At 46.7% G+C, this 72,089-nt stretch overlaps 2 long non-coding RNA genes across 2 annotated transcripts; both read left to right on the top strand.

The window, feature by feature from the left end:
• Positions 1-2,023: 2,023 nt before the first annotated feature.
• On the top strand, positions 2,024-4,848 carry LOC119377222 (uncharacterized). Its single transcript, XR_005180783.2, has 3 exons — positions 2,024-2,088; positions 3,242-3,324; positions 4,813-4,848. It is a non-coding gene; the product is annotated as an uncharacterized LOC119377222 (long non-coding RNA).
• A 16,629-nt stretch (positions 4,849-21,477) lies between these two features.
• LOC119377221 (uncharacterized) lies at positions 21,478-69,342 on the top strand. Its single transcript, XR_005180782.2, has 3 exons — positions 21,478-21,988; positions 27,126-27,349; positions 69,022-69,342. It is a non-coding gene; the product is annotated as an uncharacterized LOC119377221 (long non-coding RNA).
• Positions 69,343-72,089: the final 2,747 nt, after the last annotated feature.

Genomic DNA, 72,089 nt, shown 5'->3' with positions numbered 1-72,089 from the left:
CTCATCGGCCGTTCCAGCTAATCGGGATGGACCTACTGGGCCGTTCCCGACGTCGACTTCCGGCACAAGTGGATCGTCGTAGCAACTGACTACCTCACCCCTACGCCGAGACAAAGGCCTTGCCCAAAGGCAGTGCGGCCGAGGTAGCCAAGTTCTTCGTGGAGAACATCGTATTGCGTCATGGCGCCCCAGAGGTCCTCATCACAGACAGAGGTGCCGCCTTTACTGCGGACCTCACTCAGGCGATCTTCAAATACAGCGAGACGAGCCACCGTCGCACCACCGCCTACCCCGCAGACCAATGGCCTCACAGAGCGTCTAAAAAACCATCGCCGACATGCTGGCCATGTACGTCGACGTTGAGCACAAGACGTGGGACGCCGTCCTTCCGTACGTGACCTTCGCTACAACACGGCCGTCCAAGAAACGACGCAGATGACGCCGTACAAGTTGGTCTACGGAAGGAGCCCGCGACGACGCTCGACGCCATGCTACCGAACGTCACCGACGAAGAAAATCCGACGCCGCTGCTACTTACAACGTGCCGAAGAAGCTCGACAGCTCGCCCGCCTGCGCATCAAGACCAGCAGAACACCGACAGCCGTCGCTACAATCTTCGACGACGCTTCGTGGAGTACCCCCGGCGACCGTGTCTGGTCTGGACCCAGTACGACGACGCGGACTGAGCGAGACACTTCTGCGTCGATACTTCGGACCGTACAGGGTACTTCGACGTCTCGGCGCACTCGACTACGATGTCCCCGACGGCATCACGAACTCTCAGAGCGCCGAGCTCGACCCGAGGTCGTGCATGTGGTGCGCCTTAAACCGTACTATGCACGTTAACGACCAGAGGACTCTAATGTTTGCTTTCTTTATTAGTTTCTTTAGTATTGCATGTATTCATGTTCTGCTTTTAAGCATCGGGACGATGCTTTTTCAGAGGGGGCATTGCGCGTGTCTTATGTTTCATGAGTTGAAGCTACACTCCCGAAGACTGTCAGCAATGCTCAGCGTAAACCGCGCCACATTGTTCGCGAAGCTTCCCGATCTTGTAGATCGTTTTGTTAAGATTGCGCGCCGCACGCGAATGTTCCAGCTTTGTCGAGAGATAACGCCACACACCAGCGATATCGCGGAAAGTTCGATAGCGCCTGTAAAAAGCCGACACGCTTGACCGCTTGTCAGTTGATCGACGGTCGACGCTCTGTTCGACGCTATCAGTGTATTGCTGTAGTTTGACCTTCAGTTTCCCGGCCACAAGTTCGGCCAAATAAACAGTTTCATCTCGGACGTGCTGACTGCTGTCTTCGTCGACGTCACGACCACGTGACAACATCCTCGTGGAATACTTTGGACTGCGCTTCAAACAGTGACCACCTTCCTATAGTTTCGAAATTAACTTCCCGAATATATTTCGAACTGGAAAAATGGTTCATTCGTAAATTATGTTAAATTACAAAAAAACTAAAGGCTACTTTGATTCCTCGCAAGGACATCCAGGAAGATATTAGGGCTATGAGCCTGTGTGTGGTATTAAAAAGATCATTAAATAGTTCACTTTTGCATTGAACTCGAACACAGAAGGATCATTTAGCCCTTGGTGGAATGCGGAATGTACACTGTTAAAACGAGCCATCATTTTGACAGCGATCTCTCTATCTATTTTGACGAGCCGTCGGCGTCAAACGGGAAAGACGGCGAGTCTCTTGTCAACGAGCGAGCGGAGAGAAAGAGAGACGAGAGAAAAAAGAGAGAGAAAGTTCCAGCGCGCCTCGGTGGCTACCGTACGTCACGTGACACGTTGCTCTCTCAGCGGTTACCTCTCCAGGAGAAAGAGTGGAGGAGGCAGAGCGGCAGAGGCAGAGGCGCCACCGCGCCAGAGAGAGAGAGAGAGAGAAAGAGCCGAGGGAGCGAGTACTGCCGGTACGCCGGTACATTCCAACGTGTTTCTTTGAGCTTTGTGCGTGCTTCTTCCATGTCGGTTTGGTGCGCCATTTGTCTTTTTTTTTGCGTGGCGTGCGAGTGCCTGTGCAACGCGCGTGTGTGCTTTGGAGCTGCAGCCTCAAGTCGAGTGCACGGGTAAAGGTGAGTGTACTGTTCTACTTATATACTACTTTCGTCTGTTTACACCTTCGGCTGTGCACTGTTTAACAAGGCACTTCGTGCGTGTAGCAAAGAAGCAAGCTCTAGTTTTCGCGCGTTGTGGAGGCGACTCCCATCGCGCGCTCTTCTGGTTTTTGCGGTATGCATTCGTTCCAGGAATATTGGCGCGTGTTTTTGAGTAGAGTGCACTTTTCGCGCACTTTCGATGGCGATTGAAAGTGGTTAACGGTGCGAGGACTGGGAGCGAGTGGAGGAACTCTAGTGCGCCATGTACGGCCGAGTACGTTCAGAGCAATTAGTATAAGACTTTATTAGTTGTTTCTTTTTGCTTTTCATCTGTTCGTTCGTATACATGCGCTAATGCTGATCATGACATCTGCAACTCTGACGACTTGCATAATGTGGATGCTATAGTCGCTAATTCGTAAAAGTATACGTCAACTATAAATTAATAGTTTTTTTTGTCTTGTAGTGTGGCTTAAAACTGCATTCTTGTGCAATTACTCTCTCGTTTCTTGATCGTTTCCGGCAAAGGATGCAGACGTTGGTATCCGATAGCGATGGCCAGCTCTATTCTGATTCACGAATCGCAATCGAAAGTGACCTTGTAACATGCAAACGGAGCAGGGGCGTAGCCAGAAATTTTTTCAGGGGTAGGGGAGGGGGGGGGCGCACCGCCTTCATTTCGGGGGTTGGGGGCACCTCCTTGAAATGGTCATTTTTCGCTCTGTATGCAAAAGAATTTCGGGGAGGGCACGGGCCCGGTGTGCCACCCCCTGGCTACGCCACTGAACGGGAGCGCTGAAGCATTGCGAAAAAAAAAAGACCAAGACGCGAAAGACGGAGTTTGTCTTGAGAAGCATTACACCAAGAGCATCCACGCGCGTGCCCGACTTTGAATTTTTTCATAGAAAATTTAAAAGTACCGCCTATCAAACGAGCAGCTGTCACTGCGTAAAAATGGAAAAACTGGATTAAATTGCAATATTCTCGACATGTGTAAGGATTTAAAACACAGCAGGGTGAGGAGGAGGCTAAGGGATTGTCGAGTGCTTGCAAGTTCGTATGCCAGTTACTGCATGTAACTATCGAATGGATGTGATTGACTGACTGCTAATCGCTCCAATCATTTCAGGTTCACAGGACAGGTCTGAAAGGTCAACCTCAATCATATTTGGCTGTGGATATCACTGCAACTTTGGCACTCGACCAAGCGAGGTATGTACTCAGTATCTCGAAATTTTTTTTTCTGCGTGTTTTAACATTGCTGAGGACATGTGTGTATCATTTGTAAGAAAGACCAGACCCTAAATGGGGTCTTCTGAATTAGTACCTCAAGTTAATGTGCAGGCCAACTGCCTACATGCACCCACGCCACAGCTGCGACGTATTGCCCCACTGTCAGCGCATAAGCCTTCTGGCTTAGACGTATATCAACCTCAAGCATACTTGGCCGTGGATGTCACTGCAATTTAACGCCGCGAAGCGACGTATGTATTGAATATCTCTGGAATTATTGTCTCCGTGTTTTAACATTTCTGAGGACACGTGTGTCGTTTGTAAAGACAAATCAGACCCTAAATAGGGTCCTCTGAACTAATACCTCAAATTTAATGTGCGGCCTACCCACCCCATGCACCCAAGCCATAGCTGCAACACGTTGCCTCGTCAGCGAAGTCAGCTCATAGGCGCATACTTCTAAAGTATATTTCATGGAAACACATCTCAATGTCATGATTTCTTGTCACATTTGTGAGACTGCAGTGCAGAACTTGTACAAATATGAAAGACTACAGAGTTCATTCAAATGTTCATAATGTTAATGTAGCATGTGTAAATCAGGGCTGCTCGAAACATTTCAAAACATTTAATGCACTGCGTGTGCATGTTTCACGCAGTCATGTTGGAGATGATGTTGCTCCTGTGTCATCTGGACAAGAATTTAGATGTCCTCATATATTTCATTTCTTTTTTTTTTAAGATGTTGGGCACGTTAAGAAGCCTATTTCTTCTAGTGTTGCCACTGCCTGTTGTTTTGTGAACTCTAAAAAAGTGTTTTCAAGTGCAAAATCATTCACGTCTCATGTAAGTCGCTTTCATGGCAGCATTGTGTGTCCAAGACAGAGTGTGGCACAATGTGAGGAAGATCTTGCAGCACCTAGCAGTGCAGGTCAAGATTTAACCAGTGTTGATGTTTAACAAATTTCAGGGCATGATGATGAGGTTTGTAAAAGTGGACGGCTACCACAAGTGCGCATGTAGCCTATACTGGAACTTAGTGGTCTAGATGCGACTCATGGCAGAGCTCCTGAAGTGAAGCAAAATGACCTTGCAGAATTACGGTTTAGAGTATGTGTTTATCCCTCTACATTATGAGCAGCTATTTCTGTTACTAGAAATAATACACGGGTTGTTTGTGCAACTGTGGGCTCTTTTTACATTTATATTTGTTGTTACACTCCATGCTTACTTGGGAACATTATGCATCAGAGCATATACATGTAGCTAGTTCAGCATGCGACAAATATGGTCACATTTGCTGCTCAGCATTTCTATCTGGTGTCCTTTGATTTCATCATGCAGTGTCTCTCACAATGCAGCATAGTTTATACATTTTCGGCGTTTCACATCTGAAACCCGAATATGTGATTGGCATAGTTTATGGCGCATGGATTTATTCTGTCATTCTCTTTTTGTTTACTCCAGGTACATTGGACAGATCAACCGGACCAAAAGGCGGGGTAAAGAGAAGGGAGCGGAATAGGACCAAGGGTGCTCAGCCTTATCAAAGCGATTTGAATAATAAATGTGCAAGTATTGACAAAAGCTTTTGTTGCATATTTTATTAGGTACTACCCATGTCGAGTGATGGTCGCATGGTGAGGTAGACCACTCTACAGTTCATAGTGACACAGATACCCTTGATCTCCTGGGCCATCATACTAACATCATCATCATCATCATGATCATCAGCCTGTCTACGCCCACTGCAGGGCAAAGGCTCTCCATGTTCCGCCAATCAACCCGTCCTGTGCTTTCTGTTGCCACGTTATACCTGCAAACTTCTTAATCTCATCTACCCCCTAATTTCTGTCTTCCCCTCACGCGTTTGCCCTCTCTTGGAATCCAGTCAGTTACCCTTAATGACCACCGGTTATCCTGCCGACGTGCTACGTGGCCGGCCCACATCCATTTCTTCTTAATTTCAACTATGATATCCTTAACCCCCGTTTGTTCCCTGACCCACTCTGCTCTCTTCCTGTCTCTTAAGGTTACACCTATCATTTTCCTATCAGGTTACACCTATCATTTTCCTATTAAGGTTACACCTATCATACTAACAATGCAGCTGCATTTCATGTTGAGAGCCTCTTTTCACCTCGCAGAGAAAATGCTACATTGATGGTCTCATAATAGCATTGACAAAAGACGTACAGGTCGGTTTTATTTTGAGTTCACGAAAAATGTCAAAATGGAAGAGCACCGTCATTTGCAAATGACGGTGAAATGTTATCAATCTGACAGGTCGGTTGTGTTTTGAGTTCATGAAAAAGACGTCAAAATGAAAGAACACCGTCATTTGCAAATGACGACCTTCAGTTATTTTGATTGTTACATTTTATCAATTTGACGGTTTGCTTGTATTTTGAATTGACGGGAAAGACATCAAAATGATAAAATATTACCATCATTTGAAAATGACGGCCTGCCATCATTTTGACGGCCATATGCTTGGAAATAGAGCTGCCAGGATATTTCCCGTCATTTTGACAAAAATTTTTTACAGTGTATGAGGGGTTATAGAAAAGGTAAAGATGCGTGGAAACAACTTTACTCACCAGTCCCCCCAAAATTGGTGTGATTACAAATACATATCAGCAATTTTAAGCGCACTGTACGCAAAGCAAAATATGACTATGATATTAACAAATTTAATTACCCTTCAAAGTCAAAGACAACAAGGCGCTTTTTAGATTTTACGCTCTAGAAAAATGATACCACCATCAGCAATATTGATTCTACAATTCTGTCTCCTCGCGAACTCTCTGAATTATTAGAAGATATCGCTAAAGGATTAGAAGATAGGTTCATGTCAATTATGCCTATGCACATTGTAAACCCAATCGCAGGTGAGGAATTCAGTGAGGTTACATTAACAAAACTGGCGGATGTAGTAAGGCATTTACCTACTGAAACACCAGGGCCAGATGGGGTGTCCGCTACAATAATAAAAGTGTTGTACGAAATTTCCCCTCATGAAATCCGTAACATGGTTAATTATTCGTTGAAAAATTCTTGGATGCCTGCAGACTGGAAGCTTACCAAAATAATTCCGATACTGAAAAAACAGGGAGTTGGGTTTGCACTTGACAATATAAGGCCTATTTCTCTCACGTCTAACCTAATCACATTGATAGAAAGAGTTTTGAATGCACGATTAATAAAATATATTGATGAGAACTCAATACTAAACCCGAGCCAAATTGGCTTCCGATCTGGGTGCTCCATATGGTGCGCACGTGGACTTGGAGAGTCGCATACAGCTGGCTCGGCGCCGACGAGATTATTGTGCGGTAGTGACCCTAGATTTAGCGAAGGCGTACGATAAGGTGGGGCATACAATTCTAATACAACAGATGATACATTACTACCAATTTCCAAACTACATAACGGCATGGGTTGAAGAGTTTTTAAGGGAAAGAGAATTTTATTGCTTCTAAGGGGTTTTTCTTCTAGCAGATATAAGCAGAAACGCGGTGTGCCTCAAGGGGCAGTGCTATCGCCTGTTTTGTTCAGTATTTTCATGAGCTCCACTCCAACCCATTGCGATATTCAATTATATGTGTATGCGGACGACATTGCATTCTTCGCAAACAATAATGATTTGTACTCTCTTTACCAGTCATTACAAAATTATATAAACATGTTAGAAGCATGGCTTCTAGATATTCATATGTCGTTAAACGTCAACAAAGCGCGCTTCTCGCGTTTTCGTTTAGGGACCCGGTCAACATCTCACTAATGTATAGTGAAGAACTCATTCCCCAAGTTGATTCCCTTAAATACTTAGGCTCATATATAACGGAACAATAAATTGGAGAAGCTAGTCACATTGAACAAGTTGGCTCTAAGGCAACACGCGCCATGGGGTGGCCGCGTAAGCTTGCAAACAGGAAAAAGGAGTTGCGAAGAAATACACTGATAATGATTTATAAAACGTATGTGCGGCCTAATATGGAATTCGGGTGTGCATTACTTTCTGGAAGCGCGAATTATAAAATGAGACCCTTAATACTGCTAGAAAGGGAAGCTTTGCGCTTTTGCCTTGGCTACCCAAGTTTGTGGCAAATAATGTGTTGTATATCGAAGCGCGAATACCATCGTTGATGAATAGATTCAAAATCCTTACAGTTCAAACCTTTTTAAACATATATAATTCGCTCAGAATCAGTTATTTTACGTTTTTATGAAAGATCCAAGCCTATATTTTTTGAAAAAGAAATGCTCCCACCTCCCGAAGGGAATCGTGAGGAAATGCGAATGCATTTCTTGCGCCGAGAGTACACGGCGTGATTTTAATGGCGTAAAGCTGGACACATCGACGCGCTCAAGTGTCTTCCTTTTGGGCGCCTCTTTCAACGAAGGCTTCCTACGTGCGTTCGTACTCACCTCAGGGATGTTGCCACCGCCTTCAATGCAGCACAAACGCGTTTAGAACACGCTGTTTTCAGGCTGTGCCAAGGCAGCACAAACGCTACAAACGCGTTTCAAACGCACTGCATTGAGGCGGTGGCCCAGGGAGGAGAGAGAGCGAACGGCAGAGAAGGAGCGGCGAAGCACTGCACCTACCCTCTCACCACACACGCGGGAGCTCCGCCGAGCTCCCGGTTTGCCACGATGCGAGCGCCCTCACACGCCAGAGCGCGCTCCTCCTCTCCACTCACTCTCCGCTACTCCGCCCGCACCACCTGCTCCGGTTGCTAGGGGCGAGGATAAGCGCGCGCGCCCGCAGCTGTTGCTATAGGAGAGGCAGTGAGAGCGGAGAGGCGCGCGGACAGCGCCGGATGTCTTACATAGCCCGACTAAAGCCTGTTTCACATGCGAGCGACCGAGCGGCGGGGCCCGCGGCGATCGAGCGGCAGCAGGACGCTCGGACGCGGCTTCGTTTCACATGCACCGCTTTTGCGCGGCGCGCGCCTCTGCGACGCGCAGTGATGGTTGTGGGAAGCGCCCGTTATCCGCGGGTTTCCTTTCTCCGGGCTCGCTTGCTTTGGTGCGCTTGGGTTGCAAGTTTCACCAGCCTTCTACTTCGGTGATCGATTTTCACGCGCCTAAACCTTGAATGATGAAAATGTGCAGTTTATCAGAGTGCAATTAAACAACTTCAGTAGTCACGTTTATTTCTGTTCCAGCTTTCTTTTTTTTACCACGCAAGTCATGTTGCACGCACATACACTTGGCCATGGAAAAGCAAAAGAAAGAATTTGTTTTTGGGGTTTTAAGCTTTCACAGGGCTTTCGGTGGCTTTTGGTCTCGAATGCCGCAAGGCGTTGGTGCGCCGTATGGGCCGGCAAGCGATGCCAACGGCCCAGTCGACGACATTGTGGGTTTGTGAAGGAGCTCGTCTCTTTTTTTTTTTTTTGCCTATGGGCATTCTGCAGTAAAGAGGCGGCGGCATTGTCGTCTTCGGGGTACGTGACCACTAAAAAAAAAAGGGAAAAGAAAACAGTAAACGGTTCGAACGTGCTGCACCAGAGTAGTAAAAAAGAAAAAATGAAACGTCTACTGCGAACAAGAGCTGGAGTGTCGTAGGTTCCCCTGTCCGGACCTATGTTGGTGTCACGATTCGATAAAAATACAAAAGAACAAAATGACACGTGCAAACGATTTGTCTGCTTTGATGGAAGCGCAGTAAAGAACAACAAAAGGAAAAGAACGGCGTTTTCTACACTGCCAGCTCGTTGCAGCGAATGTCGTCTGCTAGGAAACCGAGTCGGAGCGTGTTCCTCCCGGCGCGCGCGGCTGCTCTCGTCTCCATCCCTACGGTCACGTGCTCCCCGCGTCACTGCTCCCCCATTGGTTGACCTTGGGCAGCCGCTCTGCCGCTCGCGAATTTTTCCAACTCTGGCGATCTCGATCGCGCGTCCACTGGTCGCTCTAAAAAACCTGTTTTTGGGCTTCCGCGACGGCAGCCGCTCCGCTCTTGGAGCAAAATCGCTGCATGTGAAACAGGCTTTAGAAATGCATTCGCATTTAAAACAGTGGTCGCGCATTATATTCGTTCAGGCGCTGCTAGAACCATTGAAAGTTAAAATTAAACATATTGGCTCGACACGTACAATTCATTCAAAACTTCACATAGATTTTGATAATATTTTCCTCCGAATGCGAAACAAATGTCATTACGGTATTTAAATGATCATTTGCAAGATTAGATTGCGCACCTGACAATTAATATAACTGCGACTGATGCATCCGTATCAAACGAAAAGGCTGGGGTAGGCATCTTCTCTCCTTCTCTTGACTGGTATTTTCCTGTTAGACTTCTAGATTACAAACCTATCTTCATTGCAGAACTATTTGCTATTGTTCTGGCTCTACGAAAGCTTAATCAGAAGCAGCTGTTATAATTACAGATGCTCTTTCACCAGTTGCTAGAGCGCTTCCGTCTGTGTGTCCGTGTGTCTTCCTCTAGTCCATGTCTACTAGCGCTACCCTTCCAAGTATGAATTTCCAACTCGCCCAAGAAACAGCACTATTTCAGTATGTTCGGCGCTCTTAGGCGACAAACTTAGCGCTCATTAATATGTTTCATCTTTTAGTACCAGCAAACTTGCGAAAAATTCAGCTGTTATGGGTACCAGGCCACTGCGGATTATATTTAAATGAGATGGTGGACACATTGGCCACAATATCTTTAAGGGGACCCATTACACCGATTGCTGTCGCGTAAGCAGTATCAGGTATAATATTATACCCGATACTGCTTACGCGACAGCAATAAGATTTCGAAATGCGTGTCTGCATAATGAAATAGGCAAATTTTCATGGGATCAATTCAGCGACTTCGCACATCTAAGATTTTGCTGGAATAAGCAGTGGTGTGTATCACGGCAAGTAGAAGTTACTTTCACCAGAAACGCTGCAGAATTCCGAAGTTGAATTATTACTTACACAAAGCTGGACTCAGCGCGTCTCCGTTATGTCAGTTTTGCGGTGAAATAGAGACAACAGAGCATTTCTTTTTATTCTGTCAATGGCATTCTAATCAGAGAAATAGATTCCTCGTCGCTCCCCTTCAAAAGTTAGGATTACAAATCAATGTTCCGCAAATTTTATCATTTGGTGGCATTACATTACGTTATAGGGAACCCAAGCTCAAGTTTGCGGCGCGACGACAGCGCCGCGCCAGCCGCGCTGCGGCTCTGTCGGAAAGCTCTGAACCTTAGGCACGGCTGGTCTAGAGGCGCGGCCGACTCAGCCCCTTTCACGGTAGCGGTAGCGCACGTGCGCACGCGTTCTTCTCTCGGTGCGGGTAACTGGGGGGCCGTCAGCTGGGTACGTTGAACCGAGAGGCTTGCTGTGCGAAGCTGCGCATTTCAGCGATGACAGAAGCGACCCCGCGGAAGCGCAAGCGTGGTCCGAAGTATTGCGGGTTCAGTGGCCAGACACAACAGTGCAGACAACACCAACGCACGCGATTTACGTGTGAAACTGTATTGTTTCGTGTCGCACGAGAAATACAGGCGGCAAGCGTGGATAGCTGACAGCGCTGTCTCGCCTTCTTTTGGTTGTCTGAGTTCATCGCTTTCGTTCGTTTCGACTACCTGAATCGGTAAGTAACGCGGCGCATGCACGCAGCGACTACAGTATAATGATTACACGCTGTCTTCTCGCATTGTGAAAGTCCAGTTACGGTTGTAGGCGAAACAACTTTGTGTTTTGATTCCCCGTGTTTGTGAGACCTACCGTCGTTGTTGAACGTTCACACTCGCGCTATACCGTTAGCGTTGCGCGGTTGGTTGAATTCAACTGAACTCGGCACATTGTCAGAAGTTCGGCGCCTGCAATTCACGCGTCGGGAAGGCTGCTTTATCACGCCGGAACGGACGTCCGTGCATTTTCAGCAAGCTTTGACATCGTTCTGCAGGTTTGCTTTGTTTTTGTCACTTTATTAGTGTGATATATATTAAGCCGCTAAATACAACTGGCACTTAATACATATGCTTTGCAATTGCAACCTTGAAGTAACCTTCTGTCACCTTCTGACTTCGTGCGATTTTGTAGCCGCGTTCGCGCAGCAGGTTATACGCCTGTCAAGTCGATATCATAAAAAGAGACTGCAAGCATGACACGAGAGCCGAAAAAACGAGGCGAGCAGTTCATCTTGCTTCACAGTAGTTAAAGCTCAGCTAGCTGCCTCGCGCCTTAATCAGCGGGTGATTCTCCACCGGCACGGAGGGCTTGACTCTAACCTTCTCAGGAACAGGGCCATGGCCGTATAATTTCTTTTTTTTCGCACGCCGCAAACGTTTGTTCACGAAAGTACACGGCTGCTACTGTAATCATGCCATATCAAAACAACAATCATATGATTCGTAGTTCACATCGCAGAACATCGATAGCGTGTACGGCTTCATTTCGGAGTGCATGTGAACCATTATTCATCTTTAACATGACAGAATGAAACTTACCTCGAGGTATACGTCCTACACGGTGTAATCGCGACACGGGAAATGCATTTCGCTTTGAGTCGGGCGTCGTTGTCGTCGATCGTCTGCTCTTCACCGTTAAGATGATTGACGAGCCTTTCTCCTTTTATCAAGTTCGCTTTTCGGAAGTGTCAGTCAAGCTTGAAGATCCTTTTACCGTTTTACGTGCACGGAAGCGAGCGGCAACGCGGTGGAGAGAAGGAAAACCGCTCGCTGCTGACCACGGCCACCTGGATCGGGGCGCGCGGCGGTGTTCACCGCCGCGCGCCCCGATCCAGGTGGCCGTGTGCTGACACCGCAGTTTCTCTTTTTCTGCCAGAGATGGCGCTGCCTGTCAAGAGCAGCTTATCTATACTCGGCGACAACTTATCTTGGCATTGGAGCGAAGGCTACGGAGGCGGGGCATCCGCACATTTGTGTTACTACGCAAGTAGTTCGGCATCTTGCAGCCGATTTCAGTTCCAGTTTCGGTTTCGCTTGCTCGCATCGCTAGAGCGTTTAGCACCACGTCTACATGCAGAATGGGAACACCAGTGTGCGTAGATGCATCTACCTACTGTACTGTATATTGTCACAGGGTTGTTACGTTGACGAAGGCAGCAGTGGGGTGTCGAAGATGAAACTCTTTATTTGGCCAAACTTGTGGGCGGGAAAAGAGTCAGTCAGAGCGTCGTCCGTCAATAATTCTGACAAGTCGTAAAGCGTGTCGGCTTTTATACATGTTCTATCGAATGTTCCAGTGTTATCGCTGGAGGCCACGTAATTTCTGACTAATCGCGTACCGCGCGCAATCTTAACAGAAAGATCTAAAACAATCGTGGCGCTTCTGGAACATCGCATCGCGGTCTGCGCGGAGCATTCCAAACGTCTTGCAAGTGAAGCCCGAAGACAACAAAATAAGACACATGGGAATATGATGAACGCCACCAAGCGCACACCGCAACCTGAATACGGCGTTTGCTAGATTGTAACGCGATCACGATTGTAACGCGAGGGGCGAATTTAGTAGCAAAAATTTGGAGAAAAAGCTCGCATTGTATTCGAATAAATACGGAATGCAAGTACCATGATGCCGCTGAATTGGGTTTAGATTTAAAGAGAGCTCACGCTTAATTAAAAAGAGACTGACGCAGATTATTTTATCAAGCTTCGCTGGTCACACCTTCACAGAGCGTTGTTTCTCGGCCGTAGGTATTTCATTGCGCAAGAAGTAGCTGTGCACTTTGCGCCGCAATGCTGCCAACGCAAACGTGTAATAGCGCAGCAGCCGCGTCTTGCCGGTGATGCGCTTCTCAGTTTGGCCCGAGAAATTCAATTTCTTGCGCTTCGGGGAGGCAAGTGGTGCCCGCAGAGCTTCAGCCTTGATACGCTTAACTGTTCGCTCACTCACTCCGGTGAGCTCGGCGACAGTCCGGCACACTGCATTTGCAGACAAGTCACGCTGACGGCGCCTCACTCCAGCGATGACATTGCAGATAACTTGCGTGGTCTGGTTTGATAGCCACTTTCTGTCACATTTAGAGTACAGCTTCTTCGGAGAACGAAACGGCGAGTTGGCGGCCGCACACGGTTCAGGCCAACGGTTCGAGGGGCATCGCGGACGCCATGTTAACTGAGACTCTGAGAGAGCAGGCGTGAGGAAAATGTGGTGCAGGCGTGAGGAAAACGTGGTGCTGTCGAAAAAATAAAGACAGAAACAAACTTGAAGTTTACAATAACATTTTTCACGAATGGCTTCCCATACTCGTTCTCTTTTTATAATGAAGAAATCTTTATTTATTCGAGCTAGGTAACTTTTCGAATTAGAAAATAAATATAGGTACTATTTCTTGGCGCGCGCGCATGCAGGCACTTTGGCTCTGTAGCTTCCACAGTGGTGCCAAGAAAAGTTGTCGCGGAGTATAGATATTACCGGGGCGTATGACAACGTTAATCAGGAAATTTTGTGGGATATACTGAAAGAAGTGGGCATAGGTGACGACTGTATACAGCTTTTGAGGGAAATATACCGAGAAAATACAGTTTGTATAGAATGGGAAGGAATAAGTAGTAAGGACAGCGTTGAAATTAGCAAGGGGCTGAGGACAGGGATGTCCATTGTCCCCGCTGTTATTCATGCTGTACATGGTGAGGATGGAAAAAGCGCTAGAAGGTAGCAACATTGGATTTAATTTGTCACACAAGCAGGTCGGCACGATGGTTGAGCAGAAGCTTCCAGGTCTATTTTATGCTGATGATATTGTCTTATTTGCGGATAGTCAAGATGATATACAGCGACTGGCAGATATATGCGGAAGGGAATGTGAGGCTCTAGGACTAGGATTTAGTGCAACAAAATGTGGATTGATGGTATTCAATGATCACGAAGACCATGTGGTCTTTATACAGGGCCAAAAAATACCAAGGGTAAGCGAGTACAAGTACTCGGAGTATGGGCAAATGAGGGGGATAGATATATGGAGGTACAAGAGAAAGCATCGGTAGCAAAGGGAAAGAGGAATGCTGCAATTATGAAGCACAGAGCTTTATGGGGATACAATAGGTACGAGGTGCTTCGAGGGCTGTGGAAGGGTGTGATGGTCCCGGGGCTTACATTTGGGAACGCAGTAGTGTACATGAAGTCAGAGGTACAATCCGGAATGGATGTAAATCAAAGGACGGTGGGCCGCCTCGCGTTGGGCGCTCACGGGAAGACGACAAATGAGGCTGTAAAGGGTGATATGGGATGGACAGGCTTTGAAGTGAGGGAAGCTCAGAGCAAAATGAGATTCGAAGAGAGGCTGAGGAAAATGAAGGACAGTAGATGGGCAGAGAAGGTTTCAGGTATTTGTATAGAAAAAGCGTTGACACGCAGTGGAGAAAAAGAACTAGGAGGCTCACCAGTAAATATACGGCTAGCAGTGCGGGCGATATGGCAACAAGGAGCATTAAGCGGAAGGTCAGAGAGGCGGAGAGGACTTATTGGATGGCAGCGATGGAAAAGAAGCCGGCTCTGAGTAACTACCGAAAGGGAAAAAACGAAATAAGGAGGGAAAGGTTTTATGATAATTCAAGGGGAAGCGCTTTACTGTTTGAAGCAAGGTCGGGCTGCCTTAGAACGCGTAGTTATAAAGCGAGATTCAGTAACGAAGAAGAACAATGTACAGGCTGCGGGGGAACTAAGGAAACGATGGAACATGTACTGACTGAATGTGGCGATATTCACCAGGTATACGTGTGGGCACGAGTCTGCATGAAGCCTTGGGTTTTAGGGACAACAATGGAAAGCTGCACACGTCCGCGATAGAAATAAGTAAGAGACGGTTAGAGTACTGGTGGCAGAAAAGTAGAGATAAAGAACAAAAATAAATAATGGGGGGAAATAAGGTCATTCTGCCTTAAGAGGCAGAGAGATGGACCGTGAATTTATATTGTTTTGGTATAATAACATAGATTTAATCAATGTAGATAAGGTATTAGGCCAACATGAAACAAGGAAGTTTTTTTTTTTTCTTCTAGCCTGGTGGCAGACATGTCACCGCCCCGTTTTAAAGGGGACGCTCATAGCATCCATCCATCCATCCAGCTAAAATCCCTGAAACTTCGTAAAGTAGCGACACTTTCCTCCTCCGCTCGCGTTCCTCCTCGTTCTCCTCTCCTTCGCACTCTCTTTTCGAGCATGGCGCCACCTACCTTGCTCTCGCGTAGCAGACGACGCTTCGCAAAGGGAGCGCGCGCTTGCCAAGCGGCGTGCTTTAAGCCAGAGCCGTATATTCCCTTTGGGAGAGTTCGGCGCTCTTTTGATCTCGCCGCCAGTCTGGCAACAGCGCGCTTCCGCGCCGCCGACGCCATTTCGTGCCGAGGTTTCTCGTGATGCTGTACCCGTGACGTCGCTGTCGGCATTTATGCTTCCTCTGTGACCGACCTGGTGTGTGTTTGCTGCTGATCGTGCACGTGTCGGCTGCGTGGAAGATCGTGGACCTGCACGGACGTCGCAATGGGGGCTTGCAGCGCGGTCGCTGAAGAAAGGGTTCGCCAGAGACGGAGCGTTGCGGGCGCACGCCAACGCGAGCTTACAGTGCCGCGGCACAAAATGGCGGACAGCGCCGCGCCGCCGCTAAATTTGGATGGTTGTTGGCTCCGCCCCTCCGCCGAACTCTCCGAAGGAATATACGGCTCTGCTTTAAGCATTCGCACTAGCCGTCTAGCTCATTGTATCCTTTCTTTTTAATTATTTGTCGTTTAGGAGATGCTAGGACACGTTTGCAAAGGACATGTGTGATGTTGAACGTTAATGTCCCGCTCTACATGAAGCCTTCTGAAACCTATACGTTGTACACGTCGTCCTCGCGAGGAGAATTCGCCGCGCATACCAATGACGCACTGAGGCTACCAGTACGCACTAGAGGTAGCCGTTCCGAAGTATCGGTTGGGTAAATATAGCTAACGCCGCTATACGTGCCTGTATCATGTAGCACTGTACACTTCAATACAAAAGGGCGTATTTGAGGCATCTCTTTCCCACAAAACAATATCCAGCATCTGGCTCACTTGTGTTTTTCTTTTTCACCAAATCTCTGCGCTCGCTATTTCCTGTTAACTGTTTAGCAACCTCACAAAAAGGGCGTGCTATGGGGCGTATTCCTGTCCCGAAACAATAACCACCAATCTCGCGTGTCTTTCCTTGCATTATCGCCGGGCGCGCCGTACTTTCAGGTCACGAATGGCGTGCGTGTTAATAAAAGCATCCTTGATAGGTAAGTGCCGAGCGCCGAGTTTTCAAGAAAGGAAGCGCAAACTAGCCAGAGGACGGTTATTGGTGAGGGGTAAGAACAAAAAGGTGCGGACAGTTTTTAGAGTGCAAGAAACACATGGGCAATGGGTGTTGGCTGTATTAAAATTGGCGACTATTATTTATTTAGAAAATGACTGTCAGTGCAAGCAGCATCTCGGAGCTTCATTGAAAGAAGAATGCACCAGAAGGCGTACATCATTTCCAGTCCATACATTTAGACAGCGTTAGTTGATTCGTTAAGAGATTAGACGCACCAACCATAGTGCGCAAGTGTACCTCGTAGACGTACTTGACATACGAACTATACTCGCTGCTCAATGAACGAGCAAGCGAACGAATAAACTAGCTTGCCACCGTAAACGTTGCCTTCGCGAGAGCTCCACTCGCGGATATTAATATCATTTGAAGTTTACGTCCCACTACCACGATATGAATATGTGAGACGCCGTAGTGGAGGTCTCGGGGAATTTTGACCATCTGATGTTCTTTAACGAACACTGAAATCGCACGGCACACTGGCTTCAAGCTATTCGCCTCCATCGAAATGTGACCGCCGCGGTCGGTCGCGATCTTCGGGTCAGTAGCCGAGCACCGCAACCTCTGCTCCACCGCGGCGGAAAGCCACCCGCGGATATAAACCTCCACACGAAACGCACGTAAACCTTCGCGCTAAATAACACGTGTACGTGAGGTTCCTAAACGATGAATGCACCCTGCGGCTCGGTTGGACACGCACGCTTTGCCTACCTACCTTCTATCGCAAGTCCACCGGCGGATCTGTCGGCGTCAAAGAGCCAGAGAAAGCTATTTGCATGGGAAAAAAAAAAAAAAACGAGCACGCAACAAAAACACAGTACCACACCTAATGTGAGCTGTCACGGCAACTTTGTTTCTTCAAAAGAACTGCGCCGAATCGCTGAAGTTTCGCAATCACAATTTCGAAAAAAAAAAAACACTTAGTACAGACCCCGCAGAAGCAGCAAAAAACGTGCGAGGAATAGCGACGTACTGCCCAATCAATTGAGACGTGTCTACGGCGTTATAGCACGCAGCGATTTGCGGGAACCTCGACGAGTACTTATAGTGAGAGGATAGCAACTCACATCGCATAGTCGCGTCGAAAACGTCGACCGAAAGTTCTATCTTCCGATTCGGTGTAACCAAGCCTTCCTTCGCAATTCGTTGCGCTTCCCGGACAGTATCACAAACAGCTTTTTGCCTTCACTTGATTTGTTTCGGCATCCGCAAGCGCAGCAGAAGCCCATGGCAACCAATCGTGACGTCGGTCTGGTGTGCGAGGTATCTCAGAGCACAACGCACGCGGAATGGAAAGCGCGTATCCATAAAACACATGCGCTGAGAACCAGCGAATCCGCGCTTCGAGAGCGAAGATGGCAGTCACGAGCAAACGAACGCTACGAGCGGTCCCGCGTGACGGCAGTTGGCCAATGCCGACGCGGCGTCAGCCTCGGAGAGGGCGGAAGAGGGAGAAAAGAGAGGAGGCGCGCTTTTAGGCACGTATGTCGCTACTTTAAGAGCAGCAGCGCCGCTAAGCGTTGCTTGGAAGCCTATAGCTACAGTGTTCTAGAAGTTTGTAGTGCGCTCACTGAGCGACGGATTGCTGGCCGCGGCTAGCGCGCGTTGCTGTTTTGCGCGCAAGAAAAGTCAAAGTTACGGTGCGCAACACACGTACGGAGCTTCTTTTGATGCAACTTTTCTGTGAGTTGTGAAATAATTACTGTCGTTGTGACTGATTTACGAAGGGTCGGCGATGTTTTAAGCGGCTATTGCATAGATGAATCTTGCATTGACGTCACCATGGCCGCCATCTTGGGGGACCAGCGGGTCGAGCGCTCCGTGAGCTTTTGTTCGAACGCGTCGAGCAAGAAACGGTGACGGCTCGCCATCAGATTAGTGCCGGTGCACCCAAGCATCTTTCACACCAAAACCCCCGCGTTCCTTTGTGTTCCCCCTTGGTGCGGCTGGCGAACAAAAGAAAGCGGGGGAGCACAAAAGAGCGCGTGGACCGAACACCTGGGTGTCCTCTTCTGCACTGACACACTCTAATGAGATAAAAAAGTCACGGTGGCCGCCATGTTGGGGGACCAAGCGCAAAGAACCTGTCTCTGACGTCACGTGCAAGGCATTATAACTGCGCCCACCCTACTATTCAAAAATGAAGCAATACACCAGGGCTCTCACGGAGGCCGGCACACACGCACAGTTCCTGCGCGCCCGCAAAACCGAAAGCAAAACAAACAACTTCGGAAGCGCTGAGATCTTCACCGCCTGCTTTCTTTCCACGTAGCCGCTGCAGTAACAGATAGGGCGTGTAGTTAGGGGGTTGAAGTTTTTTTTTTTTTGTCCTGCTGATCGATACGATTTTCAATGCCCTTTCGCCACTGTAACGATCATAGCGACTTCACTCTCGCCTTTCGAACCCCACAACAACGCCTCACTTTTTTTCTTTTTTTTATTCGCATATATGAGCTTCTGTGTAATAGGAGAATCTGTTGCTGGACCTGAAGAAACGAAAAAACAAGCTTACGGACGCTTACACAAGAAGAGAAGACACTCGCTGGAACTAGCAACGTTTAATGAAACCACATAACGTTCCCTGATAAGACAAGCGCTCATGCGTCGTACATAAAACACGTGTTTTCACAATAAGAGAGAATGACAACCACATTTTTTTAAATAAGCAATCTCTTTGATAGTGACAGATACAATAATGCATTTGTTCGAACCATATATTTCCAGATTTGCGCTTCGTACTTCCCGTTCGTATTAATTGCGTGGTTCCCTTACCAATAATTTGCGTGCCTTTCAGATCATGAGAACAGCCGCACGCCGGCAATGAGCAGGCAGATTTGCTCCTCCTCCTGACCTGATAGACGTCTGATCTGATTTTATTTACACAAACCCCTGCCTATGTATGCGCAAATGCTTGCCATGATTAACAATGCAGAAATGGTCACGACCAATAAAAACGCTGACGACGACGTTGATCTAACAGGCACAAAGGAGCCCAATCCCTACGGGTCTCCCGCTCCTAATGACAGCGCTACTTCAGTCTCCCCTCTACATCTCATTTTTCTGTACACGAGTATGGTTTTGCTGTCACCACCCTCCTGTTTTTTTTTTTGCTTTTATTGTTACCGCACTTGACTACGTGATCACTGGTCCAGCTGTTTTTGTTGTCAAACGCTCCAGCAATTTCTCTGCACGTACACTGCATGCCCTATGTGCACGACCGCCGGAGGCTGTAGCGCGTCCCTCCCGTGCAGATGCAGCGGCGGACCGTCTTTGAGACAGTTGCAGTTTGCGGACAGACACAAATGCCGATCCTTCAGAAAAAACAAGCAAACGTAAGTGCAGCAAAGCGGCACGCGTGGTGCCGATCGACAAAGATCCTTCAAACGAATGAATGGCGTGAACATGCGCTGCAGGGGAATCAGCTTAAAAGAAGAATAAAATGCTCGACCCCCTCCTCCCTCCATTTTTTTTTTTTGTGGTCTCTTTTATGTCATTGTGGTGGCCCTGTTACCGCCTTCAACTCCGCGTTTTTGATCCCCCCGGAACTACATCGTAACCAGCGTAACCCCGACCAGGGACGCGCTTCGCACCCCGCAAGAGAAGTTTCAGGAGAAACCGAGAAACTGGCGGCAGCGCCCCTGGCGGGCGCCCAGGCTGTCGACGCGGAGAGGGCCATGGTACAGTGTACTACACTGTAGCCAACGTTACTAACGTTGCACTGTAGCCATGGCGGCGCGGCGCAGGGATACGGCAGTGAGCCCACTGCCCCATTCTAGTACACTGTACCTATAGACAAAGGGAGGTCCGCTCTGCAGTGTCTGATTACATACAGGAAACAAAAAGATTACCGTGCTAGTTTATATTGGCTTGTTTTCATCAACGTTTTTAGAACTAAGTTTTATAAACGTTGCATTCGTCAACATCACACCTGATAGTCTGACTGTGTGCTCTGCAGAAATTTTCAAGTATTAGCTATGTTTTTTTTTTTCTCTTTTAGTCTAAAAGTACAACGTTTATCTTTAGTCTCATAAGTATTTACCTCAAAGATCCAGCCGCCCGGTTCTTGGCCCATCCCCTTTTGTAGGGGATGGGCCAAGCGCCACTATACTCTGTTCCAGAAGTTCCGTGCAGCAGAGCCAAGGCTACACGACCCTCGAGCGCAGGTTGTTGCGAAGCGAGAAGTAGTGCCCCATATACGTAGCCCGTTGTTTGTCCTCATGGCTTTTGCAAGCGGTCTCGTCGGAGGATTTTTTCTTGAAGGCTTCTCTGCGTGTTGTAGCTGTGATTTGTATGACGATTTTGTCGCATTTTTGTATAAAACAATTTTTGTGGCTCCATGATACTGAAGAAAGAGTTCTTGCATGTACGTGTTATAACATGCAAATGACGAAAAAATAACGCTGTTATGGCTCGTATGTGTTATGTGTTTACTTATAAAGTACGAAGGAATGGTACGACACTGTCTAAACTTTTATGAGTAGTCCGCACAGCCCGAGCGTCCACAGCGCCGCGGAGGACCCAGTCTTGGGTTGTGATTAGTCCGCGGTGGCAGATTGGTCATTCCTTAGTCAATATGGCGGCGCCTGGTTCACCTGTGCGATATCGTGCAAGTATCTCGAAGACGCGCGCTTTTACGGTGCCGAGGAGAATATTTAACCGCTTTCACAATTACAGCTCATCTCACTGCGCAGTTGCACAGTGTCCCGAGACGCTCTTGCCGCTTTCGCTGCAGCGCTCGCCGCTAGCAGACGACAGGGCGCGGAAGGATACACTTAGATGTGCTCGCCCTCCTGATTGGCTGAGAAGGCTTGTAGCTTCCACAGTGCTGCACGGAAGAGCAGAGGTGATCATCATCATCGTCACGGGCACGCCAGGGAACCGACCCCCGAGTCCGTGGACACAGACTTCTGTGACACCAAGCAAACGGAACCGTGCCGTCAGTTGTCCTTGTTTCCTGAATTATGAACGTATCAACCTTGCGTTTATGGTTCACGTTTCGAAGAACTGCTACTGGACGGCTGTCACCATGCCGGCCGTTTGCGCTGTCTACGGCTGAAGGAGCATCGGCTGCCGAGGCGATGGTACTACTGTTTCACAACTTCCCACGTGAGAAAAATAAACAGGCTGCTTAGTGGATCGCCGGTGTGAAAGGAAGTAATTTCAAGCCTTCGAAAACCACTGCTCTCTTCTACAAACCATCGTCATGACAGCTACCATCAGAGTTCATCGCTAAAGCGTAATGGGAACACCGGCGAAACCTGCTCGACTACGGCCTGGCGTGGTGCCGTCGATCTTCGTTTCTGAACGGAACGAATCGCAGGAACCGAGAGCAGCATTCTCGAAGAGACCAAAACACGAGGTAGGATGTCGAATGTTGGAGCTTATTATGCCGCATGTAAGTAAAAAAAAAAAAAAAGATGCACGCGGAATTTTGCTGAAAAGAACAGGCAGTAATTCTATATGCGAAACATTTCTTGGCGAACCAAAGTCACTTTGACTGTTTCTATCTAGCCGCCTACGTCTGGGCGCTGTAGTGGTCGACTCATCAACATAGTATGTACCAAATTGGCATAGGAGGACATCAGTGTATGACGAACACGATTCACAGGTCATGACATGATTACCGTGAAAAATCACGGCATCTGAGCCGTGGGACGACGCATCGGAAAGCATTGTGAGCGGTTTCTTGAGGTCATAGGATGTCACATCTTGCTGCTTGTCGGCAAGGGTTTCTTAGCTTTAAACATATCGCTGCCTTCTCTTTCCCATGACCATTTTTAAGCTTTTGTCAGCAGTCTATAGAGCGGCTCCGCTACTGTAGAGGCGTTTTTGAGAAACCTTAAATTAAAAAAAATTCCACATTCTCAAAATTAAGCTTCGTAAATGTAGTGGGCTCAGTGGCTTGTAAGATTGCCGTGTTCTTTGCGCCGTTAGGGTAAATGCCTTTTTTCAGCGACCTTGCGGCCCAATATGTCACATGTTTCTGAAAGAAATGGCATTTCTCTCAATCTTTGGGAGACCCGTTCATGTGTTTGTTGGCAATCACTAATTTCGGACCACGTCATGATCACGTCTATGCAACATCCTACGTATCGAATGTTGTGAAGCACCTCATCCATAATTGCCTGAAAGATGGGGTGCAAGCGCGGACACAAGAAAGAAGTTGAGACCACAAACACCCGACTAACAGCTGCAAAGGTGCGCAATGTCAGAAAAGAGAGAAGGAAGGTAAATTACCTGCACATTCCCAGCAAATGTGAATCTATAAATCTGGCATGCTTCAGAGTCTACATTAATAACGAGAACATGAAACATCACTGTTAAGGCATTTGATTTCCTCTTTATGCCTTTATGCAAGTGAATCGATGGTTGGCTCATGCATGTGCCACCACTATTATTTAGGTCATTCCTCGATCATCAGATGTGTTTCTTCATTCCTGTGCCTGTACAAAACTGTGCATTCATAAAATTATGGTGTGAACACGAACTTTTGATAATGTAAAGATAGATTAGAAGCTCAGCCTCAGGTTAGCTATCTCTTATGTTCTTATAATCTCTGGTTAACACAGCGACCCGTGTGTCCTACGTAGAAGGGGCCACAGGTAAAGGGAACCTTATACACCACACCTGTATGGCAGTCAGTGAATTTGTTGTGTGGTTTATTCATTTATTTTATTTTTTGTCAAATACTGTCAGCCTTTCACAGGCCATTACAGGGAGTGGGTCAAAAGGTACACATAGAAGTACAGTGCACAATAATAAAACGAGACTAATAATGACAACCAAAACAACAAACAATGCATAAACCTCGTAATCAGGCAAAGAAAAAAATATACAAAAAATACCGCTATGCTATAACGTACAAAAATATTCTTCTACCACCCTTTTGACAAAGCTATTCATGCCAATAATTTCTTGGGGCAACGCGTTCCATATTTCAGTGGAAGCCGGAAAGAATGAAAATTTGAATGTGCCTCAGCGTGCAACGTATTGCCTGATGTGCTTATCATGGCACTTTCTAAGGGAGTGACGATGCGGTAGTTTCAAGTGCTTGTGCTTATCTATGTTTTGGCGATCATTATAAAGCAAGAAAAGAAATTTCACCGCTGACACTCGCCGCCGGCAGGCTAGTGTAGGAATTCCTGCGGCATTTCGAAGATCAGTGACACCATCATGACGGGAATACTTTGAAAAAAATAAAGCGTAGTGCCTTGCTTTGGATTCTTTCCAGTCTATCTGTGAGGTATACCTGGTGGGGGTTCCAAACTATACTGCCATATTCAAGGATGGGGCGCACTAGAGTTTTATAGGCAGCTAGCTTAACGGATGCAGGAGCCACAGCCAACTTCCTTCGCAGAAACCCGAGTGTTTTAAATGCTTTTGTGCATGTGTCTTCAATATGAACGTTCCATTTCAGGTCGCTTATAAAGGTTATACCCAAATATTTTATAGAGTCTGTTCGTGTTATATCAGAGCCCGCCATTTTATAAGTGAATGTTACAGGTGATTTCTTATGGCTAATAGTCATGCACTTTGTTTTGTTGACGTTTATTTTCATACCCCAGGTTACGCGCACTTGAGCAGTTTTATCTAGAGAAGCATCTAGAAGCTTTTGATCGTCAGTACTGCGCACACAAGTGTATAGAACTACAGATGTCAGTCCTCTTCTTGTCTATTACTCGCTTATTCTTTCTCCGCAAAGCAGCATAAATCATGCCTAGCTTATAGGAGGTATTCACGGGACATCATCCACAAGGGGCGCTAGTGTGGCAGGGCAGTTGCCATACTCATGGTCACACGTGCGGACTTCATCGTCAGATTACAACCAAAGCTCTCGGCAGCATGTGTTGTTTTGTTATCTTTACTAAGAAACAACTTAGTGAGATGCAGCACCGCCAGATCTTAGACTGTCATCTGCCCGATCGCTAACGACCGCCTATGGTGGCGCACTCGCTGGTGCTGCCTGGCGGGAGGAGCACTGTGAATAACTCGTATTGGCAGCTGTAAAGACTACATTAAGACGACACTGATGGCGAATAACAATTTATGTCAGAATGTAACGTCAATGTCTGAGAACATCTGAACCATCTGTATAATCAACAGCAGTGCTGTACTAATCGAGAAATTAAGCTAAATGTAGGACACATATCCGCCAAAAGTGGGACATTTTGGAATAAGCCCGATGTCGTCAAGAGTCCCGGGTAGAATTAATCACTAATATTAAAGCTCCTTATGATAGAAAGAACATTCCATGCATTACAAAACGGAATAAAACGCCGCTTGTGCGTTTCTGTTTGATTCATGGAAAAAGGAACTTATTGGCGTTACCATACAGAACGGCGCAGTTGGTTGAAAAGTTCCTTTTCGGCGGTTTTCGCTTCGCTGACGCGCTTGCGTCTCAGTGGTAGTTTCGTAACCGCGTACTGCTGCGTGTGCTTTGCATGCTCATGAAAGTCGATTAAAGGAAAAGTTCAACAAAATGCCGCGCCCGTGTGATGTTGTAGATGCCCGAATGGTGTACGGTGCTGGAGCTACAATAAAGAAATCGATGCGACTTTCCACTGGGTGCCGCAGAATGAATTCATATTCTCAAAGTGGCTGAGTGCCATGCCTCGAGGTCCATCGCGACAAGTTTCGATGGTCGCTGTTGCTGCTGCTGCTGCTGGCCCAGCCAAGCTCCATCTTCGATCGGTTGATGGCCGCCATTGTGCTGTACGCTCAAGAAGCTGCAGTGTTGGCTGCCGGGCAGTAAACACGGGTAGCGCTAGGCAAGGCATCTGTTACATCAGGACTCTTCATGTGGGCGAGTTGAACTGCGCCGACGCTGTGCACACTGCTAAGAGAAGATTTTTTTTCAAAATAAGCATTCCTTGGCCCGAAACAAGCACTTTGAAGTTTCTGGAATGCTGTTTCAACAATCAGCATCAACTTAGAATTTGCCTTTAGTGTCCCTTTAACGCTGTATCTATTTCGCAATTTTTTAGCCTAGGAGATACGCTATGAAATAATGAATGCCTACGACATGTATTCCTACTGCTTTCCGCATCTATGCTTGGAGTTAAAAAACGGACTTCTTTTAACGTTCAGCTACAGTGGCCACTGCAGTGAGGGGATAACTGCTTCTAAAAGACGCATAACCTGTGCGTTAAAACCGGCACTCAGTTGGCGCTGAAACGACTTGTTGAGGGAAGACTCAAGGCATAACATGGCTTTACCAGATTTTACAACCTTAGAATGCTTACCCCCGTATTCAGAAACGCTCCTTGACTTGAACTTGACTTGCAGCCGCCTCAAGGCAGCGCGTTTGAAAGGCGTTTGTGCTGCCTTGGCACCGGCTATGTTCGAAACGCGTTGAAGGTGGTGGCAAGTCAAGTTCAAGTCGAGGAGCGTTTCTGAATACGGGGGTTAGACGGGTAGTGTAACAGCAGTTTTGAAGATCTAGGTGATTACTGCCAGCATAAATGGTTTTTCTGAAACATTAAGGAAATATCTAGAAGTTGTATTCCATTATTCTGAGGCAATTAATTTGTAAAATTCAGCCCTCCTCCATGCAATTAAGATTTTTTGCTCACTGAAGTAACCATAGATTCAAAGTGCTCACCAATACAAAAATGAAGTAATCGTCCACATCATGAAAAGCGAGTGTGATGACAAGGACCAACACAGGGGTTCAGGTGCACAGGCAGCTAGTACGAAGTTGAGGAAGAAGCAAAGAACAGAACAGCTGGCCCAGAACGGGTGCTGTTGTGTGTCTCGTTCATCACAAGACCGATATGTGACGTCACATGATGCCCATGCAGATCATCATCTATAGATACAGGTGGCACAACATGCTGTGCTGTCATAGAGAGAAAAATTATTCCCTTTTATTCATATTTCGTATTGTGGTGCATCTTACGTTACAAGGGACAGCCAGTGTTCTTGTTGAGTGGGCGTAGAAGTGCTTTTGCATTTAAAAGGAACATTTGGAATGGCTACATATAAATACGAAGATATTCTTACATTTATTTCGAGAACTGCAGAGGCCGATGAACAGTGTTCAAGTTTGTTTGCAATTTCAATGAAGTACATTCAGATAAGCATCTTCCAGTATCCGATATTATTCTAATAGGTGCCCCAAATAAAATTGCATGCAGAAGTATATAATAAGTTTGATTTTGTTGTGCAACATTCATGGCAGTTACTGGGAGGGCGTCCAGAAACGTGAGACCAGGCGATTATACAAAGGTAGAAGTGGTTTCACGAGATTTTTAAGAGATGTCTGTAAAGTATGTATTTAAGTAATTGCCATAAGTTCCTGTTCTGTTGTGTATGCATCAGTAACTAATCTATTTATACAATATTTGTACAGTTGCTCTCCGGAGATGTAACCATCGGCCACACACCAAGGCCAAGTTATTGTAGCGAAAAAGATCATGTAACAGGGCTCTCATTTCTTTGCTCGGCAGTAATCATTGGCGTCATAACTCACAACGACTCAAACCAATTTATTTCAGGATGACATTGCAGTAGAGCCAGTACATCAGGCAGCAGTGGGTCTGGCTTGTGAGTTGGGAGAGGCTGTGGAAACATCACACAGAGGCAGCGTGTGAATTGAACCATGTTGCAGATAAGTCGGTTCAAGTGCGACTACCAACCAGCCAGAAAGCATCACAAGCAACTGGAATGAAAATTCTGTCAACAATTGCTACACAAACAGAACCATATGCTGTTTCTTCAGGTATGTTTGCAGCATTTGCCGTTAAGATAAAAAAAAAAGTCAGTTTCGCTGCGAAGGCACCACAGCGCCCAATCAGAATGTTACACGAAGTAAAGCTAGCAGCTCATTCTTTTAGGAGTCGATCTAGCATCACTCCAGAGAATGCTGACGTAAGGAGTACGGCAGCTCCAGCAAGCCAACCAACTTTCGTGCTGCCTTCGCTTCAGTGCAACGTAAGTGGTGAGAGCAGCACAGTAAATACAATTAGTACAAAGGTATGAGCCGTCTAGTGGTCTCCATTGAGGTAGCACGCAAACGTGCGTCTTTGATCAAAGTTTACAGTTGCTTCCCGAGCAATTCCCGTGCGCCGGCCAGCCGTATTACTTGCGCACTTGAATGGCCATGCTGCAATGTGTAGCTTACCGTGGTCTAAATGGGAATTTTACGTTGCATTGAAAATACTAGCATCCAGCATTTATAAAGCTTCACTGGTAAGCAGTATGACATTTCGCGGCTATAGTATACTGTTATAAGGAGAATCAGTGTTTGAAGCTGGCCATGTTTTCTCCGGTAGAGAAGAGCAAGTGGCTCTGCCTATGGGCTCATTTCGAGAGCCTGACGGAAACTCGCATGGTCGGGAAAAGACACGCGGACAATTAAAATTCGCATGAGGGCGGGGGGAGGGAGGGTGCGCAAACTGTGGTGAAAGTTACATCGGCGAGACAAGTAACTTTCAGCAAAGACTCAAGTAGCACATTTATGACATAAGAAATGTTTCATCGAACGCGCTGGCCAAACACGTAGAAGCAACTGCCCACGAAATAGACCGGGATAAGGCAAAGATAACGGAAAGAGAAAAGAACTGGACTTCTCGGCTTTATCTTGAATCTCTGACAATCTAGACAACGGCGCACACACTTAATCGTCATGACGGGAACTTTCCACACATGTCCGCACGTTGCCTAAGTCATATTTTCAAACATACATAACCGAACTGTTTGCACATTCATTTTTAACTGTGAACAAGGCTCCTGTGCGGGAGCCGGAACGTCTTGCTTTTATGAATATTTGTGGTCGGTGTCCATTTTAACACCATAGACTTGAAATAACATAAAGAAAGACAGGTGACAGCGGTATCATGCTCGTGAAAAACAGGGTAGCGGTAAAAGTGAAAGCTCACGCCTGGCCCACTCGCATGCGTAGTGCACTGTGGCATGGAGCAGAAAAGTACCATGCCGCCAATAATTTTTACTGCACTTTTCCGGATTGTGTAGTCTCTGGGGGTTCACACACAAGTAAAAGCAAAACAATGCTGTTCAAAAGCGAAAACGCCGCGAAATCGCGGTTAAAAACAACGAATTCAATCGTCCGCTTCCCTTCGCCAGAGCGAGGTGAGGTCACGTGATCCAACCCTGAACATCACAGCGATTGCAGCGCCCGCGTCTCCAGTGGTGGGCCTCGCGCCCAATATGCGGGTTCTGCCATTCACGAACCTGGCACGTAATCCTCTGTCGTTTCGGTCATCGTAGCAGCATCTCAGAAGTTCCAATGTAGCTGGTCACGGGGGGGACTTCTGCTGCGGTAGACTTCGAGGACGATGGTGGTTCCTGCTTCCAAGACGCACAGAATGTCGAGGTCCATGGAAGGTTGCGTTCGTGGGACATCGTCGACAGCGACGTCTCTGCGATCAGGTGGTTTAAAGCGGGCGAGATGATGACATTGTCAGACTGCATGGCGTGCGGCATAGTAGCCGTCAAGGAGTCCGAGGTCTCCGCGGTGTCGCGAGCCGTCGAAGTCGGGGAAGGCGTGCAGATGGCGGGCATGCGTGATGAACCTTTGGCCGAGAGCTTCGAAGGAACGCACCTCGTGTTGGACAGGTCAGTCGAAGTACTGGCATCTCCTATCTTGTCGTGGTGGTCCAGTACAGGAATGGACGCCCTGTGGCCAGAACCGAAGTAGAAGTAGTCGTAATCAGTGAAGTGTCGTCGTGGCTGAGTGAAGGCTGTGGGCCAGCGGGTACCGCTCTCTGCGACGGGGGGGGGGGGGGGATCCTGGAACTCGGGGTTCCACTGAAGCGGGTGATACGTGTGCCCGTAACAGGCGAGCACGGCAGTGCAAAGATCATCATATGGCTGCGGTCTGGATGTCGATGCATGAGCAAGATGGCGTAGTTCTACAGGCAGCGGGTTGAGCAAGACGGCCTGCATCAGCAGCTGTGCCGTGACGCCATTCAGTGCGACAGTGGCATTGAGCTTCAGAAACCATGTTTGAGGGTAGGCCAGGTTGAAAAGCTTCACTGGTGGGCAGAGTGACTGAAGCATTGCAGCGGGCTGTGCTCGGTGAAGTGTGTGCTCTCTGGGTCACCAATGTAGCGAGAGAGGAGAGACGACGTGGCCGTGCCGTTGTCTCGCCACTTTATTTGGAAGGCGATGGCAGAAGCGTAGCAGCAGTGGCTGCAGCGTCCAGACCACCAGGAGCATGAGCGTGTTCTTTTCTCGCTCACGCCTGGAGCTCTAGGCATGAGTGTGAGAGGCGCGGCCCGGTAGCGGGAAACTGATGATGATGATGATGAAAGGCAATGATGATGATGATGGCGCTACAAATTGATGTAACCCGTGGAATATCTGACCGCGATGTACCAGTGTGCGTAGTTCCTCTTGGTGGCAGCATAAGCACTCATTTTTCTGTATTCATTGTAACAGACTTCGAAAACAGTGGTGACGATAGCATACAAACTGATCTTGCTCACGAATTCCAGCATTTCCCAGAAATGGGTTCGAATACCTTAGTAGATGTCGATTCCCTTTGGCTTCACTTCAAATCTGTTGTACTTTTCTTGTGTCACTCACTATGTACCTACAAAAGTCAAGCGCCCGCCAAAAAATAATTCATGGATCATGCACGAAGTTATTCAGGCAAAGCGATGTTTGAAAAGGTTATGGAAAGGAATAAAAAATGCCAGGCCTGCGCTGAAATCGCAGCACAGTCACAGCGAAAGCTGGAAGAGACCCTGAGCAAATGGACCATGCACTTATGGGCTTCCTTGGCAACCAATACAAGTGCACTTGCGAGGAACCTACTAAGCTATAAATTATTTTAATTTTACTGAGACCCCGACGAAATGGATCATGCGCTTATGGGCTTCCTTGGCAACCAATGCAAGTGCACTTGCGAGGAACCCACTACGCTCTAACTCATTGTAATTTTACTAAGACCCCGAGGAAATGGATCATGCGCTTATGGGCTTCCTTGGCAACCAATACAAGTGCACTTGCGAGGAACCCACTACACTATAAATCATTGTAATTTTTGAGAAGTAGGGCAGCAGGCGTGCCGTATTTCGACATTCTACGGAGAGCCGTCGTACCTGCTAAACGCATGTAAGGCATTATGCGCACTTTGTTGATGCTGTGCCTGATGACGACGAAGAACTATGGCAGAAGCCTTTGTAATGGGTTGGAAGCATTAAACAACCTACTCGTTGCGCAATTCGCATTGTGTGACGCCTGGTTGCAGAATTCGCGTTGCGCGACGCTTGGTGCTTATTTTACTCTTCTACCACGCTATATTGCATATGTTAATGCGGTTCCTTCCCGACATGAAGCCTGTATAGGACCTTTTCGCAAAGCAGTTTCAAGCACCGGCATGGCTCAGGGGTTGAATACTGGGCTCCCACGCAGAGGGCCCAGGTTCGAACCTCGTTTGATCCTGGAATTTTTTTCTTATTTCGTTTTTTTTCTTATTTCGAGCGATACCGGTTACGGACACGGCGGCGGCGGCGGCGGCGGACAACTACGGCGCCAAAAACGGCCGGTGAAATGATCTCATACAGCTTTCGCTGTAAAACAAAAGACGGGGGAGAATCCAGAATTTGGAAGCAACTGGATGCCATCGCAGAATTTAAGCATACAGCTAAACTTGTTAAACAATGCCATTTCGACGTAACGCTACCTAGTTTCCTTGTAAATAATTCGTTCATGTTCTGGAATCACTTTTATGCATCTAAAACAGCAGCATCGCGTATCCTCCCAGAAGAAAAATTGTTAAGGCCAAAGCTTATAACAATTTTGTTTCGATCAGTGTTTACTGTGGAGGATAATGTTATTCCACCAATTATACAGCAAAATTGTATGAAAATTGACAAAATAGGCGTTGCTGATGCTGGTATTTTCGACCTGCTGCTTAATCTCGACCACAAGAAAGCTAGTGGCCCCGACGATATACGTAACAGTTTTCTGAAAAGATATGGAGAATTTTGTAGTAATATATCTTGGTCTTATTTTCCGAGAATCAATCGCAACTTCACAACTGCCTAAAAATTGGAAAATAGCAAAGGTTATGCTGATCCATAAAGGAGGAGACGCAGTGCTACCTTCAAATTTCAGACCTCTTTCATTGACCGTTGATTGCTGTTCGGGGTCGATGATTGTTTTGCTATACAGTTGAAACCCGCAATAACGAAATTGGCGGGGAAAGTGCAAAATTTCGCTCTTGCGGGAATTTCGTTGGCGCGAGAACGTGGCAGCAAAGACATGAAATTTAACAAAAACACATTTTATTTCCAAAAGTCAGTAAGTTTGCTTTGGCGGGCCTTACCATGAAGCAATTTCATGCCTCTTGATCGGGAATCTCGTTTGCCATGGCACAAACTTTGCCCCATGCACTGGTCAGTGACGGCGGCACTGCGCTGTCACCAGTACCGTCATCAAGTGCGCCTACAGGCGAACCTTCTTCCGGCTCCACTGGATCAGCGCGGATCAGTGCAAAATCGTGGACAGCGAGCTGCACGCAACGCCGAATTCTTCGGCGATGTTCATTTTTTTCCTCGCCCTTTTCCACCTCAGTGGTGATTGCAGACTTATCTTCAGCGTGATGAACTTCCGCATTTTCGTTGGAGGCGGCATCTTCACAGGCAGCGAAATCGGACGAGCAATCGCAACACACAGTTCACATTGCACCACGACCAAGCAAACGCTCCACAAATGGGTCCACACACGCGACCATGTGCGCGCAAAGCCGACAAAGCCAAGCACAGAACCAAGCCAACCAACGAAACTCCATGAGGAATGTGGATTGGGCTACGCAGTCCGCGATAACGAGCAGGTGTTTCGGCAAGCCATCATCATCATCAGTCGCCAGCTTTTTGTTGTTGTTTTTTGTAAACATGATGGCGACTGCTTCTCAAGTGCGCTGTAGCGATAGTTTTGCACAATTTAAGTGTAGCAATGAATGCAGTTTGAACAGTTTTCGAATGTAGTTAATGTTGCGAGAGTAGATTATTTGCGCACTCTGTTTCAAAAATTTCGTTAATGAGGGACTGCGGTATGAATATTTTTCGTAGTCGCGAGTTACGAAATGCATTGACTCCTATGGGCGTTTGCCGGTGCTCCAAAAATATTTCGTTGCGGTGAGAATTTCGTTCCCTCGGGATTTCATTATCGCGGGTTTCGACGTATGAAATATTGTTCGTTTCTTATATATTAAAGGTATTGCTCCATAAAAATGTATATATAGGCCTGTGTTAGTAGCATGCATTAAAGTGTCACTGCCTTCGCGTGACGTAATGATCCCATGCTCTTCAGCGCGTCTGAGCAACTTTTCAGCATGCTCATGCAACCGTGCGTGCGGTTTCCATGTCGCTAAGATTTTGGACTGACGTAGTTTTGCTACCTACACTTCATCTCAGAAATGACGCGCGCTGCTACTCGGCGTGGCCGTGCATATGTGTAGTGACGTTTTCAATGACTTGGCTTGGCTCGTGCATTGAAAGAGTCGCCATGACAAAGGCGCCACCCATGACACAGGCGCAGGCAACCTTGAACGCATGCGCACTTAACGCGGTACAAATACAGGGAAGGTGTATAATGCCACATCATTATTGTAACAGATTGTTATTTTCAAAAATAGTTGAAAAGCTCTAAATAAAGGTGGTTAAGCATAGTTACAGGAACTCCTGCAAAAGCAGAAGGATAGCTTTCACAAATCGCGAGAAGGGCTGGCGGCATTGCTCTCAATTCTCAGCGTTGCTGGAGGAAAGGTACATCCGTGTTTAGAGCCTTTCAGATCGCAAAATACTGCTTGTAAAATAACTACGTGCTTTTGGGATTAACTACTGCAGCTGCAAACACTCTGACGGGTGAGCTTTCTGTCGCGCCGTAAAAAGAGTGGGTCGAGAAAAATCAATTGTCAGTCCCTTTAAAAGCCTCCTTTACGATAGTTTAGCCACTTTTTTCATATATGCTTTCAATGCTTGCAATTCCAGTTCCTTCTGTTTTATTATTTTCTGACACAGGATACTACTGCTATCATGATTACATTTGTCCGCTCATACATTTTCCTTTTTTTTACCATTTGGTTTGATCTTAGCATTCTATTATATTCATAACATGCTTTGTATCTCATAGTTATTGTATATATTGTCTAATATTATCATTATTATTATTTTACTGCTGTATTCGATTTTTTTCATGATCTTCATGTCCTGTTATTGTGCTTGCAATTGTTTGCTTCTATGTTCCCTTTTTGTTTATTATTTTCTGTTTATTATTTTTAGTGAAATATTATTGTCTTGTGTAATTGTCACGTTCTTGAATGAGAGTAGTGTATTGTAAATATATATGCCAAAATTGGCATAGCAGAGGAACAGTGTAGGATGAACATGACTCCCTGCCTGTGACATGAATAATGAAAACACATGTCGCAGACGTAATGATATCCTTTCCCTCAGTCACGTGAGCCACGTACCTCATACCACTGTTCATGTTTTGCGGGTATGTGCCACAGGTGATTCACAGTCAGAATCAACACTTAACGACGAATTAAACATACAAACGCAAGGCAAGTGAGGGAGCTGAACAGAGAACACCCCTGGAAGACGCTCGACTCCCATCCACTGATTCACGTCTTCCCAGAGAATGATGCAGTGTTCCCTTCGTTTCATATGAGGCTAGGCGATGGCCTCATGCTGACCGAGGATGACATCCAATCGACTGAGAGCGCTTTGTGACACGTGAGGAAGCCACCGCTAAGTGCCCTGATGGCATATGGCTATACTAAAGCCATGCAGATGTTGACCGCTATAACGCACGTTGCCTTGATGCTGCGAGCTACAAGTTATGTCTTCCCGCGTGCAATAACATAACTAGCTATAAGAATGAGCAGGTACACAGGGATGCCCTGACCAAGGTGCCCGACATCGACGTAAGCAACCGCCTCGTTAATGGAAACATCGGTAGGTTCTGGTACATCAAGCTTGACGTACACTGCAACCCTTGCGACTGTGGCTTGAATTTCTGACGGCCATGGTAGGCATTGTCATCCCAGCCAGGTCGAAGCACATCACTACCGTTCAGACTCAATAAAAATGAAATGAGTGGCCATGGGACGGCGAACCACCACATCCACGACATACCCCAGAAAAATATCTCGTCTAAGAGGGCACAGCTTCCCCTTGCTCAAGCAAGACCATAACTATATAAGTCACAAAGGGCCACATACGCCCGGGTAGTCTTTGGATACGATAAGCGTCATCCGCTGAAGTTGGTGTACATGGCACTTTCCAGGGCTACCACCCTTGACGGCCTATACCTCGCCAATGAAAAAGTAACTTCTGACTTCTGGTTGCGACATGTCCCCAGCTGTATCGACACAGTCTGTCGACGTCATGACCCAGCTAGCAAAGAGGCCTCTAGACATTGCCTTGGACCAGGCTATCACCGTCATTCGGTGCCACAACCACAAAATTACCTCACGCTTGCCACTCTCAACGTACAGTCTGTACACGCGCGCCTGCACGACCTCGAATAAGACGTTCTGCTAACAAACTGGCGGGTTAGCACTTTCTGAAACTGGCACGACACCATACATGTTTGAGCCAGTAGGCTGACAACCACCTACACCAAGCTTGAGCTCGGCTTTGACATGCGCAGCAGTTGGAATGCAGCCTGCCAGATACGAGGATCTAATTTTATTTATTTTATTTTTATTTACAAAAGGTTTACAAAATATTTACAAAAAATAAAATAAATTGCAGGGTTCGCCCACATTGGAGCCATCGTATGGTAAGAATTCCTAGGTTCTTAACCTAGGTAAGAGTTCCCAGGTTCTTAACAGCAAAGCTGTTTAAGCCATTCGTAAAACCATGCTCGTCAATCGAAAACTTCACATGGCTATGATGTCACCTAGCATCGCCATGGAAACCAGGTCAACTGCCAAGCACCACCAACCTGACACTGTAAACAACTGTAACCAGTTGTTTACAGTTGCGTAACGATGTCGACAGCAAAGTAGGTATGTTACCACCATCAGACGCGTTAAGCCGATATGGTGGCGAGTGCATTGTCTTTGTTATTGTGCTTGATGTGCGACACGCAGACCTTGCCGATTCCGCTGCTTGTCTGTGTGTGTCTCGTGCTAACCGAGGATGACGTCCAGCACTACATTTTGTGCTCTCAATCAATTGGACGTCATCCTCAGTCAACATGTAGCCAACACCCAGCCTCATATGAAATGAAGAGAACACTGCATCATTCTGGCGGACCACGTGGACGAGTGGATTGCAGTCGAGCATTTTCCAGGAGTGTTCCCTGTTCAGCTCTTAGTTGCCTTGCGTTTGAATGTGTATGTTCGTCATTAATGTGTTGATTCAGACTGTGAATCACCTGTGGCACATACCCGCATAACATGAACTGTGGTATGCTGGTATGTGCTTCGCATGACTGAGGGAAAGGATTTCATGACGTAGACGACGTGCATTTTAACGCGATAGCGTTAAAGAGCTCGTATCGCAGAAATTCCGCCGTCGGTGTCGGCGCCGTTGGTTGTGAGCGAAAAATCATCATCTTGTCCGTGACCGAAAAATCGAAAAAAAGCTGCAAATAAAATAAATAATAAAAATTTTGGGTCCGAGTGAGAATCGAACCCAGGCCGTCTGCGTGGCAAGTAGGTGTTCTACCACACAGCCACGCCTCTGCTTGGAGCTGCACTGAAAGTAACTTTGATGCTTCCAAAAATACGCGTCCTGTATACAGGTGTCACAGTACGAGATGTAATATCGCAGTAATATGCGTGGTACAAGCGTACATTGCCATCGGGCGTCACACCATGTCAATGTCATAACGACTAGGTGGTTGAAAGACAGTCACCCATTACAAAAGGCACACACATTACTGCGCGTATTCCCTTAAGACCACGTAGTGGGTGCATCGCAACTTCGAAAAAGTTTCTCGCGCGTAATTGCCCCTGGTTTAAAGCATGACCCATTACATAAGGCACACACCTTAGTGCGCGCATTCTGTTAAGCACTCGTAGTGTTCGAAGTGCGCACTAAGGGCAGGATATCGCTATCGCATTCAACTCTTAAAGGCGAAGCTTAAGCGTCCCCCAATTTTTGCGTTATTCATGTCATGGTCAGTGCATTATGTTCATCATACACTGTTCCTCTGCTATGCCAATTTTGGCATATTTATTTACAATACACTACTCTCATTCAAGAACGTGGCGGTTATGCAGTACAATAATATTTCACGAAAAATAATGAACAAAATCTGACGCCAGCCAACAATGGCAACGCCCCTCAATGCAGCAACGGTCTCCTAAAAGCTGTGCTGTAAGAATTTCCGTAATGTACACCGGGTCCGCTGTGACCGGGTCTATCCACATACGGCAATATGTGGATTGTATGTAAGAAAGCTCATACTTCGATGATACACTCGAACCCCTCAGTAACGGAATTGCCGGGAAGCGAATTTTTTTCGTTCTCGTGAGAATGTTGTTGTTGCAAAAGTAGTGAAATACGCAGACCAATTCTTGCAACCAAAATTTATCTAGAGCAGTTCATTGATCTTGCTCTTGAATTCCTCTTCAATATTTGCCTTTTTTCTTCCTTTCACAGTTTTGGTAGTGATACTAAACTTCACCTGGGCCCGTATTCTCAAACGATCGCAAAAGGCCATAGTATCGCGTTTAGTGACGTAGAATTTGATGCGTTCAGTAAGTAAAAAAACACTTGCCTGTGACATCATTGTTGTAACTGGCCGTTGGTTGTACGAATGTCTCACAACACAGGAGTGAGCGCACCGTACGAGCGCGAACAACCCGAGTGCGGCGTTTTTGAGCGTGTGCTGCTGCTTCTACGCAGTGGCCAGGCTTGGCCGGCTTGGCTGTGGCTACTTGAAGTATAAGACGTGTTGAAAGTGCTTTCAACGGTTTTTTGTTTGATTATTTAATGCACAGTACAATATTTAAAGAATGTAACTTTGCGTGAAACGATTTTCGTTGAGAGTTTAACACGGCGTACTCGGAGAGTTCAGCTGTAGCGTGCCGCCGCAGCGACATCAGAGAATGCGACATCGTCTCAAGATCTCAACATGTTGCCGGCTCGCGATAAGCCACGCGAGCAACGCACGGTTCATGTTCCTGGGACGTTCGAACCACGAAAAAACACGCGCTGGCAGAGAACGAGTGCTGAAACACCCTAAGGTAATGCTCGATGAAAGCTTCAGCGTAAAAAAATGCTGCGTATAACCACCGAGGATTGAATACTGGAAGCTACCGCCTACGTCACTGAAATGCTATACTTCACCACGAACCGACGGTTAACAGTGCCTTCGTTTATTGCAAATATGTCGAGAGCACCGTCGAGCACCATGACGCAAAATTGACGTCGGCGGAATTACCAGATGGCGCCCTAACTTTTCCGGTTTGCTCAATAGCCAATCAGCGCGCACCAAAGGCGATACTTTTGCGATTGTCGCCTTTTGAGAATACGGGCCCTGATGTGTCAGTTTTGCGGTTTTTAATAGGAGGCGCCGTCTTTCCGAAAGGTCAAACAAAACAGCACGTAAGCAAAGCGTAGGGGATCTCGGCGCGCACGTACGGAGAGACGTGCGCCAGCAAGCAGTTGGCCAGGCATTCCACAGAATGTCTATCGGTGTCACATCAGATTCGTGGGAATCGTCACTTGAACTGTCATGTTCAGATGTAGTTGCCAACAGACATGTTAGCAAAAAACTGTTCTCAGTGAAGAAAAGATCATCATCTGACTGAATGTGAAGAGCAATGATCGCACCGATGCTAGTTGGGAGAAACGTATGAGCCCGACTTGTTGAATGAGCGGTGCTTCAATTTTGAATTTCTTGGTTTCCATCTAGCTCGTGGGTAAAAAGAAATCTTGCGGATCATTACCTGAAACTTTCGTTATTCGGGAGTGCTCTCTAAGATCTCTTCACTGTCGACAGGGGGCAAGTGCATTAAACTCTATGGACGTTCACCGGGGATGCCAGATTTTTTTCATTGCAGCTAGAATTTCTTTGGGAAGGGCTTTCGTTATTTGGGAGATCAACTGTACTACATTTCATCGATCCTGTAGGCGCCATGTCACACGCCGCTCCCGTGTCCATCTTCTTCTTTGTGTACTGAATTATCACGCCCTTCTGCTTATCATGAACAAACACCAACTCGCCCAACTTTTTACCTTACTGTATACACAAACTCCTGCATCTTTCCCATTTTCTCATAACAATAATAAAACCTTTGGTTTGTCCACAAGCTTTTTAGCGTTAGCATTTTACCCGATATCAGCAGCCACAAACTTGAACTTGGGAGGCTTGTACAGTTCATGCCATGTGGTGGTACAGTGTGCAAGCAGGCGATCACAAACAAACAAGTGCATCCTATTTTACCAGTGAAGAATGGCGATTTTCGTTTGCTTCCTGTTGTGTCCAAATAGCAGCTGTCACTGTCCGACTGCTCTGAGGAGCTTGTGCACCTGGCACAGGGAGTCACAGATGTGGTACGGCTCGTGCGGCGTCATGACCTTCTGGCTGAGCTTCTGGTCTTTGCAGTTTTCGTAGTTTTCATTCTCCATGCTGTTTGGACTGAGTATTTGCTAGTTGCACCGATTATAACCGCTATTCATACTCTGTGCTGTTTGGACAGTGCCGAGTATTTCTACTATTGGGCACGTGAGAGGAGCCTCTTAAAAACATAGAAGCACAATTACTTTAACATGGTAAAAAAATCGTCTGAGTTGCTGGCCTTTAAGGCGAGGTAAATCCCTGGGTTTAGAGCCAAGTATATGTTCTGGAGCGAAATGCTGAACTTCTGTGTTTTTCCTCAGCAGAAACCTATTAAATGGCTTCCTGTGTACAAGTTTCTGTTGTTCCTTTCTCAAGTTTAGGCGAATTCGAGACCTTACCATCCTATAGTCACTGCTTGGCATCTTGCCAAGCAATTGCACATCCTGCACTATGCCGAGTGTGGACACAGTATGAAATCTATTTTATTCTTAGTTTCACCATCAGGTGCCCTCCATGACCACTTAAGGCTCTACCGTTTTTGGTAGACGGCAACATCACTATGATAACCTCCTTTACAGGAGGTTATCAGGGCCTTAGATATGGAGCATCTTAGGGATATGAGCTAACCTGAGATTAGCTGATGAAATTGCCTTTATGAGTAACTCAGGGGATGAATTCCAAAACATGATTACTGAATTGGACTAGGAAAATCGTACAGTAATTCTGAAAATTAGTGTGCAAAAAAATAAAGTAACGTTTAACAGTTTTGAAACAGAACTGCACATTGCAGTAGATAGCAAGGCACTGGAAGTGGAAAGCAATACATCTACTTAGGACAGCTAGTGACTGCGGAGCCGAACCGTGAGACTGAAGTAACTAGATTAATAAGAATGGGGTGGAGCGCATTCAGCAATCTTTCCCAAATCATGAATGGTAGTTGAGTACTATCCCCCAAGAAAAATGTTTTTGACAGCTGCTTCTTACCGGTACGTACTTACGGAGCAGAAACCTGGAGGCTTAAAAAGAGGGTTCAACTTAAGTTCAGGACAACGCAGCCAGCCATCGAGGACATCTTAGTGGAAATCAAGAAGAAGAAATGTGCATCGTATGTAGCATGTAGGCAAGATAACTACTGGTCCTTAAGAGGAGCGGACTGGATTCCAAATGAAGGCAAATGCACGAGCGGGAGGCAGAAAGTTAGGTGGGCAGATGAGATGAAGTAGTTTGCGGCAATAAGTTGGCCACAGCAAGTGCAGAGCCCAGGGCCGGGTTGATTGACGAAACGGGGAGAGGCGTTTGCCTTCCATTGATGTGCAAGGCTGATGATGATGAGATGATGACATGAAATCCCTGGGAATTATTCTCTCATTTGCTAGCATTGCTGTGAGAGCGAAACCTGACTAGAGGGAGACTGGGTAAAGCTTAGTGGACCGCCTATTATAATAATAATATCTGGGGCTTAACATCCCGCAGTGGTGGGCTCCGGAAAGGGGAGGCCTAGTGTGCAGAGTTGAGCTTGGAAAAGGAACTGTACTGACGTGGGCTAAAGCCCCTGAAACTTCGTAAAGTAGCGACACTTTCCTCCTCCGCTCGCGTTCCTCCTCATTCTCCTCTCCTTCGCACTCTCTTTTCGAGCATGGCGCCACCTACCTTGCTCCCACGTAGCAGACGACGCTTCACCACGTGGCTTCGCAAAGAGAGCGCTTGCTTGCCAGGCGGCGCGCTTTAAGCATTCGCACTAGCCGTCTAGCTCTTGGTATCCTTTTTTTAAAATTATATGTTGTTTAGGAGATGTTAGGACGCGTTTGTAAAGGACATGTGTAATGTTGAACGTTAATGTCCCGCTCTACATGAAGCCCTCTGAAACTTATACATTGTATACGTCATCCTCGCGAAGCGAATTCGTCGTGCATACCAATGACGCACTGAGGCTGCCAGTACGCACTAGAGGTAACCGTTCCGAAGTATCGGTTGGGTAAATATAGTTAACGCCGCTATACGTGCCTGTATTATGTAGCACTGTACACTGCAGTATAAAAGGGGCGTATTTGAGGCATCTCTTTCCCACAAAACGATATCCAGCATTTGGCTCGCTTGTTTGTTTTTTTTTCCCGTCAAATCTCTGCGTGCTAAGAGGCGTATTCCTGTCCCGAAACAATAACCATCAATCTCGCGTGTCTTTCCTTGCATTATCGCTGGGCGCACCGTACTTCCAGGCATGAATGGCGTGCGTGTTATTAAACAGCACCTTGTTAGGAAAGCGGCGAGCGCCGAGTTTTCAAGAAAGGAAGCGCAAACTAGCCAGACGACGGTTGTTGGTGAGGGGCAAGAAGACTCCACAAGGGTACGGACAGTTTTTGGAGTGCAAGAAACACATGGGCAATGGGTGTTGGCGGTATTATGCTAGTTAAAGAGTGGCGACTAATATTTATTTAGAAAATGACTGTCAGTTCAAGCAGCAGCTCGGAGCTTCATTGAAAGAAGAATGCGCCAGAAGGCGTACATCATTTCCAGTCAAGAGAGCGTTGGTTGATTCGTTAAGAGATTAGACGCACCAACCATAGTGCGCAAGTGCGCCTCGTGGACGTACTTGACATACGAACTATACTCGCTGCTCAATGAACGAGCAAGTGAAAGAATAAACTAGCCAGCTGCCACCGTAAACGTTTCCTTCGCGAGAGCTCCACTCGCGGATAATAATATCATCTGGGGTTTTACGTCCCAATACCACGATATGATTATTAGAGACGCCGTAGTGGAGGGCTCGGGAAATTTTGACCATCTGATGTTCTTTAACGAGCATTGACATCTCACGGCACACTGGCCTCAAGCTATTCGCCTCCATCGAAATGTGACCGCCGCGGTCGGTCGCAACCTTCGGGTCAGCAGCCGAGCACCATAACCTCTGCTCCACCGCGACGGAAAGCCACTCGCGGATATAAACCTCCACACGAAATGGCATGTAAACCTTCGCGCTAAATAACACGTGTACATGAGGTTCCTAAACGATGAACGCACCCTGAGACTCTGTTAGGCACGCACGCTTTGCCTACCTACCTTCTTTCGCAAGTCCACCGGCGGATCTGTCGACGTACAAGAGCCAGAAAGCTCTTTGCTCCAGGGAAAAAAAAAAAAAAAACCGAGCACGCAACAAAAACAAACAGAGAGTACCACTCCTAATGTGAGTTTTCACACTGCCGAATCTCTGAAGTTTCGCAATCACATTTCGATCGTCAGTCGGCGTGCCATGCTAGGCGCACAAACCAATACCGCAAACTCAAACCAGTAGGCGCATCACGTCAAGCAGAAAACCTAACCATATATTCTTGAAAAAAAAAAAAAAAAACACCGAGTACAGACCCCGCAGAAGCAGCAATAAAACGTGTGAGGAATAGCGACGTACTGCACAATTAACTGACACCTGTCTACGGCGTTATAGCACGCAGCTATTTGCGCGAACCTTGACGAGTACTTATATGGGAGGATAGCAACTTACCTCGCACAGTCGCGTCGAAAGCGTCGGCCGAAAGTTCTATCTTCCGATTTGGTGTAACCAAGCCTTCCTTCGCAACTCATTGCGCTTCCCGGACGGTTTTTGCCTTGGCTTTATTTGTTTCGGCATCCGAAAGCGCAGCAGAAGCCCATGGCAACCAACCGCGACGTCGGTCTTGTGCAAGGTATCACAGAGCACAACGCATGCGGTATGGAAAGTGCGTATCCATAAAACACGTGCGCTGAGAACCAGCGAGCCCGCACTGCCCGCACTTCGAGAGCAAAGATGGCAGTCGCGAGCGACTGTAAACAAACGAATGCGGCGCGCTGTCCCACGTGACGGCAGTTGGCCAATCCCGACGCGGCGTCAGCCTCGGAGCGGGCAGAGGAGGGAGAAAAGAGAGGAGGTGCGCTTTTATGCACGTATGTCGCTACTTTACGAAGTTTCAGAGACTTTAACATGGACAGGGTGAAGCTGGGTACGGAGGAGGAGAGCAAAAAAACGAAGCTATTCCAGGAGCGGAGCAGGTGGCATGCAGAGTAATGAGAGAGCAAGAGCGCAATTGGCTGTGCCGGTAAAAGTAGGCCACCAAGCATTGCCCCGCGCTTGAGTACAAGCGCTGCCAGTGAAAGAGACGAAAGGCTGCGCCGAAGGCTATGATTAGACATAGCCTTCAACTGACATAATGTTGCAATGACTATGATCAAATAGCTCCGCTGTTTGATCATAGCCATTGTGGCGTTAAGTCAGATGAAGCTGTGCATAATTTTTTTTCTTTTTCCTTATAACGCGTTTGATTGAGCGATGTGAAATTTCTTGTCGGTTTTCGTTCTAAGGGCACACAGCTGTAGAAGGTGCTTATAACTCGATCTTGTTGAAAGCCAGTTTGATTTTACTCTAAAGACCACTAAACAACATTGTGGTCCAAAGTTTTAGTGTAGAGGTGACTGCGCACTTGGCCGATCTGACCGTGCTCTGCAAAACTTTTGCGAATAATCCATTAACAAAAAAGTCGCAGGGGATAAAAAACCATTTCAGCTCATTTCAGTTTCTCACTCTGCCTCCCCAACCTTCTCCATCACGCAGAGGTGTGGCGTAGACTGTCATCCTGTGTACGCTCACATCAGCCATTACTTTATGGGCGCGCAGCCATTGACCGAGCAGGTCTCCTCACGTGTCGGTTGAATCAGTTGCTCGCAAGTGGCATGATGTGGGAGTACTTTTCAGGATATTGTCAAGGTAAACAAGTAAACGACAGGCATGACAACTACGTGGCCTAAATCGCATCAGTTCAGGGCCAAGGCACAGTTTCATATTGCAGAGGGCCAATCGTGGGGGGGTCAGTGTTACCTAATGTTGCCATTGGTTGACATTAGGTCACTTTGCAGCAGAAGAGGACAAGTCAGGGACAAGCTTTGGTAACACAGGCGAGAGGCACGGGGTTGATATTTAATTGATTGTCTACACGGCGCTGTGACATTTGCAAAGCTGGTTTGCTGTAGCCTTGCGTGTGGGTGAGCAACATTTTAAAAAGGTATTAAAAAAAAGCCGACTCTTTACTGGCCCTTTGAGTCACGTTCACTGCACTACACTGAAATTATGTGAAGAAGAATACCGAGAATGGTGAAGGGGTTATTTGCTCTCGGGGGAAAGTGCACATTTTGTCCTGTAATTTCACATGTGCGTGCGCTGTGTATCAAAGAGTACCACTATCATCACCAACAACTGAAAACTACTGGCAGTCATTCAGAATGGTCTGTAGCATTGATGTTGTGATGTAAAACAATAAATGAAAGAATGCGCCAGTTTTATTCATTTTTCTTTTTGTGACTTGTTAATATGGCATACTAGTTTTACATGTTTTTCGGTGATGAGAATTTCGGCAGACATATACAAATATTTCTTGTGACCACGCAAAATTTGCAACGTTGAGATCCTACTGCAGTCTACCCGCATATGGAATGCTAAGGGCTTATCCACGTGTATGTGGATGTAATGCGTGCCTTCACACTTTATTTCACACCGTCATGATGCAGAATAACAACATTCAAGTGAATACCGAAATGCGTTTGGGCTGCGGCAGCGTTGTACGCCTTGCCCTATGAAGCATAAGCTGCGTGCATATAGCTTTTTCCCAATGACAACTGTCTGAACTTGTTGTGGCACGTGGAGTTGAGATGGGGCATTGGCATGCTAATGTTTTTGTCATACATGAAGTACAAAATCAAACATCAGCCATACTTTACTAGCCCACTGAGCCAATTCTTTCCTTCAGCTGTGGTAGTTGTAATGTGAAAAATGTAACATAAATGTAGTGGGCAGGTCAGTAATGGTCCTCTGCTAACAGTTTGAAGTCAGTGTTTTCCATATGGCTCCTGTAATATTGAAGCATCATCAGCAATCGCACATCCTTCTTGAGTCGGTGTGATTAGCCATTTCGTCTTTCTGGTACAGTCTCCTGTCATAAAGCAGAACAGAAGTGGCCCAACAGTCCCGCTAGCACCCCAAGAAAATGATTATTTGATGATCTCATTACTTTCTTGATAAGTGAAATACTCTATCCCTTGGTGTTCTTATTTTACTATCAATACGACTTCAGCAAAACCACCTTATTTCTTCCTGTCATAGTGGAGATCTACACTGCAACAATTCATGCATGTATTGAGGACCGAGGTTTACAAGTGCACAGAGGGCAGTAATGACTACAAAACAAGACCGAGGTGGCTAACCATCTCCCACTGCATTTCTTTAAGAAATGTACAGTACAGCAATAAAGTGGTCAAAAGTTCAACCGAGGCTAGAAAAATATGGAAAATGCATACGATCGCATACACAGCTGGCCAGTATTGTATTTTATTTCAAACAAAACCAAGATAATCAGCTGAATAAACTTTCCGATGGGTTCAATGATGTCATGCCTGAAAGGGTTTGCCTTCTAGCATAGCTGCTTAAATGGACGATGAAATGAAAGTTCATATAGTGCTACAGGCGAGCTGGGATGGGACATTTCGCCACACGTGCTGTCATACTAATTGCAACATTATTTGCATTAATGCAGGCATTAATTCATTTATTGTGTCTGTCTGCACAACTTTTGCATCCTCTAATGAAAGACGATAATGCTTGCATTGTAGAAGGTTGTTTATTAGCAGCATGCACAGGATATCATAGGGTAGCAAGGAAACATTCAGGCCATTCTTGAATTTCAATACAGACCGACAGATAGTTCCTTGGTACACCTTAAAAAAAAAAATGAACAACGCGTTCCGTGCAAACGTGATACCGTGATCATGTTCAACAGCAAGCTACTCACTACACAAGTAGAATGCGAACAGCCCTATCAGCAGTATAAAAAACAATTTAAGTCCGTTGTTGTAAGGCAGAGCAGCCGAGCCAATGTGCCGAACGTGAATTGACTATGCATTCACACATACTATACAAATCCACACATCATCAGTAATACTTTGTTCCATCTCGTAATTTTTACCATTGTACATGCACAGCCAAAGGGTAGGTTTGAATCACCTCCGAAATTATTCAGTTTGGATGGGTGTGATCACGCACACATACAGTCAAGAACGTACATACATAGCGATTATACTGCCAACCCACCCTCTCATTTCCTGAAAATAAATACCAGCTACGCCCCTGGCACGAGGTTTTATAACGTAGTCTCACAAATCAGAGCCATCGTAACCTATTGCACTGAAAGCAACCTTGAGTGGGTCTTAATTCTTCGTTCCAGATGGCAATGTGGACATCATACTCGTACGTAAGAATCAACATGTTGTAAGCTGCTTTCTTCACAACTTATTTGCCCATGTATTGTTTATAGCAGTACCAGGGTGTCGCACCAAACCCCAAAAAAACTGTACCCAAAGTGTAATTTTAAGTGAGGCTGAACTCAAATGAAAAACCTCTGTTATCAGTTTAGAGCAATGTGTTTAAATGTAGGACATCAAACCGAACCAGTACCAGAACTGAACATATAACCGAAATTATCTTCTTGGAAGAGTGTCTGCAACCACATCGTAATTTGCAATACCAGTTATTCGTTCGCAGGTGTAAGCAATAGTATACGTTACCGTTTACATGGAGAGGTTGAGTGTACCAATTCTGGTGCAGTGCCATTGTTGCATAGACAACTGGCTTCCAGAAAAATTGACAAAGGGGGTCACAATGGCACAGTCACCTGCCATTGAGTAAGTGTATCTCGCCCTTGTGCTAACTATCAGTTTGCTTTCAGAAGTCACAAACGTCAACAAGTACGTATTCCTTCAAAATTATGCATGGTGCTAAAGCAGGGACCCTAGCTGTGCCCCAAATCATGGATGCTGCTTTTGTTGTGTTTGCCAGTAAAAGTGGCAAAATGAAAGCGTTTGAATCTCAATAATTTCTGGCAACAGTCATGACATATTTAACTGCGAGTGTTCATTGGCCTGGAATAAGGAATGTACTGTGCACGTTTGCAATCTGCTTATCATGACTTTAAAAATAGAAACATGTTTTATGCTTGCGAGAGGAACAGGAAAGACACATTCATAATAACAGTTTGCTTTTGTGTGAAATCGAGACAAGCAGTGCTGCCCAACGTCCTGCACGAACTGCAGTCTTACATTGCATTTCTGCATTAGGACAAAACTATTCATTTTCTTTGGGTACTCTCAGCCTAGTTGTAGTATTTGCTGAAGCCACTGCAGTGCTCAGCTGTAAGCGTTACGGGCTATGTGGTTATTGTAACCCATAATGATGCCATAAGAAAAAGATATGTGGTGGTGGCTTTAGGTAGACTTCAGTACCACATTATGATGATGATGAATTAACTTTATTGATTGCCCTGCGAATTGGTGGGATGGGCCTGGATCCCGCCTAGGCTTCGTCCAAGGGTTGCTGGCCTTTGGCAGCTTCCTCGGCTCGCTGGACGGCCCAGAGTTGTTGCTCCAGGTCCGAGCTGAGCAACGCAGACTCCCAGCGCGCTTATGTAAGATGCATTTTGACTGGAAGTAGAGAGCCACCATGCTTTGTGAATGAAATGTGAAAAGGTGTGCCTGGAATTGTTATCTGCTTTCATTTTGAATTTGTATGCTTTCCAGCACTTTGGTTTGCTTGCGTCAACCTTGCTAGTTCCTTTTGCATTCACCTCAGACTCATGCAAGGAAGACGTTGCCACATGAAACTCGGCTTGTAAAATTTCATTGCAGGGCTTTTTTAACTCTTTTTGGGGCAGTGGGACTCATATGTTCTACTTTTTTCTTCGCCATGTTCCAATTTTTTAGATCGATTGCTTTCAGATGTTTAGTGCAACCACGTGGATGTTCTAGAAAGTGGTTTTGATTGTTCTTTTCATGATTTTGCAAGGTGCCAGCTCATACACGTGTTCCAAACGAACCATTCCACTTGCATGCGCTGTATCCTTTCTTCATCAGAATTTGGTGCGCTCTCCACCCAATTCAGCATGAGCAGTAAGCTTGAAAAGTCTATTTCATACTCATGAGTTCTTAAATATGCTATTGTAGTGGTTTTACTCGTTCCTGCTCATACAGTTTCCTCAAAAATTTGTGCAATACAACATTCACAAGCTTTTAGCGATATATTTTCGAAAGCTTAGCCAGTATAACATTGTGTGCAGCTGATTGCAGTATCCAGTTTCCATTCTGCTTCACGCAGGGAAGTCTCTTCCCGTGCAGGAAGCAGTTGAGCTTCCTCCATGGATAAAAATTAGACTTGCAGGCACATCTGCTGCTCGAGTGCTGTTAGCAAGTGGATGCACAACAGACACTTAGTTGAGTTTTTGTCATAGAGTAGGTTTGTAGGCTCTGTCCTTTGTGGTTTGTAAGGCAGCAGGAAGTTCACAAAAAATAATAAAGGTCCTGTCTTTTTTTTTTCTGAAACGGCTGTCTTTCAGTTGTCAGTGGGACGCATGTGTCCCACTTTTTCAGATACACTCATAGGGCAGTGGGACACATGTCTCACTTTTTTCTCGAAAACCGTTAACAGTAGAGAGCTCAAACTTTGTACATATTATAAAAAGCTGATATAAACGACAATGCCACCTTCAATAGGTGGCGTGCTTTGTTCATAACATTATGCCCCATAAAGTGTTAACTCAGTGCGCACTTTGTTTCACACAAGCAGATGCATCCATGATGCACTGTTGTTTTTCTTTTTATTAATTTTAATGTGGCTGATGTAATTCTGCCATGTCACATGTAGTGTACATGTATCAAATTTGCCAGGCTGTTGTTGCCAGCAGAAAATAGGGAACTTTTTTATTGTAGTGCATTCCAATTGTATTTCTGTGGTCAATTTTTTGTAACATTCCTAATCATCTCTCCCAAAGAATTTCACTGTGCAAACGTCCGAAACAAATGTCATGTAATGCGGTTCATTTTCAATTCTAGAATGTGCCCGTCTAAATTGAGCATCAGGCACCGAGAGCGTGAGCTCTTTTTAATCAGTGAGACAATGATGATAGCATGCCTTTCAGGCATGCCAGTATCTTTGCTACAAATGCCCCTGGAGAAGGAGGACGCATGCTGACAATCCTAGGGGACGAGAGGACAGTCGGGTTGTAATAAGGTTTCAGACTCTGGACATGCACTGTCTCGCATTCACGTCTTCAGTCAGTGGACAGTGGGTCCAGCTCCAAGATCTAGTTGACAGGGTACGCATGTACGATGCGGTAGGGATTGCAGTATCTGGCGAGGAGTTTAGAAAACAGGCCAGTGGTGCATCAGCCGGAAAAAAGTCTGGCTGGTGTGTGTAGGGAGCTTGGTTGTCATCTTGAAGGATCTTTCGAGCCTTTGGTCTTTTTCATGAAAGAGCAGGCCAGCTGACGTCCTTCCTTAGTGTATTAAGAGGCTACAGACAGAGATGTGCACTCTGATAGGTCAAGCCTGTGAGGCGAAATATGTCAAGTGTACAAGTATGTTCACAGCCACACATGAAGAAGAAGGAGAAGCAGAAAATAACGTTTAATGAATAGAAAGGAGGAGAGGTCAGCCTGGAAAGCGAGTTGAAATATGTGCCCCCTTCTCTCATCCCGCCATTTTCACTGTTTCATTCACTGATTTTATTCGCCCGAAAGGCGGAAGTACAATGAATGCATGCGGAATCAATAACATTTGATCAGAAGCACGCTGTGCATTCTTCATGCTTCGTAGCTCTTCTGCCGCTGTATTGAATTTTGATCCGTGACCGAGCAAGAGCACCCCCTCCAAATCTTGTCGGATTATTCTTCACCGAAGGGATTTTATCGTAGCGCACTTGAAGTGTGTTTGAGGACACTCTGATAGCATTGGGAATGATGGCATGCAATGAGAAATAATTGAAGAAATTTTTGATGCAATTCTGCTATCAGACTGTCACTTGCTACAAAACAATGGACCTTTTTGTCAGTGTTGTGGTAAGGCGCACATTTACTGCAATATACATATGGCATTCTATCAGAAAACAACAATTAGTAAAGGGCAAACTGAAATATGCAGTTTGTGCCATGCCACTGGCAACTGTGGGAAAACCTTAAATGTGTGCTTGTGCACAAAGCAGTTTTCCTATTTCAGCAACTTGCGTGCCTCCTTTAAGAAGCTATTCAAGTAACATATAAATCTGTCTAAAGTTTTGAGGTTCACAACAACTTTCACACAACAGGGGACATCAAATTATGTGAACATGAAAATGGAACTGTACCAACAAGACCACTTGGTGACCTTGCTATAGAAATAAAGCTGCTACTTTGCATTCAGAGAAATCTGCAAGTGTGTGCACAGTTCAAAATGAAGTCATTAGGGTCGATTCTGTCAATCGAATCATGTCCATTTCAACCAAACCAAACGTGCAAGAAGAATACCGGTTTGATAAAGACGTTTCCCTAGCCAGATAAATAAGAAAAGTGAACCGGCAACCACGCAAGCTCCACTTCAAGGCACATGCATGCAACCACACAAATCGGAAACTTAGCAACACACTCCTAAGTATTTCACGGTTTCAATTTCTTGAACACACTTCACAACACTGGAGGAATTGCTCAAATGTGAACGGCGTGCAGTAGTTTTACCACAGCGCGTACTATATCGGGCACAACAGCACTCGTATGATGACGCGCATTACGAATGACAACAATGACGGGGCAATAAAACTTGTCCATCATGATCATATCAACGTTGCTGAATCTATTGCTCGACTACTGTTCACAAATTATGCACACTATTTGCAGCTGGTTCGATTACTGGTAATTGATTGTACTTCGGACTCTTGACGTCATTGGGATCATTGCAAAAGGTCCACTGTGGCGCATGTGATGTCGTACATTTACCTTAATTTCTCGATTAGTTGAGCACTGCTGTTGATGATATTGACGTTTTAGACGTTTTCAAACATTGATATCACTCTGACGTAAATTAAGAGGAAACCTTCGAAAAACACGAAGACAGCGAAGGAGAACAACCAGACAGTACAAGCGCTGGACTTACCACTAAATGTTTATTGCAGAGAGCCCCCACACACATGAACTAGCAGCGCATGCGTAAATAGGCTGTCTGAGCCGTGTCACAGTTGCACAACTAACAGTACAAAGCCAAGAAACGTGTCAAGGTGGTACAAACAGCCCATTTTCAGGGAATGCAGGACAAACCAGAGGAAACAGTTGTGTGCATTACTTCAAACAACTTTATGGTGCAATTGTCGACCTTGCTGGACCTCCCACCCTACATTGTGAATCGTTAGTTTATGTGTTACAATACCTAGAACATTTCGTCTATAGTCCTCTTCCCTCTTTTTATTCATTAGAGGCTTATTTACCATATTACAGTTTCTTAACTGAAAAAAAAAATGGCTGGAAGTGGAAGGAGAAGCTTGCGATGAAAAAATCCGTAAACATGGGGTGGGTGCTCGAGCCGAAGTTTCGACAAGTGGACTTGTCTTCGTCGATCAATCCTGTGTTTGGTGCTCTTTGACCTGAGTTGCCCTTGCGCCACGAAAACCTACCATCATCATCATCAATAAGTCGATCAACCCCTCCAGTCATCATTCCTACCCCCGCCATTCCCTTTCAACTGCCGCTGTACCTCGACTTGCTTTCACGCTCATATTATTGTTATTTCTGTGGAAGATTACTCGCGCCCTAAACTTCCTCGCTGACTCTAATCGCTATCGCCAGGTATACGTCACTTCTCACTGCGCGTGTGAGACATTAAATGAAGACAAACTCACATTACGTTGTAAAATGGAAAACTTGTATTCTTTATAAAGCAGAGAAAGGCACGATACATTCACGTTCGGACACGCGTCCGCTCTCTAGTAGGTCTTTGAGCGTCTGGTAAACACGCAGGCTGCAGGCACGCAGTCCGTCCCCTCCTCCCGACGTAACAGTACACCACCCCCACAAGCACAACACTCGCGGAACGACGCACTGCTCCTCTTCAGTCAACACCGCCGTCAAAGGCGCCCCGCCGAGGCCATGCCGGTGGAGGTGGCGCGGTCTGAGACCCTCGATGTCGGCAGACGAGGAGTTATGGCTCTTTCCTGGAAAGCGTCGACTGTGCACGTCACGCTCAACTAGCACGGATAGAAACAAAATAAAAATACAACAGCGCGTTGTTGAAAATGACGGCTTGGGCCGCGCGCGCAGTCTTTGCGGCGGGAGGGTCCGCGGAGGCCTTCGGAATTCTTAACATCCTCCCCCGCAATGAGCACACGCTCATTCTCGGCCGTCTTTGTCCTTGCTGGCTGTCGAATCGTTCAGCTCAAGCGGGTACAAGGCTTGTACCGGTCGTCGAAGCTCCCTCTTGTTTGGTAGAAGCACTTGGCATGCGCGTGTTCGGCCGTCTCTTCCCGGGAAGGTTTTTAGAACCCGGCACAGCTTCCACATCTGCCGAGGGGCTCTGTCCTCCCGAGCAGAACTATGTCTCCCTCATGGATGCTTCTTCCTGTTCCTGGTTTTGTTACATGCGCAGAACGCAATTGCAGAAGATATTCGAGTCTCCAACGCCGCCAGAATGAATCGACAAGGGCGCTACGCTGCCTCCATCTTCGGCCCTGGGTACCTGCTGTTGATTCAACCCCGTGGTCTCTCGCAGAGGAGGCAAGCTTGTTAATTTGCGGCCGACCAGGAAATGGGCAGGCGTCAAGGGCATAAGCTCCCCCGCGTCCGAAGAGATGAAGGTCAAAGGACGAGAATTAACCACAGCCTCTGCCTGCGTTAGAACTGTGGAGAGGCTGTCGTAGTCAAGGCAGCTTTTTCCGAGCACTCGGCGAAGGGTGGCCTTGACGGTTCTCACCATTCTTTCCCAAAAGCCACCCCACCATGCCGCTCTCTCGACAATGAATTTCCAACTGATATTATGCCCACTGAAGAAAGAACGGACCTCATCCCTTTATGGCTTGGAACATTTGGTTCAAGTCCCTTGAAGCTCGTTTAAATGTCAGAGCGTTGTCGGATAGCACAACCTTGCAGATTCCTCTCCTCGATACAAATCTCTTGAACGCCATCAGAAATGACTTTGATGAAAGGTCTCTAACAAGCTCGAGGTGCACGGCCCTTGTCGTCGCGCAAGTGAACAAAGCAATATAAGCTTTGTGTTCGGACCCGCTTTCTTTGTAGAATATTGGCCCCGCAAAGTCGATACCGGTTGTTTCGAAAGGGCCAGCTTGGGTTACTCTGCAGGCAGGAAGCGGGGCGGTAGGCTCTTCTGCGGCACGGCAGCTTTGCTTCTGACAGGGAAGACAACGTCGAATGACCGATTTGATTGTTTGTCTTCCTCGAATGATCCAATAGCGTTCTCGAAGAGAGGATAACGTGTCCGGCACTCCAGCATGCAGTAGGCGTTTGTGCTCCCAGGAAATCAGCAGGCGCGTGAAAGGATGAGACGGTGACAATATCACAGGATGCTTCGCTTCTTCTTCTTCTGTACTGTACTGTAGCCGCCCACCAACTCTCATTATACCATCACTGTCCAAGAACGGATTTAATGCCATCACTGGTGATGTCCGATCGAGAAGCCTAGAATCGCGCAGTGCGCAAACATCGTTTCCGAACGTTTCTGATTGGCAGGTTTTCTGCCAAAGCTTTTCCGCGTCGGCTACTTCCTCAGCAGTGAGCTCTCCCGTCAACTTCGACCGACATCGACTGTTGTGAATGAAACGCCTGACCCACGCTGTTACGCGGAGCACTCTCGTCAAGGAGCTATAATTTTCCAAATTAATCAGTGGCTTCGGGCATGTTACTGCGACAGAGCTAAACACTTGGACCGCTCGCTTCTTCCATGCAAAGCCGGCTCGTACCGAGATCTGACTCTGAGACTGTAGTGTCTAGTTCTACTTTCTCTAGCCACTCGGGGCCTGTCCACCAGTCCTTGCGTCCGACCAGCTCAGAAGGCAATATCCCACGGGTCAGCAAATCTGCGGGGTTCTCTTTGCCTGGGCAGTGTTTCCATGCTGTTGGATCTGTCAGTGCTTGAATTTCTTGAACGCGATTGGAAACGAAGGGTTTCCACCTCTGAGCGCAGCTCTTGATCCAACTGAGAGCGACGGTTGAATCTGTCCAACAGTGCACGGAAATGTTCTCAACGTTAAGTTGTTTCGTCAGGTAGCTCGCGAGTCGTGCGCCAATCAACGCTCCCATCAGTTCTAGCCGCGGTAATGACAGCCGCTTAAGTGGAGCGACTCTTGCCTTTGCCATCAACAGCACTACGGTGACCTCACCCTCCTGACTTCGCGCTTTGACGTAAGCTACTGCACCATATGCCATCGGGCTCGCGTCGGAAAATATGTGCAGCTCCGGTTTCGTCTCGGCACGTTTCAGGTCGCGAGCTAATGTCCTTGGAATGGTTATCTTCCGAAGCTGAGGAAGCTGCCGGCACCATTTGTCCCATCGCTCTTGCACATCTGGGGGAATAATTTCGTCCCATGCTGTACCCCGCACCCAGAGGCTTTGAAACATTATCTTTGCGGTAATCGTAGTGGGCGCAAGGAAACCAAATGGGTCGAAAATGCGTGCTGAGGTCTGTAAAGAAATCGCTTTGTGTCCTGCCTATTTGCCAAAAATGCAATCAGGGCGGGACATCTCAAACACGAACTCATCTGTCGCAGGCCTCCATTCCACACCGAGAATCTTGTGGGGCCCAACTCCGGTATAGCCGTTTGGCCTGTCTCAATCTCAGTAAGCGATGCCATTACGTCTGATTATTCGATCGCCATTTCCTGAGGTTCATGCCTCCCATCTCGAGTATAGCCTGCGCTTCCTTGCATATCTGCTCTGCCTCTTCTACACTGTCAGCACCAGTCACAAAGTCGTCGACATACAGGGTCACTATAGGAGCTGAGCGGTGCGGGGAAAGTTCTCCTCGACACCTTTCAGATGATGACGCAAGGTAGCCGCGAGGAGAAACGGGCTGCACGTAGCGCCGAATGGCACCCTTGTCATCCGGTATTCTTTGATTGGGGTAGTATTTCGCCTTGCTTTGGTGTACTTTGATACCACAGAAAGCGGAGAGCGTCACTCCTTCTCAGCCAGCTCGATTTAGAGGAAAGCCTTTTCTATGTCAGACATTATGGCCACATTGTGCACTCGAAATCGAATCAGGATGTCTGACAAACTTGGATTTAGGTTGGGTCCTGCGGAGAACGTCGTTCAATGATAGCTTCCCTGCTGCTTTGGAGGACGCATCAAATACGACCCTCAACTTTGTTGTTTCGCTACCTGGCCGGACAACGCCTCGGTGCGGCATGTAATAAATGGGCCCTTGCGGGGACTCACCCAGTTCTGGGGCTTCCTCAGCGGTCCTGCATCAGGTTTCCGACTGCCTGATCATAGCTGCGGATCATTTCGTCATTTCGCAGAGTTTTCGACGTTGAGTGAGTGAAGCCTGTGGGAGCTGTCCCCTGTTGTCTGTCAGCTGTGATGCGTTCTCTTTCCATGGAAGCCTCACTTCGTAACGACCGTTCTTGTGGACGATGGTGTCCTCAAATGCCCTAAGAACGTCGTCGTTTTCGGTGGTCAGCGTGCGTCATCGCGATCCCATGTTCCAGTTCCCCAGAATGACCTAAGTTGACGAGAAACGTCATCGGTTCTGTGTTCACGCTGACTCGCATACGCCGACGCCTCGTTAGGCATGCTGCCGGCACGATGTTGTGTCTGCCTGCAGTGCCCATCCCAAACGCAGTTTCCACGGCCACGAGCTTCTCAGTGAGTCGCTTGACACTTCCTGTCGTGATGTCCCAGTAGTGGATCTGCCCCAACAAGCAGCTCAACTCCAACTCCAGGATGGTACCATCAGGTACTGTGTCAGCAAGTTCGAGGCCCTGTTCCTGCGCGATGTTGGCAATGCGTCGTCCGGTGGTGGCAGCAGGTCTCCGCTGATCTCGGGCATCTCCAGCGCTTCGATGCGGACTCTGGTGTTGTCGCGCCAGTTTCTTAGCCAGCATTCCACCCGACGACAACTTCTTTCCCAATGGCCTCTGGCTTCCGAAGGCATAAATGGTCAGCCTCTCCTCTCCTATGACGCGGAGCTTTAGACTGCGGGAAACCTCCTCTTGTATGAACGTTCTTTGGCTGCCCCCGTCGAGAAGCATTCGCACCAAAGCACTCTTATTTGGTCCTTCCGCAAGCGCTCGTGCCGTCTGTAGAAGTACACGTGCCCTTCCTCGGTTTCGTTCCACCTGTAGCGACGACTGGACTGTAGTACTTGTTGGTGCAGCACCTTCGCCTTGGGGAAGCGGCGTTACTCTTTGGTTGAGCTCGCAGACACCCGTTGCGTGCCGTCCTGAGCACTTCGCGCACTTGAGCCACCTCGATGTTCTGCACACGGCGGCACGGTGATTTCTTTTTGCGCACTTGTAACAGCGCCTCTCCTTTGACATCATCGCCCTTTTCTGGTCTATGGGAATGGGGTTGATACATTCCGCCGCGTATGTCCTTCTTCATCACATAAGGCGCAATGCACCTCGCTTCCAGTCACTGTTAGAGCAGACGCGGACGGTGTTTGATGACGATCTCTTGTGAGTGGAGCTTTCTGTTTTACAGCGGCGTCAGGCAACCGGTCGCACTGCACGTTGTGCTCTCTCTTGCTCTCTACCTCCGCCTTCAGGAAATTTAGGAACTCCTGAAGGTCGCCTTCAGGAACGGCTTCCGATGTTGTCTTTCTCCTGTAGTACTCAAGGCAAAGCTCACTCGGGATGCTCTTCCGAAGGATCGTCAGCAAAAGCACGCCGTATGTGCTCGAGGCCACACCCAATGCCTCAGACTGCGGACACCCGTCTGGAGTTCATCGTAAAGTCCGCAGTCTCTCGGTGTCGTGTAGATTGTGCACCGGGCGGACCGCAAGCAACCGCGCCATGTGCTCCTCAATGATGGCCTCGTCCCTGCCAAATCTTTCGATCAAGTCTTCACAGCAATGTCATAATTTCGATCACTGAGTGGCAGTCCATCGATAGCGGCCGCGGCCTTTCCGGTTAGATAGCTAGTCAGATACTGGAACTTGTCGATGGTGTGAAGCGCTGGATTCTTGTGAATCGTTGACTCGAACTGGTTCCAGAGTCTAGTCCACGAGCGCAGATCTCCGTTGAACTTGGCGATCTCCAGCTTCGGAAGCCTAGTTGTTAATGACGGCAGCTGGAGAGTCGTCGCTACTGTGCTCTGAACATCACCAGAATGTACTGTTTGTTCCGAATCGTTGGTTCCTGATGTAGTGCTTGATCGGGCTTCACTCAAGGCTTCGTTTTTTATGGCTCTTTTGAGTTTCGTCTTCATAGTGGTGATTCTCTTATTGTAGTCAATGCATTCGGTCAGCGCGGCATCGAGTTCCTGTAGCTCAATCTTCTTCTCGATGGCGTCGTTGACTGCCTTTAGCTCATTTGCTTGCTCTACAAGGTTTTCCAAATGTTCTTCAAGCTCACCGATCGCTGTTGCTGGCGCTTGCAGCTGGTCGCTGCTCTCTGCGATGATGGCGTCGATGGCTTGTCGAAGGGTGGCTTGCTTCTTCTGCAGTCGTTCCATGGCGCTTTCGATGTCAGCAGGCGAAGTAATCCCGGGTTTCGGCACCAGAAAATGTGGAAGATTACTCGCGCCTAAACTTCCTCGCTGACTCTAATCGCTATCGCCAGGTATACGTCACTTCTCACTGCGCGTGTGAGACATTAAATGAAGACAAACTCACATTACGTTGTAAAATGGAAAACTTGTATTCTTATATAAAGCAGAGAAAGGCACGATACATTCAACGTTCGGACACGCGTCCGCTCTCTAGTAGGTCTTCTGAGCGTCTGGTTAAACACGCAGGCTGCAGGCACGCAGTCTGTCCCCTCCTCCCGACGTTACCGTACACCACCCCCCAAGCACAACACTCGCGGAACGACGCACTGCTCCTCTTCAGTCAACACCGCCGTCAAAGGCGCCCCGCCGAGGCCATGCCGGTAGAGGTGGCGCGGTCTGAGACCCTCGAGACGAGGAGTTATGGCTCTTTCCTGGAAAGCGTCGACTGTGCACGTCACGCTCAACTAGCACGGATAGAAACAAAAAAAAATACAACAGCGCGTTGTTGAAAATGACGGCTTGGGCCGCGCGCGCAGTCTTTGCGGCGGGAGGGTCCGCAGAGGCCTTCGGAATTCTTAACAATTTCAATACCGATTCTCCACACCTTTGATTAGTCTGCTAAGCCCACCTCATATAACACATTGTATGTGAGAGGGAGTAGTGTCGTCAGCCAGAATATGTCGACGGTCCTCCCGTCACCACCCGTCACTGACCCGGATTAGCTTAACTACAGTGAACTTGAAAGTAGCTTAACATTCACGTTTATCTGGAATCCAAGACTGCCTTTCCACATTATTGAGAGCACTTTAGAAGTTTTTTTTATCCATTGATGTAACTTGAAGCGGCAGGCGAATCAATTGCGATGTGAATCGTACGTTGATGAGCAGAATGAAGAAAGAACAGAGTCTTTAATAGTGACAGAAGGTGCCAAACGAAGGTAGATTTACTGGAAAAAAAATTAATCATACCTAAATGGCACGCCGATCGCGCCGAGAGAACACGTCGGCACCGGCGGAGGGCGCGCCGATGAGTTGGCTTCGGTGGCGGCATGCCGACGTCTCGGGGCACACCTCTAGAACTTCTACCTCGTTGTCATCCTTGTTCCTACTTTGATCAAACATGAATTACCGAAGAGCCCACCTGTCCTCCCTTGAAGTCTCCAGAGTTCATAATTTCTTTATTAAACAAATCGCATTTCACAGGGCTGGTCAATGTATTTGTATAGTTTTCAGGATACGATATTGTCACATACAAATGTTTAAGGGTAAAATATGGTTCAAATATTTTTTTTTAAAATTGAGAAACCATGAAAACACGTGATCAAATGCAGCGTCACCATATTTTTTACACTGTTGCTGTCAAAAAAAAAAAAAGACATTTTGTATGCGGCATTTGATAAAAGACTTTGTTGCTTAGCAATGAAGAAATTGTGATAACATCATTTTGTTATTGCAAGGAAGAAAGGAAATTGAGAAGCTGGCCTTCAAAACGCACCTGGCGTTTTTTTTTGTTGCCACTTTGGCACACGGCACGTAGTTGCTCCTGCAGCTCACACGTGGGTGTACGTCAGTTGCTGTTGAGTGCTCAAGTCCTGCCACCTCGATGTTGTGGTTACAAACTACTGAAGTTTGGTTGCCATGTGAGTGTGCTTGGTGGGGCCAATGATAAATGTACAGGCCAGAGAACTACCACAGCTGTCTGCACAACGTTCATGTACACATAATTGTATGCATTGTTCATTACAGTATAAACCCGCATTAACTAAATGTTTTGTCCCGGTGAATGCCCATGGTATGGCATATATGTGGCATTTCTCAACAATGAAGTATGTTTAAACTACCATCCCATGAAAACGAAAAATGAGGGGTCTTTTCCCGGCACATTCTGCTCGCAAAAGGTTAGCATACTTCAAAAAGTGACTTTTTATGAAGCCATCTGGAAGGGAGGGAGGGGGGGGGGGGTTGCAAGCTCCCCGTAGTTTCCACCTGTGTTCAATACAGTCAATTGATTCAATTATTGAACCGGCAATATACATCACGCAAGGTGACACTGCGCACAACCATTTCAGTATTCAGCCCCTCGGAAAGGTCCAATCCATCATAAGCAGCATGCCTGAAACGGATGACACCTTCACCGAGTAACAAAGATCAACGAGTAGAATACTGTGACTTTCATGACACGAGTGAATCGTCAGCTGGTGACAATGCATCCACAGTAGTAGGACTCAAAAGGAAAAAATAACAAATAAAAACAGACAACTAGTCAGACAGAGATGACAACTTGAAGACAGGAAGTTACTGCAAGAACAGAACTGTGGGAATTCCAGGGGTTATATCATCTGCAGAGAGTGGAAAAGACATAAGACTGGTGAAAAATATTGCTTTCCATTCTGCTGTGAAATCAACCAAATCTGGAGAATATGAATTTGCTTCGAGCCACACAATTATTCTCACCACAGTGATTGCAGCATCTGCAAGCTAGGTCCCATAGCAACTCAGCTGCGTGCACCTTCAAGGAATCGTCGTCGTATTCATCCAATCCGTTGAGAAAGTATTTTAGACCATTGCGACACGGCGTCCTCCTTTGGAGAAGAGGCTTAATTTTCAATTACTGCGCACTACTGGCGAGGAGGAGACTATACAGACACTGAGCTAATGCTAAATTAAGCGTTCTTGTTGTCTACGTCTTCATAAAATATTTTGCTGCACACACTAGCTTTGGTGACGGCAGTGACGTGTTTAAAGGGGAACTCCGGTGCATTTTCGACCATATTGAGACAATGCCGTTTTCAAATCGTATTAACAGTGCTGTAACAGCAAGGTTGCCTTATTTTCCTGAGAGACTAGTCAATAACTTTAAATAAGCAATAAACAATGAGTCGAAACCGAAACAGGGAGCTAAGCTGGGCATGCCATGACGTCAAGAAGTGCGCTACACGCCACCACGGCTGGCCACGGTGTAAACATAGCACACGCACTTCTATCACGCGAAAAGCAAGCTGGCGATGTCATCCGACGCAGAATCAAGCTGTGCCAGCCCGTCTCAACTTACCAGTGAAGAGTTCAGCGATGATTGCAGCTACTATATGAGCGCGGAAGCATCGCCTGTTGATTTCTACCCGCCGGCGCGTGATGGAGCTCACGTGCCCCGCATCAATCTACTCGTTGCTCAATATTGTGCGTGCATACAGTAAGACCCGATGTCAATGGCGACTGATACGCTATGCAGCTAACAAAGCCGAACTTTGCTCGCGTCGTCGCCCCCTCGTAGAGAAAGCGCGCACTGCAACCGTTTGCTGGGCTTGGCGGCTCGGAAAAGAGTAGGCACGTTATGTCACATACACAGGGTGGCCCGCTTACAGGTAGATTCCGGAATTGGCGACCAATTTTAAAATTCGTTTTCTAAAAAACTAAATGGCTTACGGTTGTATAATTTGGCACATATCATGAAGGTACCGAAGAGACACATGTTGAAAGTTTAATTGAAATCGGTGAATATCGAAAAATCCCCGGAGTTCGCCTTAATGAGATGGTCGTGGGGCATTTCAGCAGGATTTTCAAAATCAATTTATTTATTCTTTATTGCATGTAACTTGAGTGGTCATTGGACTCTCTCTACGAAGATATAGCATGACTAATCGTGCAGTAATGAGGTGATTATTTCCGTTGCAATAACAACTGCTCTCAATACATCATAATTTATTGTAACACTTCCACTAGCTTTCATTTGGTCCACGGAATCTCGGCATTAAATTATGTAAATTTCACTCTTATAGAACGTCTATGATAATGCGTGTCTCAAAGGATCAGACTACGTGCACGAAAATGGCTTGTATGCGAGCTCCACTTCTGGCACATGCACGCAACCACACAAATCGGAAACTTAACACCACTCTCCTAAATATTTCACAATTTCCATTTCTTGAACACACTTCACTGCAGTGGACAGAATTGCTCAGATGTGACATGGTGCGCAGAAGTTTCGCCACAGCGCATACCATCGTGCACGACAACACTCGCACGAGATTGCGCATTACGAATGACAACAATGACGGAGCAATAAAACTTGACCATCCTGATCGTATCATCGTTGCTGAAGCTTAAGTCGGCTCGACTACTATTTGTCGCGACGACGGCACACACACAACACACTCGACGCAAACACTTGTTCCCTGGATTGAGCACTTTTCACTTCGGCGCGCATGAACGCATATGTTCTTAGCACGGCGCATGATTAAGTCATGGAAATCTTCTAAAGTCTTTGCGATTACACTTGAAAGACCGGCGTTACAAAAAATAACGGAACGACGACACTCGCATCATCACGACACTTTCTACACTGCGTCCGTTTCTTCGTTTCCGTTGACGATCGCTCGAGCTGGCGGGGCCAGGAAGTGCACACGGGCTGTATACCTTCAATGAACATCTCCGCGGGAGTTCTGTAGCGCTTATGATGATCACAGCGATAAAATAAGCAGTTTTTTCACGTCGCTGCAGCGATAGGCCTAAGAGGCGAGCCTCTTAGGCCTATCGTCCTATCCAATAAGTCCTCTCCGCCTCTCTGAGCGGGGCGGAGAGGACTTATTGGATGGCAGCGATGGAAAAGAAGCCGGCTCTGAGTAACTACCGAAAAGGAAAAAACGAAATAAGGAGGGAAAGGTTTTATGATAATTCAAGGGGAAGCGCTTTACTGTTTGACAAGGTCGGGCTGCCTTAGAACGCTTAGTTATAAAGCGAGATTCAGTAACGAAGAAGAACAATGTACATGCTGCGGGGGAACTAAGGAAACGATGGAACATGTACTGATTGAATGTGGCGATATTCATCCAGGTATACGTGTGGGCACGAGTCTGCATGAAGCCTTGGGTAAAGTGTTCTAGAAAGGGGTAGTGGGCTGACTGGGGGCCGTGCACTGACGCACTTTATGTCTCACCTGGTAGATGGCGCCACCACCACCTGCAATGTAAGCGACGCGTTGCTGCCCTCAGCGCGAAGGTTAGTTTGCCAGCGCTTCAAGCACAAACTACTCTTGTGCAACCCCTGTACATAGCCATTTTCGTTGCTTTTTTTTCTTTTGCGTGAGCATATTCTTGCTTTGGCCGTTGTTCTGGCGCATGAAGTATCGCTAAACATGAGCGCGTCATCAGCGGGCGCCGGATGCAATATATGCTGTAAACCGCCAGTTTTGTATTGCAGTAGCGAGCTCTCGCTTAAAAAAAAAAGATCTCGCAGTTTTATTGCGTTTAGATAATTAATTAATTTATAGGGTCTTACGTGCCAGAACCACTTTCTGATTATGAAGCACGCCGTAGTGGAGGACTGCGGAAATTTCGACCACCTGGGGTTCTTTAACGTGCACTGACATCGATTGCCTTTAGATAAAAGAGACTAATATTTTCATGCTAGCGTTTGTACTCGGTAGTCTCTTTAGTGAGGTCATACTCTCTTAAATAAAACAATATTACTACAAACTTAAGCACGTTACTCCACAAAAGCCATGCGTATCAATCACTTTCATTTTTTTTTTTTTTCAAAGTGAAAACAGATGGAAAAAGCTGAAATAGCTTGAAGAGGGCCTTGCCCCATTTTGTACTTATCAGCGTGTGCGGCAAAAAGCATGTCTCCTAAAACAGCCCAATAGATGCTAGAAAAATACTCACAAAGAGACGCTAAATATTTTCAATAGCATACTTAGCATAGCATAAATTTAAAAAGTTCACAAAAGCACATGAATACTCAACACATATTGTTCACACAATAAGTGAAGACACTGAATCAAAAAATGCTAAAAAATGACAAATAATAGACACATTTCCATTCAAACACATGCATTTTTACAGATCTACTGACGTTCTGGTAGATCATATTAATCGCACTGTTGATAGTACGCCAAGGACCAAAGCCACCATTCACAATTGAATTAAGGGTTTATTGCTATAGTATGCATGGCGAGTGGCAATTAACATACTATCTTGCTTGTTTTCAAATCTGGCATTTTCTTGTATTTGGGTCAGTGAAACAGAAAAAGAATATTCAGAGAAGATTCATACTTCAAGTTTAACCTACACTTGTAAAATCTAAACGCAGGAACAATAATAAAATTTAAAAAAATCTCCTATAGCAAGGAAAAAAAATTTAAGTGCAGCGGCTTATCTTGAAGTGCTTTGCTTTTTGGCGTTTGCCTGCTCTGTCTGTGTTTAGCCCCTTAATGTAAAAATGAAGTCGCGTAACAACATAGAATTGGATTATTTTTTGAGAGAGTATTGAGGCATGGCTTCGGCACCCAACCTCTTGCCAAAGCCTTGCTTTCACAATGGTCAGCACATCTAAAATGCTGTCTGCATGGAGTTCTTCACATGAAAAGCAGTCCGTGAACAAGCCTTGCTACCAATCTACATTATTCACAACTACAGGAACTGAAAAATGAAACGTATTGACTAAGCAATGCTCGGCCGAAAACCTGCAGCGACGACGAAACAGCAGCAGCCCTACAGCAGCGGGGCGAAGGCGCGAAGGCTCCCATTGCTGACGATGGTAGCGCCGCCACGCGGGCACTCAGGAAAACGAAAACTCGTTTACATTTTTTGCGCCGCGGCAACGTACCCTCTCCCCGGAGAGTGGGCTCACTACCCAATATTCTAGAACACTATACCTTGGGTTTTAGGGACAACAATGTAAAGCTGAACACGTCCACGATAGAAATAAGTAAGACGGTTAGAGTATTGGTGGCAGAAAAGTAGAGATAAAGAACAAAATATAATGGGGGAAAAATAAGGTCATTCTGCCTTAACAGGCAGAGAGACAGACCGTGAATTTATATTTTTTGGTATAATAACATAGATTTAATCAATGTAGATAAGGTATTAGGCCAACATGAAACAAGGAAGCTTTTTTCTTTTTTTTTCTTCGAGCCTGGTGGCAGACATGTCACCGCCCCGTTGCAAAGGGGACGCTCTAGCACCATCCATCCTCCAACCTCGAGAGTGCGCTCGCAGCCGATTGCGCCAGTTTCCGCGTCGTGTTAAAGCCCCTGAAACTTCGTTTACGTCGTGTATCTCATAGTTGCCATAGTGTCCCGTTCTGTGCGCTTTCTGTTGCCACGTATCACTCGACTTCATGTGACAGCCCCTTTTTCTGGCAGGGTTCTGTTTGGTGTCACAGAAGTCTGGCAACTTGGGGCACACCACGGACGCTGGCAAAATACTGAGAAGCGCGAAGCGGCTTGTAGGTTACGTGCGCCCCAGTGACACGGGCACGGACGCACGCCTGCCCCGAAGGGGCAGGCGCGCGGGCTATACAGCGCGTGGCCGCGATAGCGGCCAGTAGCGCGTGACCGAGACCCTGCCAACCAGCCATTTCGCGAACGCTCAATGGCCGCACTCGCGAAGCGAGGGCGAAGCCATGATTAGGTTTCCGCGCCCGAAGGGCGCAGAGGGCCTTCACTGAGCAACAGGGAAAAACTGCCAGCAACTTTGCACGCGTCCGTGGTGTGCCCGTGTCGTATCACTGGGGCACACTGCCCAAAGTTGCCAGACTTCTGTGACACCAAACAGAACCCTACCCTTTTTCTTTCAAGCTGAAAACTTCAGTGCAACCAGGACGGACGGCAAAGAAGAGATGAGACAAACACTGAAAGTTAGGTACCAACTAGGCGCAACCGAAGTATATTTTTAGTCTTTTTAACGGCGATAAAATTTCGTGTGCCGTGTATCTTTAGTTTTGATTGAAGCTTTCGGGTGATGTCTCACTCGTATTCGCCGCTGCATGCTGCAATCGACATTTTTCTGCTTTATGGCACTCTGCGCTGAAGTACGGCAGCAATGAGCTGAAAAAGAACGTGGATAGAGGTGTCTCGTTATTGCAAGTCGATGCACCGCGCGACCGCGGCCTATGCACTTTGCTTAGAGCTGCGAACACGTCGAGTGACCCTTGTGCCAGCGAACGGAGAAGCTTTATTGGTTATGCATTGTTAGTAGGGCGTGCCTAGTAAAAACCATGCACAAAGAGGTGGAAATGTTAATTGTTATCAATCGGGCCCGCTGCACAGACAACGCTACACCACACACGGCTTCACGCATCAAAACACAGCCGAAGTTCCCTGAACGTACCTGAACAGCGCATAGCTGGCTTAAGTTGGTAGATTAAAACCGATTACTACCGTCAGATATAGCGAGCGTCTCAGGGTCTGGCAACGTTCGTTTTGTTACATCATGGCGGAACCCATGCGGTTATAGGTTTCGATGCATGGGCCCTATGGCGAGATTTTCCTCTAGTAGCTACCTGAAGGATCCGCGCTTTCTGGCATAATGGTTAGCGCCACGCGCTGCAGAACGAGAGGTCGCTGGTTCGATTCCCGCTTCGGAAGTATTTTTCTGAATTATTTTTCTTTGGGACTTTAAATATATATACATACTTATACATCTACGGTGCATGACGGCGGCGACGGCAAAATCGAGCCGAGACTGTCCGTATAATTGCTATCGCAATAAATCAAACAGAGTACCACTCCTAATGTGAGCTTTCGCACTGCAGCTTTGTTTCTTCAAAAGAACTGCGCCGAATCTCTGAAGTTTCACAATCACATTTTCGATCATCAGCCGGCGTGCCTCCGTAGTCGGCATACCATGCTAGGCTCACAAACCAATACCGCAAACTCAAACCAGTATCTATAGGCGCATCACGTCAAGCAGAAAACGTAACCACATATTCTTTAAAAAAAAATACTTAGTACAAACCCCGCAAAAGCAGCAATAAAACGTCTGAGGAGTACTGCACATTTAACTGAGACGTGTCTACGGCCTTATAGCACGCATCAATTTGCGCGAACCTCGATGAGTACTTATAGTGGAGGACAGCAACTTACCTCGTATAGTCGCGTCGAAAACGTCGGCCGAAAGTTCTCCCCGCCGATTCGGTGTAACCAAGCCTTCCTTCGCAACTCGTTGCGCTTCCCGGACGGTACCATGAACAGCGTTTTGCCTTCACTTGATTTGTTTCGGCATCCGAAACCGCAGCAGAAGCCTGTGGCAACCAACCATGACGTCGGTCTTGTGTGCAAGATATCTCGGAGCACAACGCACGCGGAATGGAAAGTGCGTATCCATAAAACACATGTGCTGAGAACCAGCGACCCCGCGCTTCGAGAGCAAAGATGGCAGTCGCGAGCGACTCTAACAAACGACGTGACGGCACTTGGCCAATACCGACGCGGCGTCAGCCTCGGAGAGGGCAGAGGAGGGAGAAAAAGAGGAGACGCGCTTTTATGCACGTATGTCGCTACTTTACGAAGTTTCAGGGACTTCAGTGAATGGCGCATGTCATTGAATGCCTGCGATCGTAAAAGGCGCTCGCTCTTGGCGCACTTTCTATTTCGCTCGGAGTCGCCGGATGGAGGCAGACAAGGCGCTCGCTCTTGGCGCGCTTTCTCTTTCGCTCGGGAGCGGACACTTAATTTCCCTGCATTTCACCGCTCACAAAGCGGTGATAATGAAGGGACCACGTAAACCAACAGTACAATAAAAGCTTGATGTTTAATATATACACGGTGTTTCACACTCTTTATATGATGTACTGGGCGAATTTCACGGTAGAGTTTCACAGTTTACCAATGATTCTCTGTGGAGCTTCGCCCCACTCATCATCATTCACCCCGTGGATATGCTGTGATTTTTTTATTTTCCTCTTTATATTAGAGTTTGCCTTTTTGGAAAGTTTAACCAGTTGTGTGGAATTAGCTACTGTAAAAGTAGTCACTCAATTACAATACTCAAAATTGTAATTGATTAGGGAATTTCTAACGTTCAAGCCTGATTCATGCCAACTGTAAAAGTATGTTTGGGGGTAGTTTGTTGTTTGTGCTCGCTCTAACAGTAGTCTCATTGCTGTTGCAAACGTCTCCGTTCCTCCTAATTAGTAACCAAGAATTGCATCCTTTTATTGCAAGAGCTTCTTCAAAATTATTTACCATTTTACACTTAGTTGACATCCTAATCCATTATGAGCTCGGGATTATGATGTGACCCTGTCTAGACTGCTACTTCTCGATCCCGGCCGCGGCGGTCACATTTCGATGGAGGCAAGATGCTAGAGACCCGTGTACTGTGCGATGTCAATGCACTTTAAAGAACACCAGATGGTTGAACTTTCCGGAGCGCTCCACTGCGTCCTTCATTATCATATCGTGATTTTGGGATGTTAAACCCCAGATATTATACTACTGACTATAGTCGGATACAATTTTAGAAGTCAACGACATTTCCTCCTCAAAGGCGGATGAACAAGCCTGCACCAATGGGCGTGCACTCGGGACTGACGTCATGAGCGGGACTATTTCTTTAGTCGCGGAGGTGATCGGCTGCCGCGCTTCGGTCGTCTGGGCAGGGCCTCTCCTGACTTCTTAAGTTGTATACGACTATAGTCACTTTTGTCACTGTTGGTCTATAATACCATTGAAATTGGAAAAATAATGAATTTCACTGCAATATTTAAGTTTGAATCATCAATGTGAGGAAATTTTTTTGTCTTACAAAGCACTGACTCAGACGAGCGTTTAATATGCATCCTTTTGTTTTACGTGTGTGTCCGTGCTGAGAGAAACAGCTTTGCAGTTAATTTGCCGTAATGCTCGGTAGTTGCAATTTGATTTAACACTGTAAGTTCTAAATGATAATTTGAAAGTGACTCTGTAAATGACTGAAACATTATCTGGCTAATGTGCGACCTGATAATTTCTGGTACCATTATGCTTTCATTTAAGCAGTATAGACAAGTAAGTGTGAAATGTGTAAGCTGTGGCAGTAACATAAACAGTTCGGTGTGTAATACACATTATGTTCCTGGTAACTCTGACCACCTTGATGCTTTTGTAACCTTTATAATGAATATTTTTCTTTTGCTTTTCCATTTCGCATGACAAACTTATTTCACTCATATTTTCTTTCATATGCTTCATGTCTTCAAATATGAAGTGGTTCTTTTGCTGTGCAGTGTTCTATGAATACTTCTATGGTTTTGGAAAACAGAAGTGCAGTAAGTACTTTAATGGGTTAGTGTTCGTTGGTACACATTCCAATATTTTTTACTCTTTCGATATATAGCATCGGGTTGACATCTTAATCAGATTCTATTTTTTGGCACCCGGTGTTGGCATCTGTTGCATAATGTTTATGTGCAGCAACGTGGGAATTTTCGCAGAACTCGCAGTGTTGGTGCATTGTTGCCATACCAGTAGCTTTGGTTTGTGTGAGACAAGGTGGTTGTCCACTTCACTTACATATGGAGCAACCCTTGTGTATTGCCTGATGCAATACTCTAGTTTCGTGTAGTGTATGACACATAATTTGCCTTGCCTTTGTGTGCTCTCGATGGCATTGCAGGATCCTTGTCTTTTGCGTCCTTGGAGCAGTCTTCTTCCTTGGAATGCGTACGAGGCCGACTTCAGTCCTGCCAGCAGTGCACCTATGTGACCCTGGACAGATCGACTATGAGCAGACACCTTCAGAAACATATGGGCAAGCCCCCCTTAGAGTGCCACTTGTGTCCAGCTGCATTCGCTAAGAAGTCCAAGCTGGTGGCTCACGTGTGCACCCACACAGGAGAGCGCCCCTTCTCCTGTATCCACTGCAATGCGTCCTTTGTGCAGAAAAACAACCTGGTGAGACACACATACATACACACTGGAGAGCGTCCATTTTCCTGTGTCCTGCAGTGCATCCTTTGTGCAGAAAAACGACCTCGTGAGACACATGTACATTCACACTGGAAAGCGCCCCTTCTCCTGTGTTCACTGCAATGCGACCTTTGTGCAGAAAAACAGCCTCGTGAGACACATGCGCATGCACACAGGAGAGCGTCCATTTTCCTGTGTTCGCTGCAGTGCGTCCTTCGTGCAGAAAGACCGTCTCGTGAGACACATCCGTATCCACACAGGAGAGCGGCCCTTTTCCTGTGTGCACTGCGATGCATCCTTTTCGGCAAAACGCCACCTCATTGACCACATGCGCATCCACACAGGGGAGCGCCCCTTCACTTGTGTCCACTGCAGTGCGTCCTTCGTGCAGAAATTTAACCTCGTGAGGCACATCCGCGTGCACACTGGAGAGCGGCCCTTTTCCTGTGTACGCTGCAATGCGTCCTTTGTGCAGAAACACAACCTCATGAGACACATGCGCGTCCACACAGGATAGTCTCCTTTTTCCTGTGTCCATCTGCAATGCATCATTAAAGTTATTTCAATGAATCATTAAACTTAATTCAATCAATCAATCAATCAATCTGCAATGCATCTTTTTCACAAAAACACGACCTCATGAACCATATGCCTCATCATAATGGAAAGAAGCCATAAAGGTGAGGGGCATACGGGCTTGCCTTAAAAAGCCATTAAACAACCCAGAGGTCCAAAATTGGTAATGCAAAAATACAGCACTTGTACGACGTGAACATGCAGCCACGAAATTTTTATGTGTATTATAAGGATAGGCGTGCGCACAGGGGGGGGGGGGCGCAAAATCTGCGCCGTACATTGACCCTTCTAGTTTCCTAGGAGGGGGGGGGGCGCAAAATCTGCCCCATGCATTGACTTGGTAGGGTGGGGGGGCGCTGCGATGAACCTTTGCCCCGCCCTCCTGATGGAGAACCCTGAGCACGCCTATGATTATAAATGCTCTAAGATGTAACTTACATAGTATATAACCCGCTTCGGCTGGTTCTGATTTCTCACTCGGCCTTCCAGCTCTCAGCGATGAGGTGTAGCTCCCTGTCGGGGCTACGCCAACTTCGATAACGTAGCGCGGCGTCAGCGATTACATCTTCGGAGTTCAGACAATGACCAAGCAAGGCTTCCTCTGTGTGTCACTTTTTTCAGAATGGCTTCATCAGGAAGTGGAGCGTGAGGTGCTGGTGAGGTAAACAAATATACAACCGCACATGCACCCCTTGCCTAGTGGTAAATTCACGAAGCGCCTATTCATCTCTGAGACTTTTATTTTGGATATCAGTTGTGCTGGTAGTCCCAGCCCCGGTCAAAATGGCAGAGGGCAGCAGAGGAAAACAAAATGTGGACTGCGCAGCCAAAACTGCAACTGCACAAGGCCAAGGCGCCGTTCCATAGTGCCAAGAACTAATTGGCGAAGTAGGTGCTAGGTAAGGCTGCCCGTCTGCGCCATTACGTCACTTTGCAGGCGAAGAGGACTGGGCAGGCACTGGAGAGGGCTTTGGGATTTTTTTTTTGTTTCGCAATGGTGTATCTGTGCGGCGCGCAGCTCTGTGATACTCATTAAATGTCGTCGTCGCGGTCATCTCAAAGAATTAGTGAACTTGTTTTAATGGTGCAAAAAAAAATGAGAGCCTGGTTACTGCCACTTTGACCCTTTCAAATGTCACCTATGAACTGCCTGTAAATGCGTCAGATTCACACAGCGTTATTTCAATGCACTCGATATTCTATTTTAACAAAAATACTGTCATAATACGTTGATTTATGTGTTTAGTAATTAATCCTAATTAAATCGCAAAAAATATCCATCCAGAAGGTATTTGTGATGTATTTTGCATAAATAGAATAACATCTCAGAATAGAAACGCAGAGTAAATTTGTTTTCGGCTTTGTTCATTTTGAGCAAGAAATAATTATACTTTTGTCGCGGTAAGCGGCACGTCGAACTAAACTCGTCGAACATGGTAGTTCCTTCAGCAAGGTGACTATATTTAACAGTAGACTGCAAAATTGAGGTAAATTAAGACATTTATTTCACAGGAGGTTGAATCCATCAAACGATCAATGTATAATGTGCTTTCTTAGCCACTAGTAGGCACAGCTAGCAAAACCAAGTAGTGTACACAATTAAGTAAATCCCCCCCCCCCCGAAATTTTTCGATTGTGCATGTGCATATATACACGCACACATACAAACGCACGAACGTACAGGCGCGTGCAAAAGTATACGGACCACAGGATCGCGTGGCAGAATGCATCGACGCGCCATCTACCGACGCTGCGCCTGCTGTCGAGAGCATCACTGAAGCAGCGGTGCGCATGCGCGTCCCTACATATCAGATGGCCTCTCATGTCGCTCTGTCTGACGTGGTTATGGCGCTCGTAGACAAAACGTCAACTGGGTGTCACTTTCGTTGCTCCATCTAATCTGCGCCGTTGCTTTACGAAGCGGCTGCGGCGGGGCCGGCTCAAGTGCCGTGCGCGCGTCGCTTCTTACACCGGTCAATCAGCCTAACTAAGCATCGGGAGATCCGCTGTCCACGGGAAGATCGACTGGCGGATCTCCAGGGAGCGCGTACTTTGTGAAGACCAGGCTGTCTGTGGCTGGCTGAACGAAGAAGGTAACCCACATCATGGATCGTCAAAGCCGACTGCGCCAAAATAGTAATAAAACTTCACTTTTAAATGAACACAAGAGACTCCATCTTGTTCTATCGAACTTCTTCT

The sequence above is a fragment of the Rhipicephalus sanguineus genome, unplaced genomic scaffold, assembly GCF_013339695.2.
Source record: "Rhipicephalus sanguineus isolate Rsan-2018 unplaced genomic scaffold, BIME_Rsan_1.4 Seq410, whole genome shotgun sequence".
NCBI lineage: Eukaryota > Metazoa > Arthropoda > Arachnida > Ixodida > Ixodidae > Rhipicephalus > Rhipicephalus sanguineus.
Note: the sequence above shows the minus strand (reverse complement) of the source record. Positions and strands in the feature narration are given on the sequence as shown.